The sequence below is a fragment of the Coloeus monedula genome (assembly GCF_965178545.1).
Source record: "Coloeus monedula genome assembly, chromosome: 14".
Lineage (NCBI taxonomy): Eukaryota > Metazoa > Chordata > Aves > Passeriformes > Corvidae > Coloeus > Coloeus monedula.
In genome coordinates, this window is record NC_138794.1 from 7187726 (window position 1) to 7258689 (window position 70964).

The 70964-nt window shown below is 48.3% G+C and overlaps 2 protein-coding genes across 3 annotated transcripts; one reads left to right on the forward strand and one right to left on the reverse strand.

The window, feature by feature from the left end:
* Nucleotides 1–1690: 1690 nt before the first annotated feature.
* On the forward strand, nt 1691–31184 carry ST8SIA2 (ST8 alpha-N-acetyl-neuraminide alpha-2,8-sialyltransferase 2; the record flags this gene model as incomplete). 2 transcript variants are annotated; one of them, XM_082290999.1, is made up of 6 exons in its annotated part: nt 1691–1788; nt 16142–16204; nt 18105–18233; nt 18766–19023; nt 21179–21472; nt 30899–31184. In XM_082290999.1, 6 exons carry the CDS (start codon nt 1691–1693, stop codon nt 31182–31184), a joined length of 1128 nt encoding a protein of 375 aa, XP_082147125.1. The 2 variants fall into 2 exon arrangements, with proteins under 2 accessions (XP_082147125.1, XP_082147126.1); XM_082291000.1 differs by lacking the exon at nt 16142–16204.
* A 26558-nt stretch (nt 31185–57742) lies between these two features.
* On the reverse strand, nt 57743–70885 carry FAM174B (family with sequence similarity 174 member B). The gene is made up of 3 exons (XM_082290531.1): nt 70602–70885; nt 63431–63562; nt 57743–58265 (listed from the first exon to the last, which is right to left on the reverse strand). Exons 1-3 carry the CDS (start codon nt 70874–70876, stop codon nt 58262–58264), a joined length of 411 nt encoding a protein of 136 aa, XP_082146657.1. The 5' UTR covers nt 70877–70885; the 3' UTR covers nt 57743–58261.
* Between the last annotated feature and the right edge of the window lie 79 nt (nt 70886–70964).

Sequence of the window (70964 nt, forward strand, 5' to 3'; positions counted from 1 at the left end):
AGATTTGCCATATATACTACAGTATAATTGTACCAGGCTCACCTGCATTGTATTTTTTACCTATAAATGTAATGGTGATTTGTTTGTCTCCTCTTTCAACAAGAGTTTCAGAATCCCCAGGAAAGCACATGGGCCATAACACATTCCTTCCACCATTTAATCCAGATAAAGAGAAAAGTCTTGTGCTGAGTCTGCCCTCCCATACACAATGCCGGTGTTAGGCATCCCTGTACATATGGACAGGTTTATCCTGGTGCAAGGCACCTCGGCAGGAATCACACAACACTGACAGTGTATCACACTGTACTTTTGAATTGATGCAAAAAGCCGTGCACAGAAGGGAAAATGGCAGCTTTCCAAGTGGCCCCAGTTAATAGCTCTGTTTTGCTTAATGGTGCCTCCCATTCAGACTAAAGATGCTGTTTTAAATATGTAAGCAATTAGTATCTCTCGCTCTCAACACATCTGTGCTGCTTCTCTCTGCTGCATTATAAACCCATCTCGTCCCTCTCCAGCTCAGCAGTGCATATATCACCAGATATTCTGATTTTCAGCAACTTTCTGGCCTGAAAGAGTTGTGCCTGGATTTGGTGACGCTCTGCCAGGCTGGCCTTGCCTAAACCCTGACACAGCTGGCCTCTCCTCTCCGGGCACTGGACTAACAGATAACAGGGATACAGGGAAAGCACCTCTTGGTGGGTTTTTGGGGCTTTTTTGGTCCAGCCAGTACCTTTTCATTTTTCCCAGCTTTCACACACTTTCTGTGTAGAAACTGCAGCTTTTTCTCTCCGTAACAAAACCCAAGGGTGCCTGTAGCCTGCAGGAGGATGCTTGCAGGGGTTGCAATGTGGCTGAGATGCAGCCAAGCACCTCAGAACCAGAGCACCTTCCTTGCACAGTTTTGTGCTTAAATAAATTCTGCCTGCTCAAACTCCAACGGGATTTAGAGTCGTGGCAGGACCAGTGTGGTTATGACGGTCAGTATTTATAGGAGTGCAAGGGATCATTGTTGCTAAAATAGCAATTGATAGTAATAGAACTGGTGTGATGAGTTATTCAGCTTTTTTTTAACGGAGTGTTTTCCATGCCAAAAGCTCTGTTATTGCCCGTCCCTCGCAGGGGAGGAGAAGGTACAGCCACCGCACCGCGCGCGGGAGTTCCCGTTGTCTGATTTTATTACAGTTTTTGTCCTTTCGGGGAGAAGCCGCCCCGCCTGCGCGGTGCCCACCCCCTCCCCGGCCAGGACCGACCCCGCCACACCGCGCGGTGGGCGCAGGGGAGGAGACACCACCGCGGCGAGGAGCGCAGCCGGCTGGCAGGGCGCTCGCAGGGGGTGGCAGGGGGCTCGCAGGGGGTGGCAGGGGGCTCGCAGGGGGCGGCGGAGGCGGCGGCTCCCGGCCCACCGGGCTCACCCCCGGGACGCGGCGCGGGCGCTGCGGGACGCGCGGGCCGCGGGGACGCGCCGCAAACTTTAGCGGCGGGGGGCGGCGGGGCCGAGCCCGCCCCGAGCGCCCCCTCCCCGCCCCGCCCGCCCCCTCCGCACCCTCCCCGCGCCGGCGGGGCGGGCCGGGGGCGCCGAGGGGCGGAGCGGCCCCGCCGGGCGGCGGCGGCGCCGAGCCGGGACGCGGCGCCGGGCTCCGCACCCCGCGGAGCGGCGGGGAGCGGCCCAGCCCGGCCCAGCCCCGGAGCCATGCCGCTGCCGTGCCGGGGCTGGACGCTGGCGCTGCTCACGCTGCTCGTCGGTTTCCTCATCTTCGCCGATATCTCGGAGATCGAGGAGGAGAGCGGGTAAATCCCCCGTCCCCGCGCGGAGGAAGGGGCGCGGAGCGGAGCCGTGCTGGGGACCGGGGAGGAGGCGGTGGCGGCGGCGGAGGGGGCGGGCGCCCGGACAGTTTCTTTGTCTCCAGCTCTCCCGGTTTTTGCCGTGCCCAATTGGGAAGGGAGCGCGCTGCGCTCCCGCGCAGCTCCGCGGGGCCGGTGGCAGCCCCGGGCGGGACCGCCCCGCCGCCGGGCAGGACGGGGCAGGATGGGGCACGGAGCCGGGGGGCAGCCACGCCGGGCCGGGCAGGGCTGCGGGAACAGGTACCTCTCCCGCCAGAGACGCGGTGGTACCCGTCCGAGTAGGGATGCTGGAGAAGGTACCGGTCCCTTTAGGGATGCTGAGATACCTGTCCGGATAGGGATTCCGGAGAAGGTACCGCCCCGTTACCGACACTGAGGCACTGGTCCGGGTGAGAATGCTGGAGCAGGTACCACTCCCTTTACAAACACTGAGGTACCAGTCCGGGCAGAGATGCTGGAGCAGGTACCGCTCCCATTAGACATGTGGAGGTACTGGTCCTTTTAGAGAGGCTGAGGTACCAATCCAGGGATTCTCGATCAGGTACAGGTCTGGGTAGGGATGCTGGAGTGGGTACTCATCTGATTAGAAATGTTGGAGCAGATCTGGTCTGGAGAGAGGGATTTTGGCACAGGCAGTGCTCAGGTGCTGATGGACACATGGAGCAGGTCCCTAAGTGGGCTATTGGTGTGCGTGGTCTGCTGGACAGGGATGCTGAAGCAAGTTGCAGCCCACGGGGCTTAGGTGCCACTGCTGGTCCAGATGGGTGCGGTGGAGAGGGCACCAGCTGATGGGAGTCATGGATAATGGACCAGTCTGTGGGATGGGAGAAATTGAGCAGGGATCAGTTGGGTGGGGGTGATGGACCAGAGAGCTTAACCCATTGGTGTGTCCCTGTGGGATGCATTAGGGGCTTCATAGCCACCCCTTACTGATCACTGTCATGGTCGGTGTTTACCTGCAGGTGCCATGTATGGCAGGGGCTAAAGCAGTCCCTCAGTCTGAGGAGCAACACCCTTTCCACCCCATAAACCCCATCTCTTGAGGTCTGCTTGGAAACTTAGGGGATGAAAAGAACAAATGGAGAGAGGAGGGTCTGCATTAACTTAAGGAACTTGCTACAGCAATTAATTTTAGTAATGAGGTGTGCACTTGGGGTGCCCAAATGACACAAAGGTCTTTCTGTTTGGGACCAGCTGGTTTTGCCCACTGTGTTACACCAAAACAAACAGCTTGATGAAATGATACATGAAATGCAGTAGTGCTTGTTTATTGTTTCATTGTTCTGTTATACTGGGTGCCACAGGCAAGAAGTGCTTAAAGATCAGTAGTCTTGTCCAGAAACATCCAGCACCAGACTGTAGGTTACCACGGTAGATGAATTGTTGCTCTGCGATGAGCTGGCACTATCTATATCATAATAAAGGAAATTAAAATCTTCTGATGCATCCTCCCCATTGGACAGGCTGCTCTGATCCCCTTGCTTTCTTCCCATCTCCTTTTCCAGCTTCTGTTCTTTCTTCTCTCTCCTCGCCTATCTGCTAGATCTACCCACTAGAACTTGCTGTGCCCTTCTTGAAAATCTATTCTGTTTTGTTACTTACTTGTCCTGTTTTTCACCCTGGTTCATTAGGGATTCCCAGTATTGTGTCTTTTTTCTCCTCTCTTTTCTGTACATTGTATGGAAATTGGCTGTTTACTGGCTGCTTATCTCCAAACCCTGGCATCTGAGTTTGTTGCTGTAGTTCCTCCAAGGAAGTACTGCCAAGCGGTGCGGCGGCAGAGACGGCAACAGGGTCAGATGAGTTCTGTAGGAACAGCGAGCAGCTTGTTCCACACAGCATTCAGAAATGGTAGTGCAGGAGGGAACTGGCAGAGGAGAGGAGCACCCTGCATCCAGGGGGTGAAGGAGAGCCCTGCATCCCGTGCCCTCTGATACACATGAGCGCCAGACCTTTCACACATCAGTGCCCACATCAGCCGTGCTTCCCATGCAGGGATGAACAGAGCAAAGGTGGGATTCTGCTGTATTAATTATATATCACTTAATCATGAAGTCGGGCAAACTGAACCTTTCTCTTGCTTTGTCCTCTCCCACACACTCCCCATTGCATCTCTGGAGCGCTTTGGGTTTGATGAGCTCCTGCATCCCAAACATAGTAAGGGACCAAACACAGCTCACCTTGTACAGAAGCCTGGCACAAAGGGCACTTCATCCTTGTGTGCTGCCATGGTGCCAGGAATGGTGAACACGATGCTCCAACCTGGCTGAAATGGATTGCTGGGGTGACATGAAAAAGCAGAGTGTCTGCTCTGCAGTAGGTCAGGGGATGACAGAGGGTTTTCAACTTTGGGAGCCACATAATAGCATTTTTTGTTAACAGGTCCTGTAGGTAAAGGGAACTGTGTGACAGCAAAAATGCACAGCAGTGTAGAGAAGGGACCCTTCCAAAGTTTTCCAGGAGCTCTCTGTGTGTCCAGGAGGGAACAGCTCCTCTCTGTGAGGTTTGGGAGATGCTGTAAATTTGTGCAGCTTTCCCCCACACCAGGAATATTCGGCTGTTGGATTGTGTGGCTCAGCATCCTCCTTCACACCCCCACAGACCTTCGCTTTGGTCAGTGCAGCAGGGAAGGAAGGAGCTGCCCAGCTGTCCCCTGGCAGGCTCGTGGCGCTGAGGGGGGCTGGGAAACACAGGCAGGTGCCACTCTTTTCTTCTTTTTCCTTGGCATCGAAACACTCTCTAATTACTGTGAGGAGCGAACAGCTTGCCCACTTCCACACGTACCCTGCCCCCTGCCTGTGATTTGGATTGTCTTTGGAAGAACGTACCTCGTACGGGTGGGAGCAGGGTGGGAGGGGGCAGATTTCTCTCACCTACAAACACTGAGAAATTTCCCAAAGAAAACGCAAAATGTTCATTTGGTAAAAGGTAAGAGAGTATATTATACTACTGGCAAAAGGACAAAAAACCCAAAGCCATGCTGTTTCTCTGGACAATAAGTTCCCCGCATCGCAGGTGAAGGGAGGTAGGAGCTGAGGGCAGCTGGAGCTGCTCTGCCTGCCAGAGGCTTCTGAGAAAGATGTTTGTGCCTTACGCAGTCCCATCTCACTCCTCTAGACATCCTTATACCACCTCCCACAGCCAGGAGATGCTGAAACAAAGAGGTGTTTGGGGCAAGGATGAAAATTCAGCAGTTTGTTGCTCCTGATGCTGCGTCGCTCTTGCTTAGCCTGTTCCTGTGCTCGGGTTTTGCCCCTGCTACATCCTTGTCTGTGTCTGGACGTGTCACCTACGGGTGTGTGGCTGGGGTCTCGTGCCCGGCAGAGCTGTGGCATGCCGGTGGGATGCCGGTGGGATGCTGGTGGGATGCCGGTGGGATGCTGGTGGGATGCTGGCGGGCAGAGACACGCTCGCCCTGCTCGCCAGCCTGTGCTGCGCCGTGAAGTATTGCTGTGGTGAGTGGTCTTGGCACTTTGTTTCGGAACAGCCACCTGGTTCCGGGCTGCTGAACTTTTCCTGCAGCCCGGTGGCGCTTGTGCTTCCATGCACCGCTCCCGCTCTTTGTCTCGCTGGAAGGAAACAAAAGACACGCTCCCGTCTGTCTTGGGGAGCGCTGATGCCATCGCAGCCATTTCTTCATCCGCACCGGGATAGGGGAGCGGGACGGACTTGTCCCCGCAGAGGAAAACAAAGGGCTTGGCATCGAGTGGGGTGATTGTTGCCGGTGATGAGGAGGAAAATTCTGCTCCGGTTTAAGGGGATTCTCTTTGTTATTCTGCGCCTGCTATTGCAGTTCTGCAGGGGTCCGGCTGTGTCCTGATTGTCTGTAGAGGGAGCTGGTGACCCGCTGCCACCAGGTGACTTCTCGAATTAGCGTCTGAGCCATCTTAGGGAGCACTTGACACTTGGTAATGGGTTGGTCTTAATATGAGTCAACCTTTTCCCTGCTAGCCCAGACCACATGCCTTTCCATCCTGATTACAAGAGGAGTTATATTCTGCTCTCTCTAAGTGACGAATTGGAGGCTCTGATATTGCTGGCCTGCCTGCCTGGGAGCTTGTCAGTAAATTGGCACTTTCTCCTCATGTGCCCTTTTCTAAGGCCTGCCTTTCAAAGGCTCGGGAAGAGAGATTTTGTGTCCTTTATGGAGGCTGCTGCACTTGCTATGAGCGGTCTGCAGCGGGCTGTAGTCGTAATGCTCCTTGTCAGGGCCGGTCCATGGGGTGTAAATGTCCTGCTTATGTCTTCCAGGCTGCTCCTAGCCCAGAGTTAGTCTAAGACTTGCTCTCCACCAGAAAGTTTTGCTGGAGAAAGTGCTGCATTCTATCAACAAGAGCTTTTGTGCGCTCACACAGTGGGTGTGCACAAGCCAACAATTGTCCAGGTTGGGCTGGAGGAGGAGTAGCTCTCGGCAGGACAGGAGCCCCCAGACATCCTGGAAGTATTCATGTAAATGGAGCCAAAGGAGACCTTTGTACTCCTTGGGTATGGTAGGGCTCTAATAAAAGCTCCCTGACACATCAGGCTGGAAAATAAAAGCAATGCTGGAGCACTGATTTGAGTAACAAAATACTCAGGGTAGGCTTTGATTGCAAGTCTTCTGACAATAACCGGAGCACAAGCAGCCCATTTCAGGTTGGCTGTGCTCCCCATGAAACACTCCCTCACCTCCTGCTGCCCTGCAGGAGCAGGGCAGGCTGCCACAAAGACATATCCAAACCTCTGTTCTCCTGCCTGGAGCAGGCTGAAGGAGATGAATGTCCACAGCTTGTTTTCTTAAGCTGAGCCCTGAGGGAATGTCAGGAGCAGTGGTACCTGCAGGGACGGCTGGGAGCAGCAGGATGGGAAGCACTCACAGTCCCCCAAGCAAGCCAGTGGAACAAAAAGAAAACCCAGTGCTGGGAGCATAACCTAAGGGATTTCAGGTGCATCTGTTGAAAAATTACTCCTCAGTCCAGTTGTGTGTAGCAGCTTGTAAGACCACCAAGGAGGGAATTTCTGAGCTTGCTGGTGAGGAGTGCTGTGGCAGGAGGATGCAAATCACCAGCCAGCCCATCTTGGATGCAGTACTGCTGTAGCCAGGCCAGTTCATGCGACCAGAGCAATGAAGACAACAAAGCAGTTCCCAGAAGTGCTTCAAGTTTCCTTTTTGTGTCCCACCTCTAACCCTGCAAGTGCACAATTCCAGTTGGGAATGCAGAGGAAGCCTTTCTGTCCCAGCAGAGAACAAGGAGCTGCGAGTGTTGGCTCGTTTAGCGAGGGCTTGTTGAGCAGCTAACGGTGAGTTCAGGGATTCAGCCTCAGCAGTGCCGGCGCTGCTCCTCTGTGCAATGCCAGCCAAGCCCTGGGACCTCGGCCAGCAGTGACACAGCAGATCCTGCCACTGCCACCACCCCTCCCAGCCTTTCCCAGGCATCACCAGCCCCCCCAGCCTTTCCCAGGCATCACCAGCCCCCCCAGCCTTTCCCAGGCATGGGCGAACTCAAGGGGTCAGTTTTCTCTCTCGTGGCAGATGGGCTTTTGATCTTCCAGGAGAAGTATTTAACAGGAGTGCCTTTATCTTTCCTTGAGCTTTCAGGCTGTCCTAATGATAAGACGAGGAAATGTCTTATCATTAAGTAGCACCAGAGGAGGTTTAGATTGGGTAGTAGGAAAAAGTTCTTCACGGAGAGGTCTGACAAGCATTGGTACTGGCTGCCCAGGGAAGTGGTGGAGTCATGATTCCTGGAGGTATTTAAAAGATGTGTAGCTGTGGCTCTTAGGAACATGGTTTTGTGCTGGACTTGACAGTGTTGGGTTGATTGCTGCACTCCATGATCTTAAAGGATATTTTTAATCTATATGATTCTATAATTCTGTGATTCTACAGGTATTTTGCTTTTTCATCCTTGAGAATAGCATTACTTAAATACATCCACAGGCACAGTTGCTGTAAAAACCAGTTGTTCCAAACCAGACTACTTCTAATTGCCTCCTTCGTTTGTTTTCCCTGGGCCTGGGTCATCCTCAGCAGCAAGAAATAAACCCAAAGTACAACATCAGACAATAATTATTTTGCCATTTCTCTGGTTTCCATCCCCAGTTGCCTCAGGAAACAAGGAAGTTCCCTGACAAAATAAATTCACTGGAGGTGCAGAGTTTCAGGTGTCCTCCAGCAAACACCATGGCAGAATTGGTGTCAGCTGCTCAGTCCCTCGCAATGCAATAGAAAAAGAAAGAAAAAGGAAAAAAAGAAGAGTATCTTTACAGTTCCTTTTTCTTCACATTTCTACTGTAAATCCTTGTCTTGGCGGGCAGCAGCCTTGATGGTGGTGGCAGCCTTTGGAGATGCATCTTCATCAACAGCAGCAGCACTGGCTCCAATTGGGAAGTGAAAGGGCTGAGCCAAGGCAATGGGCACAGCACTGCTGAAACCTGCCAGGGCAGTGACAGTGGTGTGGGCTGAGAGCTCTTTCCAAACTTAAGTCTGAATACTTCTTGCTACTGCAAACCAAGTCCTTGTTATTGCATGCAGAAATCCCCTGGGAATATCCCAAACAAACACAAACCCCACCCCAGGCTCACATCTGCATGCTGAGCACGCTGTCCCTCCCTGAGCAGTGCTCTCCACAGGCAGGGCTGCTTTGAAAAGCACATTTTGTCACAGTTTTGAAGTGCTCTCAAGGCATCCTCAGTCAAACAGCATCCCAGTGGGCTCCAGGTATCACCTGTGTGTCTGGCAGCTCTGAATCCAAGGATGGTTCTTACTCTGTGACCTGACACCTCCAGCCCAGGCTTTGCCAGCACCTTCAGGAATATCAGATGTTTATATGAACTCTGATAAAATTCACTGATACATGAATATCAGTGAGTTTATCAGAACTCATGTGTTAATTAAACTTCTTACTGCTGCCTGGATTTCCATGGTGTAGCTTTGTGAGCAGGAGAGGAAAGAGGAGGTCAAGCTCTGAAACCACTATGGGCTCTTCAATATTTCTCAACTTGACATTATGATCTGGGATCTACATCCCTCTGAAGGCCCTGGGACTGCTCCGTTGCTGGTTGTGGGGTGTAGCTCTCACCCAAGCACTCCCAGTCCTTTTTGTGTAGGCACCAGATGTTGTTTTGAGGATGCTCATACAGAAGAACTGCACCAGGAGGATGTCTCTGCCCAGGAGAGGTCCTCAGCATCCACATCAACAGTGAAAGAAGATACCACATGAGACCTTCAGTATTCCAGTATGCTGCACAGAGCACTGGGAAAAGAGATGAGAGGGGTGTAGGAGGATAAGCCCAAGGGCCCACAGCCCCATATGATAATGTTTCATGTACCATTTCCCAAGGTATGTGACATCCAAGATGCTGCAGGAGCCACTGGGATTTCTGGCTTTTGGGACACGGATGCTCAGGGTGACAGGTTCTGCTGGAAGACTGATGCTCTGCTGTTTGTGTTCCCTGAGAGCTCTGCTCTGTTAGAAAAAAATTATCTCAGGACAAATGTGTAGTGTAGACATGTTTTGTAAGGAGTGAGGCTTTTGTCTCAGCTGCTTCCTGGGTCTTCCCTGGGCTCTTGGGGTTTTTACCTTCTCCCTTCCAGAACGGAAATAAATTACACAAACATGCACAAAATACACAAACACACGCACTGCCCAGTCCCAAGCCCCTCACTGCATCCTTTTTGCCTGCTTCAGTGTCTGTTTCTTTGCTGGCTATTTCATTAACACAGCCAGAGAAAAAGAGCTGATGCCAGGAGTAATGTTTTAAAGATGAAGTAGGGAATAACGTCCTGCCAGTATGCAGGGTGGGGAGAAGGGAAGTGTCTGACATTTGAGCCCTGTGAGCATGTGAATATTTTGTCCTTAGAGCGGTGATAAAACAAGAGCTTCTTGAGGTGATTGAGTCAGGACATGCTGACGTTATGGCAAATGCATGTGGATGTGAGAGCTTGCACTCCACAGGTGCGAGAGGCACTTTTCTGCTTCAGGGAAAGCACAAACTGGGCTGGGCCCAGAGCTCAAGGCAGGGACAGGGATTTGGTTACCCCAGTGCAGAGTGACCCCCAGCAGTGTCCTGGTGACAGGCTGCCACGGGCATCCCTCCCATTGCCTCGTGTCCATCCATTGTCAGAGCTGCACTGTTCCTGCTGATTTGTCACTGGTTTTGTCTCATAAATGTTTCAGACTAATTGGCGTATTCGTTATTAAGCAATAGCTGTCTGTTTGCAAACTCATGTGTCTTCATTCCATTGTGTCCTCAGCAGACACTTGCAGTGATTACACACCGTGACTTGCAGCCAGACAGAGATGTCAGGGTCAAACCCTGCTCACATTTACTCAGGAGCTGATGTGGAGCCACTGTCACCACCTGACAGGCAGGGATGCTGAGCACACCCGACCTTCCCATCCTGTTGTGGTCCCAGGAAGGAGCCTGCAGGATGGGTGATGTTGTAGAGGTGGGGTTGGGGTGTGGGAGGTGGTGACCAAATTAACAGGGCTGCTTTGCATGGGACTGACAGATCTGCATTTCCCGTGACAAATGCCATGAGCAACAGTGAGGCCATTGGCTGGTGCCTTACTGGTGCTTGCTGGAAGATGCTGCACTGCCAGGCTGGCTGCACCTCATGTACCAGACCAGCACTGGGACCCCAGCTGGACCAGGTGGTGCTTCTGAAAGCCATAATATGGGCACACTTTCCCAAATGTGATTGTATGACTCGATAGAATTAAGCTTGGAACACTAAAAATGGCACCTGATATTTAGGAAGTTTTTGACACTTGGGCTGCCAAGCTGTGACAATATAATCAAGTGAGATTTTTTAAACACATTGAAGTGTGATTTCGAACATCTCATCGAGATGTATTGCAGGATCTTCCGTCCTAGCAGACAACTGCTTTAGAAATGTCTTCCCAGTTAATCCCTTTGCTCACCTGGGGAGTGTGGGTACCACAGCTACCACTCAGCAACCACCACTTCTCTTCATCACAGTCTCCTCCACATCCTGGGATGAAAGCCTCCAAAGACACTGGTGAAATGTTACAGGAATGATCTATAAGGGTCTGATGTCCCAGCTTCCCCCAGTGTGTTATGAGATGGGATGCAGGAAAGTGAGATAATGCTGGATCCCAGAAGAGCGGCATTCCTGGAGGGGGGAGCAGTGCCAGGAGTCTGAGTGCAGGATCTCAAGGTTCAGAAATGCATCTCTGATCCCATCGCTTCTCATCTAGCTTTGGCCTTTGTTTCTGATTTGCAAGTTGATTTACATGTGCGGCTAACCAGCCCTTCCTCTTTGAATTTGTCTCTCTTGGAACAGCAGAGCATTTGATGGTTATGGGTGGATTTTGACCTAAACCCCACAGTAACCACCTGAGTGTCTAGTGAGAAGCCCACAAGGGGACTTAGCAATGAATGTGTCCTTTTTCCATCTTTTCAGCCACACCCTGATGTGCTGATGGAAAGCCAGGACACAAAACCCAAGGAATCCTGGTTCGTATTCTGGCCTTGGTTTCTTCTCACTTTGGGCTCCTGGGATACCTTTGCTTGTCCACCCTGCAGGGTAGGGCTGGACAGGTTGGCATTTGGAAGCCAATTATTTCTCTTTCACAGACAACTTGGAAATGTGACAGTTTTTCCCCAAAAGCCCTGAAATGCGTTTGCTGCTGTGCTGCTCTCAAGACAAACCCTGAATTTCAGGGAAGGGGAAGGGAAGGTTGAAGCCTGTGTCCTCATCCATATTTCACAGCACTGTGAGCATCAGCAGGAACAGATCTATAAAGTCTGGGAGGAGGAAAGCCATCTATATCTTCATTTCCAGTGGCTGGGCAGTGTATCCTTTTCCCCAGAACTGTTAGTTGCAGTGACTGGGTTGCTGGCCACAACACAGGATCCTGCAGAGGGGCTGTGAACATCCTGCTCTGCATCCCCTCCACACTCTCAGGGAGAGCCCCTGGGTTGGGAGGACAGTGGGTGGTCTCCAGCCAGGCCTGGCATCATGCTCATGTGCTCCTCAGATAGAAAACAGCAATTCTGATCTTGAGGAAAACATCAGAGCAGTCTTTAAAAAGCAAAGTAAATATAGGTGGTAAATATAGGTGGTAATTTTTTTTTTTTTTAAATAGATACAGACTGCCTTAATGGGCACAGTCTGCAGCCATCTTAGGAGACTGCCTCTGCTTTATGGGCCAGTGAAACCTTTGCAGATCAGTTCCCGTGGTCCTCTGGGTCCTCTCACCCAGCAAGAGCCATACCCGCTCTCAGCAGGTAAAGAGCAGCATTTTAAAGAGGACAGGTCTTCTGGAAGCTCACAGTGCCTGCTTCTGGAACTCATTTTTTGGTGTTAAGGGCCAAGCTGCTTCACCCCCAGTGTCCCAGCTGTAAAACAAGGATCATAAAATGCACCTAACATAAAAGCAGGTTGTGAAAACCTAATTAGTAGGTGTTAATCTTTTGAACCCCTCAGGTAAAAATTGCAGCACTCTGAACTCTCTTCCTGAGGAATTCAGGTGGATAAATTCAGCTTAATAATCCCCCAAGGGACTATTACCTAACTTTTATGTGGAGGAGAGAGAGGAGGAGGACTTGGGTTGCCCAAGGTCAGGAAGAGGAAGAGGTTTTGTTCTACCAGGAATGAGCTTCACAAATGTGGTTAAATGGAGGAGGGTTGGAACGAGATGATCTTTAAGGTCCTTTTCAACCCACATCATTCTACAGTCTATGAAGGGGGTGGTTGGGTATGGCTGAAATTTCCAGTTAGTTCCTGTTTCTTGTGCCCGCTTCCCGTGCCTGCCACAAAGGCTGGGGGGAAGCAGGACTTGGGGGTGGGCATTGAAAATACCCATGGAAAACACATTTTCTAATTTGTGAGCCTGGGAACATGGACACGTGAAGTCTGCTCTTAGAGATCCGCTCGCCCAACGAGGCTCTGTGACCTACTTGTTCAGTCAAAGCAGCTTTGATTTCACGTGTCGAAATTGCTCGAAGCGAGACCAGACTTACCTAGCAACAATTAAGAGAAGCATTTAAGAGGCGGGAAGCAATGAAAAGGGAAGCAAAAACCCCAAACAGGCCCATTCACAGGGGGTGAATAGAAGAGTCTTTGCATACCTGATTTGTCAGGAATTATTCGTCCAAGAAAATTTGGACCTGAACCATAATTTTTCTTTTATATCCTCTGATATATGAATCAGTGTCACTTTACATCTGAGCACAGAATGTTTTTGACCTATATAATATCCTAGATAGTGGCAATGCAGCTTGAAAATCTCGGCAAAAATGAGAAAAGATGGCTAAGTCAGTAAGATGGCATTAGCACATATAGATGCAACTTATCACTGGAAAACATCCCAACAGAAGCCCAAAGAAAAATGTTTTGTAAATAATAGGATTAGGAAGCAGGTTGGTACTTTGTGGAGCTGGCTATACAATCAAACTGATAACAACTAGATTAATAAGGCAATTCAATCCAAACACAGTGTAGCACTAGAAAGCTTTTCAAAATCAATGCTATCTGTGCTATTTTAATCGAGGTTGGTCTTTTGCCTTTTGAAGCAAAGAGATTTGAAGCTCCAGCTCAGGAAGGTATAATAAAATGGACAGGGTTTTTTTTAACTTGTTTTTTTTTTAACATGTGCTTCTTAATTAGTACCCTCCATTTCTAAATGCTTTCCTCTTCTCAGATGGGGGAAGCGAAGGCATACATACATACTGGCTTGCCTGTGTCAGTAAGGAAGTATGGCAGACCCTGGAAAATACTGTGCTTGGCTCAGTTCTGGGTGTTTTGAGCAGCTGGTTTGTCTGGCTGGGACCCACCAGTGGGCTGAGCTGAGCAGGATGGCTGGACAGGGCCACACACCCCACGACATCCTACAGCACACGCTGCCTTCCACTGTGCAAAGGGAGATTGTAGGGAAAACGCCCTGAAGTTGTAGTGTGGCACACAAAGCACCAAAAGACTGACAGTTTTGAGCATTTTAAGATCCACTAAACCAGCTCAGATCTTCAGTCAAGTATCATGTCTCAGCTTTGAGCAGTCTCCCTGTGTTGGAGAGACAAACAAGGGCTGGCACAGGGAGCAGTTTTTGCCTGCATCTCAGGTGTCCACAAGAGCATCGTGTCTGCTGCTGGCCAGCAGAGCTGTGATCCCAGTGCCATGGGAGGATGGTGAGATAGCCCTGCTCTCCTCCACCAGTGAGCTGCACCCTCTGTGTTCATTAATGACAGCAGAACACTTTGTGCCTCTGTTTGCATTGCAATATTTTTGCTTTTCACAGTGTGTGAGGGGGAAAGAGTAACCCCTGACACTGTCCTTGAGGGGTTCTCAGCTGTCAGCCAGTCCCCTTCCCCACCAGGCTGCACACAGGCAGCTGGGAGAGGTGCTCTCGACTTGTCTTCCTCATGTCCAGCATCTCCAGCCCCAACACCTGCCTCAGTTCAGGAGGAGACACACGGACCTGTCGCTGGGGGCATGTAAAGCCAGACTGGATAAATACCTTGTGATGCTCTGAATCCTTCCTGCTGCAGCCACAAAACATGGATGAGGTAGGATCTAACACCTAGGGAATAGTCTTCTCTACTTCCTAATTTCCCTTTTCTCCTTTCACAGAGATTGTGAACCAGCACATATTCAGGGAAAAATAACATTTCTTTCTCTAGTCTTTGTCTGTCCTACAGCAAGTGTGAAGGAGTGTGAATCCCATTTGGAAGGCTCCTTCAGAGGAGATGTCTCTGAGCGGGTGCGTGGTTTGCACACTAATCCAGTCTGCTCCCACACCCTGCCGTGAACCCCATTAATGTGGAGGCTTGTTAAATGCCAGTAGGCTCCAGGAATGAGCCAGTCCTGCTGTTCCCTTGATGCACCAAAAAATGAAACAGCTCGCAGGCTTTCAGGTCTGTCAAAGGGAAGAGGAGAGTGCCGGAGCAGGAATCGCTCCGACTGGGCCGTGGATGGTCTCTGGCAGGAGAGAGGGAAGGGAAAGCCATCGTGGCATTTCCAAGGGTTTGATGTTATGTGGTGCAGAGGCCTGTGCTCAGCCTAATGAGGGGATTTATGTCGCATCCCGCGAGTCTGAAAATCCTTTTTAATGGCACCAAACACGCTCACACACGCTCTTACTTTTTTGTCTAATGCATTTGGGATTTTTTTTCAGAACTGGTAGAAATACATTCTCCTGAGATACATTTTCATTAAGGTATATATTTCTGGGTAGCAATATTTCTGCTGGAAGAGAATTTGGTTCTCTTTATGAGTGTGCTCATTGGGATATCTTTGCAATGGGAACAATAAAACAGAGCAATGAGTACATAGCAGTTAAAATGTGCCTGACTGGGAGCCCAGCTCCCTTGACATCACAAGGTGGGTGGCTTGTTCTTTGTGCCCCCTTTGAAAACGGCAAGCTAAAGCAAGAAGGGGCTCTGCAGCAAACTAGATGCAGACTGATACTTGTATGTATTTAAGTGACGATTCACAGCTCGTGTGAATGGTGTTTCTGAAGGGGTTTGGTCCAACCTGTTCTTCAACATAGCATCACAGAGGTGCTGAAAACTTTGGCTGTTCATTCCCACAGCTCTTGTGTGGTGGTGTCAGGCTGTGGGAGTGACACTGCTGTCACTTCAGGTCTCAGCTCCAACATGTGAATGGCTGTGGTGAGTTGGCCTTGTAGCTTCAGCCAAGTTACACCAAAGGTGGGGATAAGGGGCTTGAAGGTTCTCACAGGGCTGGAGTGGGCTGGAATGGAGCTCTGGGTCTGGCCTGGGTCCCTGGGAGCTGGGAGAAGGTACACTGTGAGGTATCCACAAGTCACTAGGAGGCTAGTTATTCAATCTGGATAAAATAGAGATACTGGATGTTCTCAACTAAAAGCCCAGGTGAAGACAGTGTTGGGAATCCTGTCCAGATCATTCAGTTCAGTCCCTACCTGCAAAGGACAGGGAAAGTCCCTTGGCAGCCTGGAGATAGAGGAGAGCTTCTCTATGCACTGCTAGGACCTGACTCGTAAAGAGAAGTAGAGCTGTATTTAATGCAGCTGTGGCAGCGAGACCAGATGTCTGTGATGGTGTAAGATCACACAGGTATTATTAATTGGGGTGGCTCCCGGCGTTCTTTGCCAGAATGATGACACAGTCACAGCAGGGCAGTGGTGACAATGGATGAAAAGCCCTTCAGAGGCATCAGGACATCTCCCTTCTGGAGGGGGTGGGACACAGGTGGCATGGCAGCGGCAGTGTCTCTGCTCAGAGCCCTTCAGAGCAGGATCTCTTGACTGTTGAACAATGCTTGGCAAAAAGGAGCTGGATTTATAAATAATGCATTTCCTTTGTCTTGCAGGAGTTCTGGAGGCAGAGGTACAATCAGATCAGCTGTGAACAGCTTACATAGCAAATCTAATAGGTTTGTAAATTAGATTTTGTGTTCATTTGTTTTTGCTGTAAGGCAGCTATTAATCTGCTTCTCCTCTTTGCTGGATAGTGCTGTTCTTATTTGGCAAATGTATCTGTTTCTTTTCACTTCTGCTTTGCATTTTCTTAATCATTTCTCCCCTTCCTTCTTCCAGCTCAGTGCAATAATCGTTTGCAAATAACCAAGGATCTGGAAGTTGCGGTGATTGAGAGAATGAGAGTTACTTATTGTGAAAATAAGTCAGTGATAGAGTTGCTATTTTCCATAGTTTTAAGTGCTATTAGAGGAGAGATCAGTGTGTTTAGGATCAGAACTCCATTCAGTTTTATTGCAGTGCATCCCTCCATGGCAGAGTCATTCCCTGGCATCCCAGCGCCATTCAGTGTCCCTCTGTGTTCTTTTTACAATGATCCCCTGTCAGCCCAGCATTGCCAAGTGGCACGTTTGAACAGCTTAGTGACACCATGCAAGAAAGAGTGATATCATTCTGTGATGATGTCACCACCCGTGATCAAAACACAGAAAATGGACAAAACCAAAAAAATCATAGTTATTCCCAGGATTGCTTTACCCTACTTCCACTATGATTTTTGACACCTTCTAGGTAAGCTTTCCAAGACATGAGTGATGCAGCAAAATGCAAGAAGCAAACAAATCCAACAGACTGGCAGCCTCTGGAGAGGTACTGTACACACACACACACCAGGACACTGGCAGCCAGCATTTATAAACACATTTCCTTGCCTTTTTGAAACATTATACAGTGTGAGCCACTATGTGTCCTGGGAAGCTCTTTCTGTGGGCTGGAGATACAATCCCAGGAGCTGGATGCTTGTCCATGAGCCTGGGCCACCACCTCTGCTCCATCTCTCACTCTGCTCCCACCTTGGGGTTTACATGCTTTATACAAATGCATTTATTTACAAAGCATTTCCCAGCTAGAAAAAGCCCTTTGCAGTAGAGAGGGAGATCCCCTTTAGCTGATAGCGAGTGCTTTGGCTGTGTATTTTTCAGAGTGCTCTGAAGTGTGAAGGCTTTTTCAGGGCTGCAGAGACACACACAGCTTCTTGATGAGATGCTTGGCTTTTTTTTTTGGAGGGCAGCTGGCTGGAACCAAATATTTGGAGGCTCCTTCAACTTATGCAGTTTGATTTAAATGGCACAGAGGTGCTGGGGCTGATTTGCTTCTTAGAGCAGGGATTAAACTCTGGGGTCTCCCAGTGATCATCTCTGGCTGCTGCTCCTTTCTTGGTCTGGAACAGGTGATAGGGATGCTGAAATCCTTGTGCTCAATTCTAAGCAGGGAAAAAGTTTCCAGTGAGCCAGCCTGCCCATCTTTAGTACAGGATGCTCACAGCCCAGTCTCACAAGCAGCACCCAGCAGCTCAGCTGAATTAATTTGGGTGATAAGAGGGTTGCTCCTCTCTGATGAGGATTTTTATCTTCTCCAGGAGCTGAGCTGGCTCCTCTTTGGGATGTCCGTATGTGACCACAAGGCAACAGCACAGCAGCCTTGGCTAGGAAGTTTCTTGGTGAATTTTGGGGGCATTGGGGTGTCTTGTCTGCAAGTGCCCATCCGTCAGCCTGTCAGTGTGTGGGTTTTTGTGCATGCCTTCCTGCAGCTCAGTGTGTCATAGTGTGTTTTCTGTGGAGCTGTGCCTGGCTGTCAGTCTGTGTTTGTGGAAGCAAGCGGGTGTTTAAGGACCTCTGTCTGCCTCCTTGAGAGTAGCAGAATATGAACAGGCTTTCAGTTCTTGTTTAGCTAATAACTACAATTTTGCTTTTCTGGTGAAGTTTGAATTCCAGCAGCCAGAGCTGAAGATGGTGATTAGAAGTGCCATTGGGATGCTAACGGATTCTGTCTCCCTCTCCCCGACTTTCTTTTCTCTAGAGCTGAAGTAGTAATAAATGACTCCTCGTCTCCAGCTGTTGTTGACAGAAGTAATGAAAGCATTAAGCACAACATTAAACCAGCCTCATCCAAATGGAGACACAACCAGACACTCTCTTTGAAGATCAGGTACTGGTAATTACCTATAGGACAAGAGACAGATTTGGTCCTCTCCGGTGCAAGCTGGCAAATTGCCTCCGTGTATCATCTAAAGAAGTCAAGGAAGAAATAAAAAGACTTATCTCCTGCTGAGCTAGGCTTCATATCTGTAAGCAATCGCTTGGAAATGAATTCCCAGCTGAACCAGCTGGCCTGGCAACGACAAAACAAGGAGCACTTGAGCCCCTGTTCCTCAGGGCAAGTGGAATTTGTGTGTGCAGGTGATGGGTCACAGAGGGAAGGAGACCTTCTTCCCTGGGTAAACTTAGGGACCCTCAGTAATGATGGGCTGACTACGGGACCCTGCCCCGGGCAGGAATGAGTGGAGAGAGAGCAGGCAGTGAGATGGAGATATCCTTTTGTAGGCTGAGTGTAAGGAGAGCATCGGTCAGAGGGACAGGCCAGAGAGTGAGAGCAGCCAGGAGGCAAGAGCTCATCTTATGTCTCTTACCCAAGTTCTCTGTACCTCACCTGATAAGGCTGTTTCTTCCCTTTCCCTCAGGAAACAGATCTTGAAGTTCCTGGATGCAGAGAAGGACATTTCAGTGCTGAAGGGGACGCTGAAGCCGGGGGACATCATCCACTACGTGTTTGACAGGGACAGCACCATGAACGTCTCGCAGAACCTGTACGAGCTGCTGCCCCGCACCTCTCCCCTCAAGGGCAAGCAGTTCCCCACCTGTGCCATCGTGGGCAACTCGGGCGTGCTGCTCAGCAGCGGCTGCGGCCCCGAGATCGACGCTCACAGCTTCGTCATAAGGTACGAGGGGACTGCTCCCTGCAGCACAGAGCAGCCACGGGGGCCTCAGGGCCTTTGGAGCAGTGCAAGGGGCTGCAATCCTGGTCACCTGGGGGAGCACGGCCTCACAGCCCCATAGAGTTCACTGATGCGAGTGTCCTGCTGCAAACCCTTCCACTCATCTATCTCCAAGTGCTCCCCATGTGTTCTTGCAAGTGCACCTCATCTCTTCTCATGGTGCACCATTAACCCCCCACAACCTCCTCTTCTCTCAGGTTTGCCCTCTTGCAAACAAACCCTAACCCCAACCCCATCCTGGGCTCTCACAAACCTGATTCTTCCCCAAATCACTTCTACCCTTGAGTACAGGATGCACCACATGATGCCCTGTGTCCCCTCTGTCCCCACCACTGCTGTCCCTGCAGCTGCACTGCCCCAAGGACCTGCAGCAGCACATCCTGAGCCCTGCTGGGACACACCAAATTCACTACTGGAGGTGTCTGAAGTGGAGAGGAGGAGCTCCTGCCCTCCCAGCCCGCTGCCCCTGTTAGCTGAGAGGCTGTGGAATCCACGAATGATTTATGTATGTGTAGACATTTGTTTTCTGGTGAGTCTATTATGAGGACAGGCCAATCCATCAGCAGCTCACAGAGGCGGTGCTGGTGTGACGTGGGAATGAGGATATGTCACCTCTGCACCCTGCTCACACCCTGCTGCTCCAGCTGCCTGGCTGCTGGCAGCTCTAGCCTGTCCACAGGGGACAGAGCGTCTTCCTCAAGTGGAACCCGAGTGAGCAGAGGGATAAACTGCTTATTGTGGTCTGGCAAAGTTTAGTGAGGGGCATTCGTGTCAGGCAGCAAAATTGCAGGAGAAAAGCTTTTCTGGATGTGAGGATGGGGATTTTGAGTGACTTCTCTGCAGCCATGTGCTAGTGCAGGTCTGGCACAGACACACTTCCCGCCTTAGGTTGTCTAAGCCTCTCCTGGAACCTGCATCTTCCTGAGGAAGATTTGCTCCATCCAGGCAGCCTTTTCAGCAGGGTTGGCAGTGACCAGTGGTTGGGTCTGTGTCCAGGATACAGGTCCAATGTTTATTTTCAGTGAATTTACTCCTGCAATGAGTCCATCAAAGGGCCCCCATGCCAGCAGCTGGATTTTCTTCCCACCATCCCCTTAATTTCCCCGTCTGTAAAGTAGAGAAAACAGTAATAATGGCTGATTATCAAGGCAGATGGTTAGGATGCAATTCCTGCTCATTAAATACTGTAACTTCACTGTCAAACACCACAGCAGAGCACTCAGTGTGCAAACACATGGGTACCCTCTGGTTTTTTGGATGCTGGGGGAGCATCTCTCTGCATCCCCCCATCAGCTGGCTCCCTGTGCCATTTGCCCTGTGCTATGTGTGTGGCACAGACACAGATTACCCTCCTCAAGGAGCTGTAGGAAACCACTCTCTAACAAGGGTGATTGGCTGGCAGTTTGTCCCACAGGCCCTCAGCCCTCATGCTGGTGTGACACAGGAGCTCATGGCACATGGCCCGTGTCCACATGTACACCCTGAGAGGAGGCACCACTGAACACCACAGAAGGAGGTGTTTTTTGAGGGTCACAGCCTCCAGGCAGCCAGGCCCTGTGGTGACCATGTCCTGGCATCCCCCTCCTGCTGGTGTCATTATCACCACCGGTGCCACCAGGTCTGCTGTTTGCAGAGACTCGCCAGGAGGAAAAAAGGCATTTGGGATAATGTTACTCCAGCAGGGCTGGAATCAAGAGGCAAGCACGTTCCTTGAGTGGAAAAAGGCTGTTCTGTCTCAAATCTGCCATGGGAGCAAAGACTGGAGGTTTGTTGCTGATGTTATTTTTGAGCGGCACCAGAAGAGCTGCTGCTTGCTACAAACCACTGATGAGGCACCACAGTTATGGCTGACATTAGCCTTGTTCCAGAGGGGCACATGTGCACGTGCCATCATGCTGAGGGATGGGGGCCTGAGATGGAGACAGCTCATCATCACCGATTTATTGCTGAGAATCATTCTCCCTCCTCTTCCTCCCAAAAGCAAGGGCAGATGGGCACATTGTCACCAGCCCTGGCTTTTGGCATCACACCCCCCTCGTGCCTGTCACTGCCCTCTCGCAGTCCACTGAACAGGGCTGTTGGGTGTTTCCCCTTGCAGGTGCAACCTGGCCCCTGTCCAGGAGTACTCTCAGGACGTGGGCATGAAGACAGACCTGGTGACCATGAACCCCTCGGTGATCCAACGCGCCTTCGAGGACCTGGTGAACGAGACCTGGAGGGAGAAGCTGCTGCAGCGCCTGCACAGCCTCAACGGCAGCATCCTCTGGATCCCGGCCTTCATGGCCAAGGGGGGCAAGGAGCGAGTGGAGTGGGTGAATGAGCTCATCCTGAAGCACCACATCAACGTCAGGACTGCCTACCCCTCGCTGCGCCTGCTGCACGCTGTCCGAGGGTGAGAGCCTCTCTGGTGTGCTCTGAGCCAGGGTTTCCTGAGCTGGAGAGAGATCCATGGGTTTGTGCTGGAGGAAAACAGTGCAAGTTGTTTCTGCAGACCCTGAGGAGTGATGCATGGTCTCTAGATAAGAACTGGAGACCACCTTGTGAACAGGGACTCCGCACTGTGCTCTTTGAGTGTGAAGGCTTTTAGCAATATCCAAGCCTCAGTCTTCCAGCTTTCCTGGGGTGTCACTGTAACTCCCCAGCCTGTGGTTAGGGCTTTCCCTGGAGAAACATGTGTGCACTGAGCTAGCAATGAGATTGGTCACCTTGTGCTTGAGTGACACATACAAGTCTCACGCAGGTCCTCAAGGCAGGGAGCTCATGTACCAGCCTGGGTGGGAGTGATGTGCTCTGGTCCTGCTGATCAGATTAACAGGACCAGGTGGTGGTGGTTTGCTGTGAGGGAATGAAGGGATCTTTCTGCTCTCTGCTTGCATCTTCAGGTGCACAGGAGACACAGGTGTGGTGGGGATGGGGAGGGTATAAAGAAAGAGAGTCCCAGGGTGAGGCTTCCATGTAAATAACTTAGGAATGGGGTAGGCTCCTGCTTTAGTGTTTTATTTCTCTAGGAAGATTGTGATTCCTTAGGCATTTAGAGAGTTCAGGCAGACTGTGACTTTTGCTGGAGATGACTTATGACAGTAGTTGTCCTCTGATCCTGACTAGACCCTGTTAGTCTCACAGGATGGGAATTTCCATGTGTAGCTGGTGCTCCCACTTCTAAGCCCCAGCATGAATGTTCCTTGATTTCTTTGAGCACTGCTCCCCTACACCTCTGAGCCTGAGCTCTGCTGGTCAGTGAGTCCCTGCTGAGTGTTGCCTGTCCCAGCTCAGGTTGTGTGTCAGTGCTGGGGGTGGGTAGGAGACAGGTTTTGGGGTCATTTCCACAAGGAGCAAGCCCAAGGAGGCTCCAGGGCAGCCCGGGGGGTCTGGGAGGAGTGAAGTGGTGCCTCACAGGCAACAGTAATGAGCAAGTACCACATCTGCCCCAAGTGCCTGTGTTAGAAGCTTCTCTGGGCCAGAGGGGCATCTCATAGAAAACACTGGCTTTGAGGTAAAGAAAGAGAAGGAAATGATACCACAACTCACAGATAGGGAAGACAGGAAGAAAAAAAAAATCCCACAACCCAAATTCAGAGCTATTTCTAGCTGTAATTGACTTACTTTCATCTGTCAAAATAGAATTAAGCTCCTGTAATAAGCCCTCTAAATCAACAGGCTGCTAATCCTGTGCTGGCAACCATTCCCAGTACCAGAAAGTTCCCATAGGAAGCTTTGCAGAGGAGTTGGCAAGGGTTGGGCATCACTTTCCCACAGGACAGGAGGATGCCTCCACAAGCCCAGCTGCTGAGCTTATCTTCCAACTCACAGCATCGTCCTGGCCTTTCTGTGTCACAGCCCTGCGGTCCAGCTGGACTGGCTGGCACGCTGCTTGTCCCTGTGCAGCTCCAGCAGGGCAGTGTTGGAGCCACCACTTGTGGCTGGCAGTTCCTGCCTGGCTGGAGGAGATGCAGGGATTTGGGGAGAAGCCCAGGGGTTCAGTGCTGTCTCATGCATGGAGCAGTGCACCCGCTCTCCGCCATGGCTTGGAGCAGTGCCTTCTTTTTGCATGTGTTTTAGTGTAACCATGGACTTTACTGGGGTCCTGTGCAAGGAATGTGGGTTTGGGCTTCTCAAAACCCCCTGGGGCTCAGGGGGATGCAACCAGTCAGACCAAGCAAGTGAAGTGAGCTGGTGGTGTTGGGGATGAATATGGCACGAGCACGTGGCTGGACAGGGGCTGATGCTGATGGCAAACTCCAAGGTCCTGGCTGGAAATACAGCCAAGACCTGTCCCTTGGGCTGGTCGCCATGCTGGGGGCACTGGAGAAGGTGGCTCCTGGCAGCACTAATTCAATTATAACCACAGAGGCCAGTGCTAATCCTCGTCAGGGATTGCCCTCTAAGCCAAGGGAGCTGTTGCCTGACCTGCCCTTCTGCTCTCACACTTATCAGCAGGAAAACAAGGATGCCTACTAATTAGCAATTAATCTAATGAAACCTGCAGCCCCCTCAGAAAGCCAGAATTGATGGGAGCACTTCAACACTGACCCAGCATGTTGTGGCCTGGCCCAGGAGCTCGCAGAGGGATCACCTGGGGCTGGGGGGCAAAGGGCTGTGCAGTTCTGGGGGAAGGCTGGAGTCCATGTTAACCCTTTCCTTGGTGCAGCCTCCTCAGATTTGGACTGGGGTGGATTTGAGAGTGATTCAGGCAGAATTGAATGAACTGGGCACAGCTGAGGGAGGTGGCTGATGCTCCTGGTGCTGTATAGGAAGTCTCTCAGGTACCAGTAGGGTTGTCTTGACCATCTGCTCAGGGTAATTGCCAATATGTGGTTTGGGGTGAAGGAGTCCTTCCTCAGGTCAGACTGACCAGAAGCACTAGGAGTTTGCTTATTCATCTTCTGTGATGCTGTCCAATTCCTGTAATCATCCCATATTTTTGCTTTATGAGGGATATGGTCTCCAACAACATCCTCTGTCTCCAGCTCTCTCTGTGCCAGTGCAGAGCACTACACTTTTGTTTGACAGATCTGAGATTTGTGAAACAAATACATTTGGTGGCATGTGGTGTGCAGCAGAGAGTCAATAATCCACAAAGCCCCACAGCACATCCCTCTGTGCTGCAGTGGGCTGCTGTTGCAGAGATGTCCCATCTTCTCCCTTTTTGGATAAAACTACCTTTTATCATCTACCCTGAGTTGATTTGGAAGTCACAAAGGAATGAGAAATGAGGGAGGTCTTTCAGCTAAGGCACCCCTTTATATTTTTTTTTCCCAAGGAATAGCACTTTCTACAAAGGTTGACATCTCAGCCAATTTCAATTTGGCCACAAAAATGTTTCCTTTTCTTTCTCCACTACCAGCAAAACACATTTGTGAGCCCTTGACTCCTCCTTGAACCCCAGTATTTATTGTCCTGCTCTGCTTTCCCTCAAACCAAAACGCATTTCAGTGGCAATTGAGCCACTTTTTTTTTTGTTTTCCCTATAATTTTCAGTGGGCATTTGTAGAGGGTGCACTGCTGAGATAAGTAAAAAGCATTTGGTTTTGTTGTCCTTAACGGCATCATTTGAGACATCACCTTTCTAGCTGTGAGAGTGCTTTAAATGTTTGCTGATACCTTTTTGTGTTGTTGATTCTGGGTAATCAGTGCAATAGGACAGAGACTCTTCTCACACCGTTCAACTCACACCAGCAGGGGAGAGAGCCTTCAGCATTCCAATGGAGGAGCTCAGAAGGAAGCACAGTCACCCCTGGGGATGAAGAGGGGAGTTGTTTGGTGGCAGGAGCCAGCTCCTGGGGACAGTGTTGTGTGTTTCAGGGTGTGTGTGCAATTCCATAAAATGTCTCCTGAGCAATTCATCTGGTGAGCCCCGTGCTCCTCGCCTGTCTGGGGAGCAAGCAAGCCCCTTATTAGTTGCCTGTTAGTGTGTCCAAAAAGCCTTGTAATCCCTACTGCCAAGCAGCTTTCGTTAGAGAAATAACATGAAGTGCAGGAAGAGAGGGAAAATAATTGTGTCTGGAGGTTTGTCTGTCACTCCTTGCAGCGAATTCATGGGCACGTTTCACTTTGTCTAATCTGGTCTAGCATTTCTCACTGTGTCCATCACAAGGGTCTCTTGGCAGTAACCAATTCCAATCCCATAAGATTTTGTTAAGGGCTTCTTGAGAGGAAAAAAAAATTAAAAATCAATAAACCTTGCAGCTCCTTGGCTTGGTCTCCCATTAGTTTTAAGATCCAAACAGCTGTGACAGTGGGCGAGCGCTTGTCAGGACAGTGATGGCCTTGCCCAGGGTGCCACATGCACTCAGTAGTGCAGCCTGACAGGCCACAAGGTGCATTCATCTTTGCCTTGGATGTCTGCCTGGGTCCTCACACCCAAACAGGTTCGCTGAGTTTTCAGGGCACGATGCCTTTCCCATCCATCAGCCGTGGTGGAAACCTTCACCTGGTCCCTCCTTGCCTTGTGACCCCGTTATGCCACATCCATTCCGTTATGCCACATCCATTCCAGCATCCTCTGCCTCGCTTGCAGCCACACAGGATGTGTGCAGATGATTCCCCTGACGTGTTGCTTTGACTGAACCCTTTTGCATCCCTCCGCAGCCTCTCCTTTTCTCTAACACGTCAAACCTAAGCTCCTGCTTTTCCTTTCTGCAGCCCTCCCAGCTCAGCTTTTCTCACCCTCTGTCTCAAGATCAGTTCTGCTGTGTCCAGCGGTGTCTGGCCAGCACCACCCACTTGTGGGTTTTCTAATCCAGCTACTTGGTGCTTCCTCCCTTACGGTGTTTCATGTGTACAGGGGCTCCTCTGAAATACCTGCTCTGGGGTCCTGGGCCTCAAAGCCCTTCCCCTCTGGCCCCACAGATGGTTTAAGGACAGTGGTCCCATGCTCAGCTGAGGGAACATGTCCAAAGGGTGGAGGGGAAGAAAACAGCCATTCACAAGTGTGTGATTGGGCTGGGATATAGGGGGAACACCCCTTTTAGCCATGTGTGGGTTAGATCTGTGCATATCCCATAAAGAAATCCTTGAGTGAGCTATTATTCTCACTCCTTCTGTACTTAAGACACATTGAACCCAAGCTGTGGTGTGTCTGCACTGGGGCCCCAAGAGAGTTAATTTGTTCCTGTTAATCAGGAAGATTTAGTCTTTTTCAAAAGAAGTGAAGGGGCATAGAAAGGAAAGGTGAAAGAAATAAGGTTATTCTCAATTATTTTCCTTTAGTGTTTGTTTGGAAATGCTTTAACTTGAGGGTGTTGAGTACCATGTGTGTTTGAAAGGGCATCGCAGAGCTCAGGACCTGGCAGAGAAGAGAGTTTTTTATCTGTGGCTCAGAGTTGATTTGCTTGTGCCAAGTCACCAAAACCAGAGCCAGTCCCACATGGATCCAGTCTGGACAAGGAGGCTGGGTTTGGTGTTTGGGCTTTGCCCAGCCTGTGGATAAAGCCTGACTGACACCAGATCCAGTTTTTGGAGACAGTGTTAGCATCTGGATGGGGACATGCCCATTCCTGCTTGTCCAGCACATCTCTCATCACTGTACATGGCTCTTGGCTGTTCTGGTGGAGGTGACAGAGGAGGAGGCTCAATACCTGGACAGAAGAGGGCTGGAAGAAGCTGAATGGGGGGATAGCAGTTGCTCTCTGGGCTCCTGATCCCCCCCAGCACTGGTATATGTTCTGCCCCCTGCCAGCACCAGCGGGTCCTGTCCCCACCTGCACCCACATCAGTCGGGGCACTCTCTCTGGTTATCTGTGCCTGGTTTTTCCTGGGTATTACTGGGAGCAGGATGTGTGTGGCAGACTGATGATACACTGCTGCCAGTCAAGGAGTAGCAGTTCCACAACAGCTTGTGTTTATATCACACTTTTATGAATTATCTCTTTTAAAAGAGTCTGAAATTGCATTATTTCAGCTATTCCGATTTGTACCACTAAATAATGCAGCTGATACTGCTGAAATTTGATTTCTTCATTGACCTAAGTCTTCATTTCATCAGGGCAATGGATTTTCTGTTAATTTTATCCTGTGGATTAACCCTTACGTGGAGGGTACAAGTTATTTTAGGTTTTTTCAGGCATGTCAGGAGGTGATTGGTAAGCAAGAGCAGGGCCCTGCCCTCTCTAGCAGTCCTTGAATTCAGGGAGGAGTTTTGCACCCAGCATTCCAGCCCAAATCCAGGCCAGGCTCTTCTCCCCAAATTCAGTGATGCTGGAGGGGGATGAGCTCTGTCAGTGTGGTGGGGCATGTACTCCAGCTGTGCAGTGGGGAGGCTGCCACCTTCCCTGGCTCGGGTGGCAGCTGTGGCTTCCTAGGGGCAGTTTCAGAGTGTTGCCTTCTGAAGGATTCCCACTGGGCTTTAAGGTCCCAATACAGCAGTTTCTTTCCCTGTGGCTGCAGAGCAGGCCCCTCACAAGAGGCATACACTGATGCTCAGGCACTTGGCCGCAGTTCTGCTTAGGAGACTTCTAATCATCTCCAGTTGATAGTTAGGAGATGAGGAACAACCAGAACCACCTCCCAGCTGTAGGATGAGACACTCTGAGCTGCTCTTCTTAAGTCTCAGTTCAAGAAAGTGTTAGGGCTTGTGTCTAGGCTGCCTCCTTACAAAAGATGGCCTTGAAGATCTGATGGAATTTTCCATCTGTCACTATCATGATCTGAAACCAGAGCTGTCTCAGGCAATTTTTCCCTGACAGCATCATGGTTCCTGTTCTGAGCCACATCCTGCTCAGGCTCCTGCTTATCTTGGGAGCTGCATCCACACCTGAGGGTTTATTTACAGACACAGCACCAGCTTCTGAAGGAGGTCCTTGCTGGGAGAGCAGCTCTGAGAACAGAGGTGTTGGGTTTCAGGACTGCTCTTTGCTCTTCTCTTTTAATTGCCGTCTCTTCCCGTAAAATGTTGCGGTTAATAGTTATGGTGATTGGTGTAGCCAATGTGAAAAATAATTACTGCCTGCTTCGAGATTATCTTTCCTCCTAATTAAAATCCTGGACCTCACATATTAAAGGTGTGCTGTTGACACAGCATCCCATGTGCGCCCAGACAACCTCATTTGGATTTACAGAATTAATTAGGTTTTATTTCCATCCCCAGCTGTTCTCTCCTGCACCAGAGTTGTGGTTGCTATCTCAGCTGGACAGTGGTGGGAGAGATAAGAGGAAGATCTTGCATAGCTCCAACACTCCCATCATAAACCAGTCATTAAAAAGTATTTCCCAGACCTCACCAGAGGATTTCCCACCTTCACCGTCCAGGAAACAAATTGCAGGAGCTGTGTTGTGGATTGGGCATTATGTGTTATGATATGTTATGTTATGTTATGTTATGTTATGTTATATGTTATGTCATGTCATCCATGTGGGTGGGTTGGGACAGCCTGGAGTCCATCACCCCTTCTCAAACCTGTGGTGAGAATTTATAATGCTGCATGAGCGAGGTTTTTGCAATACCCTGCCTGCAACAAAGGAAAATACAGATGAAAGAGCCAGGTTTTAATTTTCATTATTAAAAAAATGAATTGTCAGTGTTCCCTACCCCTGTATTGCCAAGTGAGTGCTCACTAGCTGCATGTGCTGAGGTGGATATACTGGGTTGGTTGTGGTAGGGCTGTTTTTGGGTGGTGGCTTGTGCACATTTTTTGGTCTTGGTAAGGTTTTTTGTATGTGCTGGGTTGCAGAGTACAGTGTGTGTCTGTAGGGTGCTTCAGTGTCTGACCCAGGTCATTTTTCTCATTGTTAACATGCATGAAACTGGTGGTCACTCTGTGTGGAAGAGTCACTTCATCTTGCTGTCAGGGTCCTTGGACATTCATAGAGCATTTACAGCCTCAACAAAATACAAAAGTTAATATTTTGGGAGGTCAAAAGGTCACCAGTATTTTTCTGTGTGCTCCAGCTGGTGAATTGATAAAAGGAGAGTTTTAAGGCTAAAGCAGCTGCAGGACAAACCCAGACAGTTGTCCTCCCCCAAAGCCAGCTGGTTAATACGGTTTGACAGTTCTTCCCAGGTGGCTTCCCTGCTGCATGAGGATACCCTAATTCACAGTGCTAAATGGTTGTGGTAATCTCCCATTTCCCTCTGCACACAGGGGGTCTAATGTGCTTACCCATAAACTCATCAAGGAGGCTGCTTTATGGCTACCTGTGGGAGCAGGCTGCCGTGGCACTGCAGTGAGCTCTGCTGGCTCCCCACAGCACAGCCCTGTGGCTGGGCAAGCGCAGAAAATGCTGATGCTGTGCCACTGAGATACTGCTTTTCCCCCAGTTTCTTGTTCCTTTTTCATGCTGGATGCCAGCATGAGCCAGGCAAAGACCTCCTTCCCAAAACATCATATTCATCCTTTGCTAAAGCCCGATGTGCTTGAAAACCCCTGTCTGGCACCCCAAAAAACTGTCCCTGTGCTCTTCCTGCACATGCCAGGGCAGCCACTCTGCTTCCAGAATTTGATTCACCAGAAAAGTCAATTTTTTCTCTTATCTGGCTGAGAACAAGCAAGCACGTTTTGTGCTGGGTTGCTAAATTTTAATGGCTTTCATGAAAAACTAATTTGCAGGATTAAGGCTCAGCTCTCCCAAGGGTTCCTGCCATCTGAGCACCAGACCCTCAGGAGCCCAGCAGAAAGTGCGAATGAGGAGCAGGACACTTCCTGGGGCTCCACTGCAACAGCAGGACCCGGCTCAGGATCCCAAATGTCTGGTGAGAGCACAGAAATGCCATGTGCTCTGCTCTGCTTCCTTTTGCCTTTTATCCAAGGTGTTGCCAGTCACTCACCTGAGCTCAGGCCCTGGAAGTACCTCTTAAAAGTAATCCAAGGGCTCAGACAGGCTGTGGCACAGCAGGATGTGCTTGCTGCCTGCACCAACCCTGCCTGCTCTGGGGCAGTGCTGGCATCAGAGACTCTGGGGGAGGAGGGAGTGTGCCTCATGGGGACATCTTCTACCTCCCCAAACCTTTTGCTTTCTGATTTTGCTCCTCTGACAGTGTTTTCCTGCTGAGTGAACCAGATAAGTTGCCTTTGCAATAAATACGGGGCGCTGGAAACATCTTACAGGATGCTGAGGCTGCAGTAACTTTTATCAGCAGCCCAAAATACCACGGCTGATACTGTTTCTGCTCTTGCATCACTACATCCTTCCCCTGTTTGCTTTGCTGTCCCTCATAAAAACTAACGTGCTTCCCAGCAGCGAGCACAGCTGACCTCCATATCTCACATTATATATTGCAGTGTGCCGTATTGTGTGTCTGATGGACTCATGCTGCCGGGTGTGGTGATGTATCTTGGTCCAGGATCACAGCAGCAGTTGCTGGGTGTAATGGGAACTCAGCAGTGCATTTTAACTCTCTCAGCCTGGTGACCCTTTGTTCCAAGGCGGATGCTTTTCCACCCCTGTCGTGTTTGCTATCAGAGTAAAAATCTTCATCAATGAAAGTCATCAGCATGTGTTTGACTGTGCCTGCTTCGAGGGGTTGTTGGAGTCTACTTGACATGTGGGTGCTTTGGTCTGTAGTATTGATCTCTGGGGCTGATTCGAAGATAATTGTAGACTGAAGTACCGAAGGCCACTGTTGCAAGCAATTTGTTTTTCATAAAGGATTGTCGAGGCATGAGATGCTTCAGTGCCATGGCAACAAGTGTGATGTAACCAGCAGACAGAGAGCAGGAGGATGCAGTCCCTAGAGAGGCTTTCTTGGCGTGGAGAACTCTGCTAGTCAGAAACCTCTCACTTTGAATCACCAATACATCTCAGTCAGAGGCCAGAGAGAGAAACGTGCGGGACACGAGCTCGGTGTGCAGGGTGAATAACAGGCTCCACTGTCCTTTTGCAGGTACTGGCTGACCAACAAGGTGCACATCAAGCGACCCACCACTGGCCTCCTCATGTACACCCTGGCCACCCGCTTCTGCAACCAGATCTATCTCTACGGCTTCTGGCCCTTTCCCCTGGACCAGAACCAGAACCCGGTCAAGTACCACTACTACGACAGCCTGAAGTACGGCTACACCTCGCAGGCCAGCCCGCACACCATGCCCTTGGAGTTCAAAGCCTTAAAGACGCTGCACCAGCAAGGAGCCTTGAAGCTGACTGTGGGGGAGTGCGATGGGGCCACGTAGGGTGGTCCCTGGCCACGTTCCTGCACAGCCACGGGAGGAAGGGGAGGGGGCGGAAAGGACGAGTGGTGCCTGGTGGGGTTGGTCGTCTTTGTTAACGCGCAGGACAGCGACACAAATATATCTACGTGGTACCTATATATATTGACCTGAGTATTATAACTGTTCGGTGTTCACCAAGGGAGGGGCAGGAGAGATGCAGGAGCATCTGGCAAGACTGGCCTGGGCAAGACCCCTCGCCATGGGGCTTGCTGGACTCGAAGGGTGTTTGCCTTACATCTGAAAGGTGTGAAGGTGGCCTTGGTTTTTGAGGGTATGTTAGGTGATGGGTAAACGTGAGCCGTTTGTCGTGACTGGTCCGAGGTTGGTAGTTAGTTTGTTTGGCCAAGGGCGCCGGCAGCGAGGCGCGTCCTTGGCCCCGTGCTCGTGGTGGGGAGGGGAAGGGGCAGGGAGTGGGGTGGGCAGGGAAGGTTTGTTGGCGGCTCTCACAGCCCAGGGACTGCCCCGCAGGGACCAGTGCCTAGATCCATCCGAACACGGGGCACCGGGCTGGGCACGGCCTTCGGAGCGGTGAGGGAGAGGCCTCCGGGGCTGCAGCTGGGTCTCCAGGAGGTGGCAGGGAGCAGAGCTAAGCTGGTCCCAGTGACACTCACACACATGAGGGCTTCCAGAGAACGAGAGCGTCAGCGTTGAGCCGATGAGGATGCTGAACGTGTATTTTTCTTCCTTTTCTGAGGAGCAATGTGGGAAGGAGCAGAGATGCTGGAATGTGGCAGGAAGGAGCTTTGCTGCCACAAACCAGCAGCATTAGTGTTGAGTGTCTCACTGTGCCACAAAGACACTCAACATCTGTCAGGGCTCGTGGAAACCATAAGTACATCCAGGTCTAATTCCTCTAATTCCCAACTGCTACCTGCTAAGCAGCCTGCCTTCTCTCCCCCTCCAAAAACTGCCGAGATATGGGTGATAGGTTTAGACCCAGCCAAGCAGAAAGACCACAGGACTTCAAGGGACTTTTTCAATCCTAAATAATTTATTTTCAGTTTCTCCCCAAAGAACCAGCACACAGCGCTGAATTCCTGGAGTCCCGCTCTGTCAGTCCTTTCAAGCCCTAATTATCTCTCACTCTCAACAGTTAAATAGGATGTCAGATGGATCTTGATTGGATGCTTGCCTAGAAATGAACATCATAGAAATAATCTTTTCCTTTTTTTTTTCTCCCAGACAGAAACCAAAATATAAAGAATTTGTCATAACCACATTTGCTTTTATCTGATTTTCGGGGGTTTTGAAGGAAGCAACTAGATGGATCTGATGATTCTGCTTCATTTTCTGCCTCTGTAGCCTATTCTGTTTGTCTCCTAATTAGCACTCAGTGCAAGAATGCAGGTGAGTCCAGGGTTCAGCGAGGGCTCTTTGGGTTTAATTTGTGGGAGAGTAAATAACACTGCACAGGCAGACCTCAGGCATGCACTTCACTGCTGCCATGGCTGGGTGTCATCACCTTTGGGCCTCCTCCTGCTGCTGTGTTTTTTGAGTTACAAAGTGTGCAGTTTGGGGCTGAAATACTTGACATTGTCTCTTTAAAAGCTGAGTGCTTCAAGTGGTAAAAGGAAGAGCTCACTTTCATGTTTTGGGCTGTAGAAGCTACTGTACCCATAGGAGCCTCCAGCCTGCTAATTAGTGTCAGATGAAGATGGCTAAGATTAAGGTATAAGCAACATTATAGTGGATAAATGTGGGCTAATCTGCCACTGAGGGGATGTTTCCTTCCAGCACCAGAAAATTATTTCTTTCATGTTTTTTTTTTTTAAACCTGGTGCTGCTTTTTTTTTTTTTTGCATCTTATTTTTACTTGGCTTTAGTTTCACGATAAAGCTAAACCTGGCTGTGAACCTCAGCTTAAGCTGAGATAGAAAGAGACAGAGAGTAAAACTGCCGGATGGAAGTAATCTGCAATCCCAAGGAGTTTCCCGTGATTCAGGAGCGGTTCTTAAAGCCAGATAATTCCCAGGTTTGTCCCCAGCACGGGGGAGGGACAGAGCAGGGATGGAGCTGCAGGGACTGCTAAAGCCAACTGTTGTATCAAGGGGCCTGGGCCGTGGTACTGATTGCTGTTAGCAAACCTTCTTTTTAAATAAAAATAGAGGAAATGAAATAAATGTGCAGGGTTTTTATTTTTATTCTGTATTTTCACTGAATAGAAGGGCAAGAGGGGAGGCAAGACCATGAAGTGCCATGGGATTAAATGGGGAAACCCTGGGACCCCCTTTGCTGGTGAAGGAGAGGGGAAGGCTGGGCTTGTTTGCCCACGTGGGGTGGATGTCAGTGCTGTACCAGGGAGACATCCAAAGCCATCAGGATGTCCTCGCTGTGCCTACAGAGATTATTGAGCTGAAGCTACAGCAGCACAACAGGGGTGTGCTGGGGGCTGAAAAGGGGATGGGAGAAGGGGTTTTTTTTTCTGGTGCCCTTGAAGCAGCTGCTGCATCAAAGCACAGGCCAGTTATAAGCGAATTATTCAGGGGGATGAAATTGCTGGTGATGTTTCTATTCCCAGAATGGGTCCTGTTCCACCCCTGTTGTAAAAATGCATTAAACCATGAGCAAGACCCTGCAGCTATTGAAATCCCTGGCTGAGCTCCCATTTCACCTTGCTGCCATGCAGGCTGGTCTCTGCTGTGTTTATATGCACAAAAACAACTAGAAATTTCCCATTGCTTTAGTGTTTTGTGAGAAGCCCTCTGGTCTGGTTCTCTGAGCAGGTCCTCAGGTTGGAAACATAATTTATCATTTCGGTTTCTAGCAAATAGCTGAGACCTGGCTCCACCAAGCCCCAGCGAGCCATAAAGCCCTTGTGCTGTTCATGAGCAGCAGGAGCAGAGATTCAGATTCGCCTCCTGCAGCAGTGCTTGGGGTGGGTGGATGATATTTGGGCTATTTTGGGGCAGCCGCCAGCCCTGGAGCAGCACAGCAGCTGCCAGATGCTGTGGGGACCCAGCGGCTGCACCAAGCTGCTGCTTGATGGATTTCTTCATGCCCAATTAAGGCTCTTCTGTCATCAAGAGTGAAACAAAAGAGAGTATTGATTCTACTTAGGCAGAGATGCAGGTGCACATGTTGCACCATGAATGTGGTTAACTGCCCTAAATGGCAGCAGCAGCTCCCCTTGCTCTTCCCTCCTCATCTCACCACTCCCTCCAGCAGTGAGGCCGGTCCAAACTGGTGGTGCTGGTGGCTCTGGGATGGAGAGCTCCCTCCCACGGGTTAGGCACATTTGTGCCAAAAGGCCTCTGGATGGTAAGAAGTGACCTAAACTTGCAAAATAGAGGCAAACTTGAGTCTGCAACTTGCTAAGCCTAGAGTTTGGGGCTGTTTCCCCACTGTGGCTTTTTGGGACAATGCTCTAAAAGGTGCTCCTGGCCAAACACAGTGCTTTCCTCACCGTGTACCCTGGGGCATTTTCCATGTACAACAGCTTGAGGATAAGGGTTGTGTGTTGCCTACTCCCCACGTCAGGGTGAGAAGCTCAGCTGTGTGAATGGCTTTTCCTTTTCACCATGGTTTGCTGGGTTACATCCCAGCCTCGGAGTCTGCCACAGCTCTGGCATGTATACATATACACACAGGGTGACATGGCTCTTGCTCTGCTGGGGGACATCATGCCCATATCTGTCCCTGGCACTGAGCACATCTCCTCTGGTCAAACTGCAGAGTCCGCAGGCTCCACTGCCAACATCCTTTATAATTAATACCTGTGCTGCCTTGTTCAAAGCTGACTGGGGTGGTTTGAGTTGCAGCAGCTCCTCTGAACTGCAGCACAGGATCCCCTGGCTGCTTCCCACACTCCCCAGCCCCTCACCCAGGCAGGGCTGCCTGAGGAACCACTTCCCTCCCAGCCCCACAGGCGAGGAATGGAGGAGGGACAGTCCCCTTCCCCCAAACTCTCCATCAGCCAGGGCTTGCTGCAGGTCAATAACCAACCCTCTGCTTCAGTCACAGCCCAGATAATTAGCGAGCAAAGTGCAAATAGTCACTGTGATTCAAATTACCTTTTAATTTCTTTTCAAGCTGCCTGAGGGGTTTCTTTAGTCCTACGAAAAAAACAGATTTTCTTTTTTTTTTTTTTTGAGACACCAGTCTTGCAAACCAGAAAGACACAATATTTTGTATTCAAGGTGTAATGAAAGTTGTTTGCAGTTTTGCATTGCTTTTTGGATACTTCATGGGATTAACACTGAGTAATTCAGTCAGTCTCAAATGATACAAATTATTTCAGTTGATCCCAAAACAAATTAATTTTTAATTTTGTGCAAAATAGTCTCAAAAAGGTTGCACCATCTACAAATCATGACATAGATATTGGGGTTTTTATCCACCACTCCTTTTCAACATTTAAACAATTCAATTTCATGCTAGAGAGGCTTGAAACTATGGAGATTAAAGCTCAAAGCTTTGAGAGACCCACAGGGGACGGCAGGGAAGTTGTTTGGTTTCCTCCAGAGTGCCCCTCAATGTCAGGAGGTAAAACCAGGCACATAACCATGGTCACCAATGTAATGATTTGTCAAACCATACACTTTTCAACTCTTTTGGTTGCTTTAAGTTTTAAATTTTAGTTTACTAATGGTTTATTAGCACGTATTTTCTCTAAGTGTTATCTCTTAGAGATATCACTATCTCTGTTATTTATCTCTAAGTGTTACTCTATCACCCTCAGCATCAGACAGCAGAATTTCATTTTGGGGTCACCTTTTTAGCCACATTAAACACTTTCTAGCTGTCATTGTCGTTGTCATCATCTTCTTCTCCTTCTCCTTCTTCTCCTTCTCCTTCTTCCCCTTCTTCTTCACTACTACTTAATCTTATTTTACTCTGTGAAAACAATTGGGCACCTACAAGCTGGCAAATCTGCTCTGCAACTCCCCTAGTGCTCATGTCCAAGTTCTACATTGGGTGATCTCACTGTGGATACCACCAGCAGCAGGGAATGGACTCCATGCCTTATTTGTGCCCCCCCAGATGGTTGCACATCACCCATGTAGGCAAGGAAATTACTGAGAAAGGCCTTGGACAGAGGCCTGAATGATAACCAAAAAAATCATCATCCACCCAAGAGGATGGACTTCTTTCCCAGTATTAGCAGCATCAAGGCATTCAACAATAAGCTCCTTTTCCAGCTGGGATAACTCCTGTCTGATGAACTTCTGTTCATCAAACCCAGCCCGATGCATGAGCAAAGCCATCACAGACCTGTTCCCTTCACAGCCCAGCTGGAAGCAAATTCATTTGGCTGCTTAACATCGTCTCCAAGCAAATCTACCAGTGCCCCTATGAGAACCAGGATCAGCACTCACTGACCCTTCTCACTGTGGTGACTGTGCAGGAGCTGAGAACAAACATGAAGTAACAACATGGATGGAAATATCTCCTGCTTGGTTAATGAAGGAATCTTCAGCCATCTCCAGGCCCCTAAAGAAGGCACAGGCAGGAGGAGGACAGACCCCGGGGATGGTCAGAGAGATGCCATCCTAAAGGAGATAACAAACTCCTTGAAGACTGCACAGTGCGCTGAATTTACTGCTCACATGCTGAAAACAGAAATGAGCTGCATATGTTGTATTGTATCCATGAGAAAAGCACAGAGTTTGAGCATGGGTTAGGAAAAAACACTGTCCTTGAAGGCCAGAAAGCAGCCAGGACCATTGTCCCCTCTCAAAGTGCCCAGCCAGAACAAACCCACGGCGCTGCTGGAGGAACGCTGCCAGCAACACAAGTTAAGTCCCCCTGTGCTGAGATGGAGGCAGGCCATCTGACACTAATCCTGTGCCTCCAGCAAACAAAGCCTCCCAGGCATTGTGAAATACCCTCAGCTATTTGCTGGCTTGGTTGCCTGGAGAAGCTGCTCCAGCGAGGGCTGATGGAGCACTCGGTGTTCTCACACGACCCAGGCAGCAAAGGTTAAAGCACATTAGAGCAGCGTAATGAGGTTTTTAACCACTGCTCTGGAAAGCCTGATGTGCCGCTTTCTAGAAAATGTTGTAATTTAGGCTTCAGCAGGAACCACAGAGCAAGGAAAATATTATGCTTGGACCATCAGTCTTGCAGTGTCTTGCTGCACTGCTTCCAGATGAACTTGCTTAACTCGGCTTGTGTCTGGAAAGGACTTTGGAATGGAGATTGCTAGGAAGAGGAGAAGAGGCATGCTCTATTCCTGGACTGCATATTAGTGTTCCATATGGGTGCAGAGCCAAAGCATATGGACCTCCATCTGTTAGGCAGGCCTGGCCTGGCCCCATGGATGGTTTATAATGCGCGTAGATTCATCCAGATTTGGGATTCCTCCAAAGAAAGACGAGAGCCAATGACTCAAATATTGTGCAAAGCCATTGAAACTAATGGCACTAAACAACAATCATTTGTCTCCTGTTTGATTTTACTTGCTGTAAAATAATGAATTAGTTACGGGGGTGGGTGAGTATTGTGCTGTGTATGGAAGCTTTGAAGGAAACACGGTTAAAAAAAAACAAAACAAGAATCATCCTAGTGGTTCTGTATCAGCTTCCTCCAATGTATTATTCCCCAGAAAGTAAGCTGTGTCCTTCAACTTCAATAACATGGCATTTATGCTCCATCTGTGATCAGATTTAAAGAGGTTTGCAGGCATAATTCAGGCAACTTTCAATGACAAATTCAAGGAAGCTCGGGAAAGATCTCTTGAAGCTCTTCCATGACTAAAACAACTCTAGGGAAAATGAACTTTGCTCCTACAAGCTCTTTATTAACCACAAGCTCCAGACTTGGATGTTTTCTTTTCTTTTAAGACAAATAATTAGCCCCAAAAGACTCCAAGTCTTAGCATGCTGTGCTGTTTCTTGCACTGAGAAGCCAGCGTGTGGTGGGACTTGTCCTGACCTCGCTGAAATCAAGAGGCACTTACAGCCCAGCAGCACCACGATTTCATCTGCTTCTTCAGGTCACATTTCTGCTTTGAAAGATGAACCCCAGAGGCTGAATTTCAGGGACCATGCTGGAAACATTTCTGCTGAATTTTCCTGCAGAACTGTGTGGGACACATGATTAAAGCCATGGGATGACCGCCAAGGAGATGGGCTATTGTGACAGCCCCTGGGAGAGCTCATAGCAGAAAAAAAACCCTCTCTCCACTAAATTAATTAATTGCCATGCATGTTAGCTCTGGGGTTTGGGGAAATTACCGTGGCCTGATTTCCTTCAGCACTTTTATTCCTGGCTGGAGACCAGGGGAGTTGTTGAGGTTGCTGACTTAAGACACCATAACAAATGGCTAGAAATGACTGGGCAGGCGTTGTGATTTGTAACCTGTGCGTCTCACCTGCCTCGAGCACGGGTTTCACGGCACCTTTTCTCAGGATTTTATGGAAGGGGCAATTTACAAGCATGCCAGCCTCCTCCTGGGCTTCTCAGGAGAGACCAGGAGGGCACAAATTTCTTGGACAAAAAACATCTGAGAAGCAAGGCAGCTCTGAACATTCTGTGGTTTATTTTTGGAAGAAGCAATTTCGGTAGTTGTATGTGTTAAATGAAAGGCAATTAGGGTGGAGAGAAGGTGTTGCATGTGTGTTGGAATAGGAGCCAGTTCCGAGCCAAATGGTCTGTTAAAAATGTGGACCCCTGAGTGTGCCACAGGCCAAAGGGGGCTGGGAGGTGCTGAAGGGGTGTGCGGGTATTTATGGGTGTTTAATGTGAAACAGGGCATGGAAGCACTCGCATCTGTGATGTGCCTTTTATGGTCTTCCCAAGGTTTTAATTAAAAACACAATAAAGGCACGACTAGAGGAAACCAGGATGTTTTAACAATCATCTGTTATAAATTGTTTTGTAGGGGGGGGGGAAAGAAAATCAAAGAACGATTGTTCGTGTAAAGGAGTTCGGGACGCTGAGTTCACATGGAGAAATAAACCCTCTGGGAAAGGTTTTCCTGTCAGGAAGCACATGCTGCACAGACAATAAAGTGCAGGGGGGCTTCCAGGCTGCTGTGGGCATCTGCCAAGTGGCTGTTTCCCCACCAGGTACATCTGTCTGCCAGAAACACGGTACATGCCAGAGGATTGGGAGCAGGATCACACGCCAGGAGGTGGGATGAGGAGGATGTTGGATTTGGGCTGGGATGATCTTTGGATGGCTCAGAGGAGTTTCAGTTGTAATTTCTGAGACGACAGAGCATGATGCATTTTGTGCTTAGTGACAGGCACACTAAAATCGTTTTGTGCAGCACCTGTTGCCTCTGACAGAGGTGACAGCAGGAAAACATGGAACAGGATGGAGGGGAGTTAATGAGGCCCAGAGAGGCAGCTGCAGGGCACTCAGACATCATCTCTGGCTGTTTTCAAGGGATTATGAGGGTTTGGAGTTGTTCCTGGCCTTGGAAAGGATCAGAGGTTTGCTGCCTACTACTGGGGTGCCCAATCCATCTGGAGATGAATGCATCTGGACATGTCTGTGAGCTGGTCCCCTTCCTCGTGTCTCTGTGTTCACATTCTCAGTGGAGAAGGGAGCCCTGGGCCAGCCACCACAACACTCCTGGGCTTTTTCTCCATCTCTTCCACGACTTTGATGCCTTTAGACTGTTTTCTCCATGTGTGCTACTTAGTTTTTTGCAAGAAGAGAACTGCCTATGCCCCCAGCTGGTCCTCACTGCTCCCACAGAAGCATTCTGGACGGGTTTTCTCTCTGCCTTCCAGAAAAATTCAGTGAAAGTCCACAACAGCCATGGCTCCCAGCAGCCCCCAAGGACCACAGTTCCCTGAGCTTGTAGTTTAAATGGAGATTAGCTTCTAAAATTTAGCAAGGATCTCTGTGAAAACAGAGTCCCAAGGATAAAACAACAACCAAAAAAGGGAAGCCCATTGAATACTCATCCAATTAAGGCTTCCAACTGATCCTCATTAAACATCCGTTCCTGACATTTGACAGCACGGTTTAGATTAGAGCAGTGAAAAATCCCCTCGAAAAGGCAGATTGACATTTTGCAGAGGAGTGTTTTCATAGTAATACTAATGGCTTCAAACCCCCAGCTTACAACCTAGCACGGGGGAAAAAACCCAAACCCAAAACAAGGCATATTGGCTTGGCAAAGGGGTAAGGAACAGCCAGGCTGGCTGGCAGGGAAACTCCTGGTGACCAAACTCCTGGCTGTAGTGAATGCAGGCAACCCCTGGCCTTGGCTCTCCATGTGTAGGGTCCTCAAAAGACAGCATTTAATAAGATACAGAAGCTGGGTTTTTTTGGCTGAGCTGAATATGAAATCACCATGGCAACCTTTCTTCCAAGGTGATCTGAGTCAGGTAGCAGCAGCAGGGATGAGTTAAAGGTCATCCCTGCAGAGGAAGATGGGCACTGATAAAGCACTTTAACAAGTCCCAGGGGAGGTGGCATTTAAAAACCACTCAAAGGGCTCAGCCAGAGCCATGAAGGGAGAGAAATCCAAGAACGGCAGTGATTTGGAAAGCTCCTGGCTGAGAAGGCAGCAGCACCAGCAGTGCCCAGAGGTCACTCTCATGAGGGCACTGGACCCATGAATGTGTGTCCAGCCTCAGGCCTCCAGGACCTGGAGAAGGGCTTGTTTAGCAGCTGGGTAGGAACTGGGGAAAACCTTTGCAAGCAAAACTCCTGTTCCAGAGTGAAAGCAATAACACCCTCCAGCAGAGAAATAATAATTTCAAAAATCATCTAAGACTAATTGCAAACTGATTTTCACCAGGACTTATGCTTCCAAAATGCCTGAGGTTCTTTGAGAAGCATCCCCTCCCACCTCAGACGAAGGGCTCAATGTGATTTATGACAATGAGCCAATGCTATTATCCTCATGCCACAGAGAAGGAAAACAGAGGCGTGGAGGGGGGTGCTGTCATCTCCACAGCTAAATCCAGGCATTTTAAAATACAGCTTGGAGTGACAGCAGCTGCTCTGTAGTTTGGCCAAGTGCAGGAACATGACATTTTGGGCATTACAGAGTTGGGGTGGCTTGGTCTGAGTGACCCAACACAGATCAGGCAGCAAGGTAGTGGCAAGGAATTCTGTTGGAGTAATATCTGTGGGAATCTTTCTGTATGCCATCTATTTTTAATTTTACTATGTTTTTTTCTGGTTCTCAGGGTCTCTTTTCAAGTTTTTCCCCTGTAACCACGAGGGCTAGAAACTCACAGCTTTTGTTGTATTAATGAAAGCTGAGCATGCCAAATAATCTCAGGTTCAAGAGCTGTGACTTCAAAAAGCCCACAAATAGCATGCCCTGTGAAAAAAAAAGTAGTGCAAGCTCACAGCACCCCTTTTCCCCATTCCTGCAAAGCTCAGCTTTTACCTGGAGCTCACATCCCACTCTCACCCACAGCTTACTTTCATCTCCTCCATGGCTGCAGCTCCTGGGTCAGGACCTTCACTCTTAGAAGCCAGGGAGTAAGCCTGATGGCTGGGAGAGAAACCAGAAGATCAGGAGATCTTAAGAGCTTGTTCTTGTTGCTGTACTGGTAGGAGCAGAGACCCTGACAGCCAGAGCCTCCCACAGCAGTTTTAAGCAAGACCCAAATGGAAACTCCTGCCCCACCCTGCCCTGTGGTCTCTAAGCTGGACGCTCACATTGAAAACCCCTCTGCACAAATCACACCACTGGATCTGTCCAAATCTACATGTATTTACTTGCAGGAAAAATGTCTCCCTAGCTTTGTTTTGAAAGGAGAAGATGAGGAAAGGGTGGATCTGAAATGAAGCCCAAAGAAAGGATAATGGGGGACCATGGTCTGCAGAACACGTGGAAGTTCCAGCCCTCTCCAGACCCCAGGAGTTTGCTGGCTCCTGCTGAAATTTCTGCTTCTCTGACCAAAGCCACGTGCTCACTGCTGGCCCCAGCCCTCCTGGCTGCCAACCCGTCTGAACAGCGTTACGCAAGTGCTTTGTGCCCTTCCTCTGCTCAGAAATTGGGACAAAACAAACCATTCTGCTCTGCTTGCAAGGAGGGCCAGCCTGCACCTTGCTCAGCCTTTGGAATTGCCACTGACTTGTCATCCGAGCGGCTCTAATTTGAACTAATGACTGGGAAACTCATTGCTGATTACAGGGCACTGCCAGGCTCCGGCTGCCAGCACACAAAAATCCAACTGCCCCCGCAAAGCCTGGTAGGATAATATTTCATAGCATTGCCAAAATGGACTTCAGCCGTTCATTTTGACAGCTGTAGTTGTAATCATTTATGATTAGGTTTTTGCAGTGTGCTGGTAAAAGGACCACAAGGCATTTCATAAAGAAAAAAAGAAAGAATGGGCCTTGTAGGCCTCGTCTCAGGGCTGTGATAAACCAGGAGGGAGGAATGGGGAAAGGCTGTGCCAAAGGACTAAGACTGGGAATCTTCTACAGATGACAAGGAAAAGCTATCTCCCTTTGGACACCACAGTAATTATCATAAAGCTGAGAAAATGGGAAGTTCAAAACTTTGAGAGAGGGCACAAATTTGCAATTTTTAGACCACAGACTTGCGGGAGGCAGGGGACCTGTGAGCAGGAAAATCTGTGTGCTCCATCCCTTTGCCAATTCAATACCATTAATACCATTCTACTGCCAAGCAGAAGAGCATTTCCACTGCAGTGTCTCAGCATTTGCCTTTTTAGGGAATGGAAACAAAAGCCACACACTTCACAGAAGAGAAAGTGACACAAATACACATAAGGGAGGGGGAATTTGGAATGACTAAAAAGGTTCCAGCCTGTCCAACATCCGCCCACATGTTGGAGAAAAGCCCAACTGGCACCCCAGTTTGGATCCAACATACCCTGGTGCTCCTCTCCTTCTCTGTAGGGTCCACAAGACAGCTGACAGATTGGATAAACATGCCTGAAATGTGCAGTTTGGGTCATCTTGATTTTTTCCCAGTCAAGAACACCTCCAAAAATCATGTCATTCCCATGGAAAACTTCAGGCATGCAGAACTGAAAATTTCATCAGAAGTATATTTAACGGGAATTATTTCCCCAGTGGTGCTAGGCAGCCCTTAAAATGTGTGAACTTGAGGACATAACTTAGTATCTCTGCTGCAGCTCCTGATTTTCCAAAGGAGGAGAGAAACAGTAGTCCACCTTGTTAAAGCTCTTGGAGGGATTGCTGGAGAACATTAAATAAAAGCTCCCTGTTACCATTGTGCAAAGGAGTATTTGAGGTCTTGCCATTCTCTTCTGAGGCTGAATTTGCACCATAACTGGTGCTTGATGAATGTGAGCCCATGGCAAAGGCTGTCCCAGAGATACTGCAATCACCACTTCAGTGTTAATCTAAGGAGACTCACCACTTCAGAGGTGATTTTAGAGGGGAACATGAAATGAGCTGAGACTTAACACCCACACATGAAGAGGAGATAGATGTAAAAAATAAATCAGTTTCTCAGGCGGGAGGTCAGGCTAATCACCAGGTTCTGTTTGCTTGGGTGTGTTTCTGACACAGCAACCAGACCAGACTTTTGCCCATGTTAAAAATAAAAGCAAGTTAGGATGTCTGAAACTTTGAGACAGGATGCAGGGGAAATCCTTGCTCTGGTAAGTGCCTTCTGCCATGGTTTTCCTCACATGAAGAACAGGATGTGGCTGTGCCATCCCCACACTGAAGGGCAGCAGCCACTCCATGGCCACTAAGCCATCCCTAACCAGAGTGTGCTCGTCTCTGCTGCCCTCCATCTTCCATGGTCAGTTCCATCAGTTTGAAATCCCACCAGGTCATTTCCATGGTCACGTTGAATTGATACAAATGACTGCAGAATATGCAGGGCAGAAGAGACTCAGCTCGGCTCTCGGCAGAGTGTTTTGCAAAGAGGATTAGCAGCTGTGGGGGATGATTATTATCATTAATGATGTCAGAAGGGAGGCAAGCAGAGAATTCAGTATTTAGTATTTTGACAAAAGCCACAGGGTTCGGATTTGCAGTCAAATTCTACAAAATGTTCTGCACCAAAGGCTTAAAAAACAAGTTAAATGTTTATTATACTAATAATTCTTCAGTTAATGTCAAGGCAGGTGAACAGGGGATCTAACACTTGATCCCCTGCTAAAGCTTTGGCAATTGCAAATGCTGGAAAGCCAGATGAGGCTACACAGGTTGCACAGAGGTAGCAGCACACGCTGCTGAGGACTCAAAAGGGGCTGCTAATTGCCCAAACCTGCCAGAACACTGTTTGTGCCCTGGCTCCTGACCTCCACACAGCCTGAAATCCAGCGTCATCCAGCTCTACAGCATCAAGCACACCCCAGGAGGATGTATTTGGAGCAGGCAGGATAGCACTGGCTCTCATGTGGTGCCCTTACAACCTGAGCACACCTCTTCAGAAGACTGTGATCCTCCTCTGAGCCTCATATGCCTTCAAAGAGTGCTTTTTTCTGCAGCTCCAGCTCCTGAGTCTGAGTCCATGCTCATTTTTCACTTCCAAACCCCAAACTAAAAGACCTTGCAGGTGGCAGGGTGTGCAGAGAAGTGTGTAAATAGATGTCCACTGAGACGTTCAAGTTAATTAGGAGACAACATTATATAAAACACAATAAAGCACTAATGAATAAACAAACAAGCCTCATTTGGGATCTTTTCAAATGCTTTCAAGCCAATGTTTTGACTTTTGGATGCTTGAGAGCCTGAGGAGTGGCAGAAGCAGCAGCAGAGCAGAACATGGGCCTGGAAGAAATACGTGGGAAGTAAACACAGAGCTGTGATTCAGAGAGAGGAGCAGGGCTCAGCATTTCATGATCCCTGGGGAGAGATCCTGGTTCACTTCTTTGTTGTGATAAAGACAACCAGCTTGGCCTAGGGCAAGACTTTTAACTTTTCCCATAGTAGAGAGCCTTGATTGTTGCTGGAAGGATCAGATGGACAACTCCCACCAAGACCTTTCAGCACAAACACAACACAGGCTTACAAACTGTAATTCTTTCAAACCAGCCCAGTGCACCTCAGTTTTCCCTAAAACAGGCCATGTCCCTCCTGTTCTGGATCCTCAAGGCTGGTTTCCCCCATGGCAGGGACAGTAGCAGGATGTTGTGGAGCTCGACGAATGTGTCTTTCTTTATTCTGCAGTTTCAAACCTGGGAAATGTAGGTCGCTGATCTTCAGCATGACCTACATTCACAGCTCCAAATAAGCCCCTTTTGCCAGTGTTGATGCTTTCTAGCCTCAAGTTGAACCTGGAATGCACACACGAGTGCCCTGCTTTCCCTGGGTGTCCAAAGAGGGAAGTTATAACCGTGCCCAAGCAGATGTTGCTCAGACCATGCATGTCCTGCACACATGGCTGCAGCGAGGCCCTGCCTGAGCCAACAGCAAACTCAAGTCTCTGTAAAAGCATCTCCTTACTCAGGACTAGCTGTACTTATGTCCTGCAGGGGAAGGATGGACAACAAAAGGACTTTTAGCATTCCTGTTGTCTTTCTAGTGTGCTGGATGGGGCTGGCACGAGCAGAGGAAAGTGCACCCACACATGGCACTCTGGGCAGAGCCTTGGGCAGGCAGCAGCTCCAGCAATGATTGTGGAATCCCAGAATCACAGGATGGTTTGGGTTGGGAAGGGACCTTAAAGATCCTCTCGTTCCAATCCTCCTGCCATGGGCAGGGACACCTTCCACTATCACAGGTTGCTCAGAGCCCCGTCCAGGCTGACCTTGAACACTTCCAGGGATGGTACAACCCTGTGCCAGGCCCTCAGCACCCTCACAATAAACAATTTGTAAATCTATATCTCTGCTCTCTAATCTATACCTCTCCTCTTTAAAACCGTTCCCCATTGTCCTATTGCTATCTGCTTCTGCAAAAGGTCGGTCTCCCTCATTTTCAGAAGCCCCAGTTAGGTATGGAAAGTCACAATGAGGTCTCCACAGAGCCTTCTCTTCTCCAGGCTGAACAACCCCAGCTCTCTCAGCCTGTTTTTGTATAAGAGTTGCTCCAACCCTCAGATCATCTTTGTGCACCCAAAAATGTCCTGTCTTGGTTGCCACTGGCAGCACTCCTGCTGTTGTCTCCACTGGAGGCAAGTTTTTCACTCCAGGTTTCTTCTTTCTTCACATAGGTGAGGAAAAAGAACCTGTCAGATGCTTTTTGTGCATAAGGGAGTTCTTTGTATGCCTCATCTGTCTTTTACAAAAGTGCCACTTTCACTGATTCTTTCAGACCTTGTCACCACTCCATCCATCACAGCACCTCTACACCTAGGACACCCAGAAAATATGAGTCATACTGACTGGATTTTGTGCACAGGCAGAAAGGAAAAGTTCTCATATGCCTGTTACTTTCCCTAAGTTTGGGAGGATATTTTAAATGGTTCTTGATTATTATTAGCAATTCCTTTCACAAGCTAAATATGAAAGAGAAGACAAAAAAATCTGAAGGAGGAGGAATGGCATGAGAAAAGGGAGAAAGAAGAGGAAGCATCCTTGTATGTTCTGGAGACAAGGCATTGAAAAAACCCATTATTCCTGGTGCCTACACACCCTGAGGAAGGCATGTAATAGCTCACAGCGGCCACCCAGGTCACCTAGCTGAGCTTGGTGGCCTTTCAGTGACACAAAAGCATCTGAAAGGACAATGATGTTCACCCTGGGAATGTCTCCAAATCCTGGATAGCCTGGCATCAGGGACACAGCATGGCTTGAACAGCTGGGGGAACAGAAATAGCCCCAGTTCTCTCCTGAACTGTTTATTTCAAGACTGAGGCGCTTTGGACAAATCACTATCGATGCTCCTCTTCCTGCCTCCCACAGCTTTCTGAGGCTTCCCAGGGAGAGCCATATCTGTCACTGGTTTCATGCTGTTACTGGCTGATGGGGAACAGGCCAGGCACCCCGGCTGGGTTCAGGACCAGCACACTTGGCGCAGCACTGATCCCAACCCTGAGGGTCCGGCTCCGACCAGCGCAGCCTCCCAGAGCCTTCCTGAGAATCACACAGCACTCCTGCCCTTCCCCAGCTCTTCCATCGTGTCCTGTGTATGTTTGCATCCCATATATCATGCACAAATGTAGGTCATTGCAAAGACCATGCCTCAGCAAACTGTGAAATCTCAGCGTGGCCTCTTGCCTTATGTGCAAGAGGATTTTCTCACCTCCCATCGCTCCGGGCTGCTGCCACACTGAGTTCTTCCTTCTCAGCGAGCCCCTGCTCCCCAGCAAGTGTCAGGAAATCTCCTGGCAGCAGTGATGGCAAACACCTTGTGACAGGGTGAACATTGCAGGCTGCAGGCTGCCTCGGGCAGGAAAAGGGGGTGAGGGGTGACAAACTGCAGCACCTCACCTGAATATCTTCTGTGCAACCACCCATCCACCACCCCCACTGCCCCTGAGACCTCTCCTAGGTGTGTCTCTCCTCTGTGCACTGGAGTGAAAGAAAAATCAGTTTGTTTTGTATACACAAGGCACTGAATTCTTGCAAGCAGTGGTGGAAGCTCCATGTTTGTGCTGGTGGCAGCAGGAGCAGGGTCCACCCTTCTGGCTTTTTACTGCTGGGTGGGCAAAGTCAAAAAAGCAAAACAACATGTCCATGTACTGAGAACAAAATAAGGGCTTGTTGGCTGGGAGCTGGCAGCACAGGAAATCCTCCTTTGTGTTGTCTCAGCAGAGCCACAGCTAAACCAGCCGCATTTTTGGCAGGAACCCTTCCTCCTTCCCTCACTTGTGGTCAGTATGTGTTGCACCGAAGCCTAATGCAGGCTGGACACCAAGCTGTGACATCCTCCGGGTGCTTGGAGGTGCCACACCACATTTCCAGTCACCCCAGTGACGAAAGCCAGCCAGTGGAGTGTGATGGGGAGAGAGCTGGAGCCATTGAGCCAGATGATTTAATGTATTGGCCGTGTCAAACATGCGTCACCAGGGGCTGAGCTGACCTCCACAACAGCAGGAACAGATTCTTCCCTCAGCCCTTCAAGTCAGGCTGTGTCCCCTGCACCTTCTACTTCCATCCCAACAAGGTTTCCAAGCCAGCAGAATTAGTTCTGCTAAATAAAGGTAGCTCCTAACAAGGGCTGTTGGTCTCTGACCTAGCAGCTCCTGTTTTTTGGGGAGGGTCACAGACATGGTGTACAAAAGCTCAGTGCAGCACCAAAACCACTAACTAACCCCACACCTGCTGCACACTCGATATGTGTGAGCTGTATAAAGGTTTCCTCTGTTTGTACACATTTTTATTAGCCCTTAATAGGCTTCAATGAAGTATTTTCAGGTTCTGCACAAAAAGAAAATGCCAAAGGAAGCCTAAAATTCCATGTTCTTTATGTCCTTCCTCAGATTTCACCTTTTTAGACAGCACATCAAAACAGGAACACAACGGAGCTGCTATTACTGCTAATGCTTTTCACATTATTCGAAGCGCAGGGAACAATTTTATGGCATTAATGACAAGTTGCAACACTCGGATCCGCCACCAAACTGCAGTTCCATTCACCTTCTCTCCTCCACTTCTGTTCATCCCCACCTGTTCCCCGTCAGAAGGTGATGCACAGCCGGTTTGCTCTGCTTCCTCTGAAAATCCTATCAAAGAAAACTCCAAACGCTCCGAGTTCCTTTCAGAAAAATAAAATAAAATGAGCAGAGGAAACGTCACCTTTCAGAGGCTTTTGCCCCAGAGCAGCAGCAGCACCTTGATGCCTCCAGCACAGGGCAAATTGCACAGCAGCTCCCCATGACGGGAGCAGACCCACCTTGTGCCCGGCTGCCTGTTCTGCTGATGAAGAGCCTGGCAGGTCTCCTCAGTTCTCCTTCCAAGCTTTTATGAGCCAGACTCATTAATCACCTCTCCCTTAGCAAGAGAGACCTTACTACACACTCTGTGCTTGCCAGCTTCGGAGCAAAAAGAGGCAGATGCGGTTCCCAGGCTTTTGACCTGAGTTTGTGGGAGCTTTGGGTTCTGCAGCCCTCTGTGCAGGGTGGTGATGCCCTGGCTGACTTGTGAAGCCCTGGTGAAGGGATGGAGCTCTGAGAGGTCTTTCCTGTGGCTCAGGCTGCCCAGGTTGGCACAAGCTGCAAGCCCAGCCTGATGGAAAGCCAGCCAGCCGTGCAGCGATTCCAAGCCCAGCCACACAGTTAAATGGCTGAATAACCCTGCCCTGGCATGGGGAAAGGAAGTGTCATTCATTTTATGGCTGGAAGGAGCCAGGAGAAAGCATCTTCTAGGGGTAAGAAATGCACACAGCACCACTGAAGCTGCTGGAAGGTTTTGTATTGGGAAGTTCTGGACACACAGTTTCCAAAAATGATATGTTTCCCCAGAAGCACAGCCACGGTACCATGTAGGGCAAGCACTGAGGCAGCCTCAGCATCTTTGCACTTAAAGGGGTGTGATTTGGTGAATCTGAACAACCAAGAAACTTTCAGCCCAATGCTGTGTCTTTATACAAGCTGCCAGCTCTGTTTTGGATCAGCAGCCTTGTGCCTTCTTCATCGGGCTTCCTCCTCCACCTGGGTCTCATGGATAATGACTGGGGTGGGAGGAGCAGCTTTAGGAAGGATAGCACTTGGCAAGTGTTTGGTCACTTGATGAGATGGGAGGGAGGAAGGGTCAGGACCAGAAAATGATAAAGGGCACAGGTGGAGCAATCACTGCAAGTGGTACAAGGTGGCTGGGAGGTGTTTTGTTAGCCACCAGCTCATGGAGACCAGCAGAGCTCCACACCCCACCAGAGAGATCTCCAGAGGCTTCCTAGAGACAGGTAAGGTAGAAAAAGTAGCTCATATTTGTTCTGAGCACACAGAAGGTGTTTTGGTTTTAAGTGAAATAATGGTGGTATCAGACACTACATTTGTACATGTGCTTGTTTGCTCCTGGCACCCCTCTCCAAGTGGTTTGATAATGCTCAGGGTGAAGAGGGGATGCCTGAGACATCCAGATTTGAGACTGGAAATGGGTGAGGGATCGGTGACTTCCAGTAGTAGTGAGGTGATTGGTCACCTGTATCTGATCTTCAGGCTTGAACCCACCAAGGGGGACATCAGGACTCTTCAAATTCCTGAAGCTTAAAATACCTGGAGGTGGCGTGGCCAAGGGCACTAATGTCAGCTTGGAGAGTGAGCTCTGGGTGTACTGAGCCAGTGATTTCACATGACTGAAGGGCTCTGCTATGTTCTGGTGGGTTTAGAGCAAAGAGAGCAGGAATTGACACATCTTGAGTGCTGTGTTCTGTATTTGATATCTCCTTGCGTGCACCTCGTGTGCGTGTATTCATCCTCGCAGAGGCTCCTGCCTGTTTGCTCTCACACTAATGAGATATTCTCACTCATTTCTTTGTTATGCTACCTCTAATTTCCAGCTCTTTGACACGAGCAACCATTTTTCTCTAAAAGGCTGAGATCACATGGCAGGATTATAAATTTGCTCCTGAAATGCACCATTAATAAATAATAAAGTGTTTATAAATATGCAAAATAGATTATTAGTCAATTCTACAAAATCTTGGCTACAGGAGCATAAAAGTGTGCCCTGCAGCTTGTATATCTATTACAAAAAAGAGGAAGGAACTAAAAAGAAATTCAGATTCCCTTTTTAACTTCCAAGCAGTAAATGCTGAATAACTTATTTCTGATAGTGATTATGTTAGAAGCAAATCATTTGTTTCCTTGAACAGCAATGAACAATGCACTGCAAATATGTGATTTTTAAAATATTATGTATGAGCAGAGGGACAGAGCATGTCCTTCATTTGAACAGCTCATTAAATAGAAGCTCTTCAGCAAGAGCCTTGCCCTGTCTGCGAGCATCCTGAGCAGGACCATTCTTTTATTTAAGCTTAGCAAGCTTCAGGAGTGCTAAGAGCACCTAAATATTCCTCCCTCTTAACTACAGGAGCTCAGATTGGAACGTTGAATCACGGAATCACAGAGTGGTTTGGATTGAAAGGGACCTTGAAGATCATGCAGCTCGATGGGTGTGTGCGATGTGTTCTGTTGATGTCTATTCGATGGGTCTGTTGAGTCAGACATGGGAAGTGGCAGCTCCTGAGGATCTTGGCATTGTTCTGGATAACACCTGCCTTTCTAGCAAGACCCATCCTCATCAGTAGGTTGTTGCAGCAATGTTTTGCCTCATTAGTCCAAAATAAACAGATTTCTTTCTCCTTTGCCACAGCTTTATCCACAAGGGCGTTGTTAATCTGTACCACAGGTAATGCACAGCGGGGATGAGAGTCAGGAAACTGGGAATTTGGTGGCAGAAATGCCACGGGAAGCTGGATGGCAAAAGGGGCAGGAGGGGAAGAAGGCCAGGGACCACTGCATTCACTGCTGAGCTCTGAAAGCATTGCTGCACCATCAGCAAGAGGAACTGGTCTGACCCCAAAAAAAGTTATAATACACAGTAAAGGAAATAGGGGAAATTGCCTAAACAGACTGGGTTTTTTTCTGTTTACCTGAGAATCATCTCAGTGCCACTGGGATCTGCGCTGTAGGAGTGCTTATGCAAGGAGATGGAGAGAACCAGGTAATTTCAGACACTGCCCAAAAGGCGCTATGAGACAACTCTGCTGACAGCCAGGCAAAAATGAAGTGGGGAAATGTCAAATGTTCTTGACCTGAGCTTAAACCTTTATGAATTGAGGGCAGAGGGAGAGAAATGTGTCTGTAAAGAAGAGCTTCTCTTCAGATAAATACGTTTGTATCGAGTCACAGTCTGGAAATCCGTGGAGGGGAAACAGCTGGGGGAGGCAAAGGATTTGGAAGTGATGCTTCAAGGAATTGATGACAAAGAGTTTATTTTTGTTCAGCAGCAGCACAGTGGTTATTCTGGGCTGGCATCAGAGCTGATGAGGACCAGCCACATCAACACAGGCCCCTTTAACAGACTTGTTCCCTGGCAAGAAATGCACATCTGAAACTCACAGCTGAGGATTCACTGTGAGCAGGGATGGTGAGTCTGGAAGGGAGGCTGGCTTCTGTGATCCTACAGCCCGGAGAGAGTCTCTTTCCAACCTGGATGTAAGAGGGAATTTTGCCACAGTTATTTCACTGGCATTTAGACTTGGCAGAGGAGTCCCCAAGGATGTTCTGTGCTGCTCAGCACAGGTCAGAGAAGATGTTTAAACTGCCTCATCTGGCTTTTGGAATCGGTAAAGGTCCTGGGCAGGTATCTGGTGCTAGACTGTTGATAGGCCACAATAACAACATGTGCACTGAATTAAATTATCTACAAAGAGCCACTGCAAGAAGGCCAGAGGAGTCAGGACGAGCTGTAAGCAGGTGATGTGTTACCCTTCACAGAAAAGCCGTAAAATAAATTGTCCTGGCTGAGGTGGTGCAGTAGGTCACCTAATCCTTATCTCTCCTCATCCTTCAAACCAACAGTCCCCATCTGCACCTGACAGAGCTGCCCTGGCCAGGGAATCTGAGTCTTTGTTTCACACTCAGATCAGTGGGTTCCCTCCATCACTGGGCAGGATGGATTGGGCAGCGACAGGCAACAACCAGGAGTGTGTTCTCAAGCCAAGGCTGGCAGCCTTTGAAGTCTGGCAATTAGGATTGTAACATCTTCCAAGATAGAGATTAAACATGCTGGTTGAAGCTTTGAAGCAGCTGCTCAAGCTCCTCAGGACCTGCTCTCTCCTTCCTTGTCCATATACAGCCTAAGTGAGTTCTTCCCACAGAGCTGGGGGGAGCTGGGCTCCCCTGTGCTGCTGGTCCCCCAACGTGGAGGCAAGGGAGGGAACAAGATGGCTGGAGACACCAGGATGAGGGGAGAGAAAAGCCTAGCAACCAGCTTTATGCCTCCTAAGCCATCAAAAACTGCATCTGGATTTTTAATCCCCATTGCTTCTTAGCTTTAAAAGCAATGGCCACGCCTTCCATGCTGCTTTCTTGAGCTGAAGAGTTGTTTTCCATGAATTACAAGTACTGTTTTGAAATATATTTGGCTCATCTAACATGCTGTGAGCAAATGGCCACGGGAGAACCGAGCCAACCTGGAGTGGGCGTCTGTTTGAAACCAGAGCTAGAAGAATTTCTGGCCTCTTCAAAATTGGTAATTGCCAGCTGATAGGGAGTTTAACTATCCTCAATGTTTCTGAGCAGCTTAGTTACAGACTACTTGGTCTTAAGCAATTAGAGCTGTTGCTGTTTCATACTCTTAATAGAGCTTGTTGTCAGGCATGATTCCAATCATCTCAGTGTTCAGCTCCTGTCTCTGATAGCATTTGCCACACATCGCTGACAATTTTGCAGTTATCAGTATCAAGGCATCCAGAGATCACTAACACTGAGACACAATGAAGACAACCCCCCCGCCTTTCCCAGGGTTATAAATGTGAATTAGCTCTGTTCACTTAACCTCACTCTTGCACACAGACTCACTAATAAGAGCAGCAGCTTGTACGAGGGTGGTAACAGCCACCCACAGGAGAGGGGAAGCTGTGTTGTACACTGGCCCATGCAGAACTCTCCTAGATACTGCAGAAATAACCCTTTAATGGGATCCATTTAGAAAAAAAAAATTATGAAGACTTGCCTGAGAAAACCGTTGTTGCAGCTTTGGGCTTCCCCATGTCAAAATTCAGAAAGGGTTAAGCTGAGTCTTGTCCTTGCCTCACACAGCCTCAGCTGCAATCACCTTCATCAAACTCAGCTCTTCAGCTCTTACTTAGGTAATAATTCCCCCGAGATTTTTGGTCATTTGCTCATCTTCCACTTGAGACCTCATCAGAAAGGTAAGTACCCCAGCGATTGCAGCCTCTGCCTTTTGTTCTGTGCCATCCTCACTCCTGCAGCCTGTGCTAAGAGCAGCCTGTCCTGCTTAGCCAGCATTAGGCTGGGGCTCACCTTGAACGGTCTTATGCCTTCCTACACAAACCGGCTTTGCTGCTCAACAGCTGGCTCAAGGCTGACAGCATTTTGTTGGGTATTTTGAATTAGATTGAGGTTTACTTTACTGGCAGGACATAATTTAAAAGGCAGAGATGGAACAGCAGCGGCCTCTTGTCTGCAGCACTGAATTACTCTTAGACTGTTCCTGAAGAGATGAAGACATCAAGGCAGAGGAATCATGTGGTACGTGGCAGAGGAGAGAGGCAGAGCTAATCCCTGCACAGGGTGCTGGACCAGTCTGTCCTGTAGCTGCTCCAGAGCCCAGGAGCATCTGCTCTCCATAACCAGGAGGAAAACAGTCCTCTGAGAACTGCTAAAATGGATCACACAAGTGCTCTCACATGCACCTCACCCCAAAAAGCAACACCCCTTTCCCATTGCTGCTATAAACGTAACACACAGCACAGGGGTTTCAAGAACATGTTTAATGATGGCAGTTTCTACTGAAACACATGAAGTCCATTCAAACGCAACCAATTTTTTCTTAAAAAGAAGCTTTGGTCACAATGACAAATTCTTTTATAAAAAAAAAACTTCAAAGCAATTGCACAAAACTGAACACATGGTCCTGATACCTCCTGACACACAAACTGCAGCAGCAGAAACTCATCTAACAAGGAAAAATCTTTAACAAAAACCACAGCCTACCACCCTGCAGAGATTATACCATGTACATGGAATTAGAGGGAACAGTTATAAACAAAGTGTTTGAGTTAATTAGTGTCTATGTGTTCAAGCTTCATTAGTGCCTGTAGACTCCTACACGTAAACTTGGCCTTAAGATAAACGCTAGGGGATTACAAAGTCAGTGTGCTAAACAAGTTTTTGCAGTCATCTCTGCAACTTCCAGGGAACAGAAGGGGAGAAAATGCAAATACAAAGCTATCTGTGTACTTAGTTCTGCAGGTAAGCACAGCACACTGACTTCTGGCTTCTCAAGTGTAATCTCTGGTGACAGGGCTGTGCCTGGAGCAAAGCAGCTGCAATTCTGTGCAGGGTTTTCCCTCCACATGCACAAAGGAAAAGCCTCTGACTCACACACTCTGTTTGCCTCAACCAGGAGTCGGTGTATTCTGTAAGCAGTAAGTGAGCTACAGGCAGACAGCTGTAATAACATTTCTGTTTTCATTTTCTGTAACAAAAAATATGCCTTTAAAAATGCTCTTGAACAAAGCAAGTTTGACTATGCAACACAAACTAGCAGCAGAGACTAAAACATGTTACAGTCACAATCAGATTAAATCCGCAGTGTGAGATACACAGAACATTAAGGTAAAAAACTCATGTAGTGGTTAATGGCTATTTCTTCTCTGATGAACTCCTTCAACTACCTGAACCAAACAGTTCAAATTATTAAAACTATGTTTTAAACTGATTTCTACTATTAAAAAAATATTCATATATATATACTATTAGATGAGTCACATCAAGTGCTCTTAAAATCTTAACTAAATATAGCTATAGAATATTTAACCAGACACTTTAAATCACATACAGCAAGTTCTGTAGAGGTAAACATTGCCTCACATTTGCAACAGCAACTGAGTATCAGAAAGAGAATTCCAATTATTTTCATGACCATGAGCAACTGGTCAGGTTGACCCTTTATTTCCACCAAGCAGCTGCTGTTTTCCTATAAGCACTTTCTACCTTATGGCACACAGTTTGGGACTTCCCCGAGGAGCCAGCAAATCCCAGCTGCCACGGAGCACCTCCATCTTCAACACCTTAAATACCTGGTCCCTGTCTACCACTGAGATTTGGCCATGATGTGAAAACAGTGGGAATTTTTTTTTTTTATTTCTTTTAGCTACAAGCAAGGGGAGCAGAAGGCCTTTGCCAGCCTAACTCAACAAGTGACCTGAAGGTGCTGGAAAAACTGATTTCAAGAACCGACTTGCCCTCAGAAGGGAGAAGTGCCCTTCATACATCTTTTCTTCTCATCTCTCTCCTACATAACTTGGTCTTGCCTTTCTTTTGTGCAAAGAGATGGTTTCATTCCCTGTCCCCCACTCTGAGAGTGCCTGATGCTCAGTTTAATGAGCGTGGCAGGACAGTGGACATGAATATGTTGCCATGGTGCCTGCACAGACAGGGCAGCCACCTCACCCTGTCCCCTCCTTCCACAAACACCAACAGAAGCTTTTAACCTCCCTCTCTCCTCTCAGCATCGCCACTTCTCTGACTTCAAAAGGTCTCGGTCTGCCCAAGAAGTTCAATTCCCAGCCTTCAAAGTCTTGCAGCCCTGAAGAAACTCAGTATTTCCTTCTGAAGCATCCAGCCCAGAGTCTGAAACCTGCTTTACCGAGGTGGGGAGAGAGCTCCAGACCTTACCTCAACCTGCAGCACTGTTCCACTCTCTGCTCTGGTTCCTACCAGCAAGAATAACCTGCCCAGCCCATCCTCACCTCGCAGCTGACATGTCAAATATTGCTTGGTAACAGTGGCACAGAATGACTCAAACTATTCCATGAATGAAAATAACAGAGCATTTTATATTGCCTTGATGACTAATATTAACACAACAGTCTGCTTTGGGATTTTTCCATGCAGGCTGAGCTGGCTGTCTGCAAAGCCTTTGCTGAGTCACAGCTAGGGAAAGCAAGCTGTGGTATGGCAGCTGCTGGGATGAATGCACAAGGCTGCTGGAAAGGAAAAAAATTCCTCTTCACCTCCTTTTACTGACTGAAGGGCCAAGGGGAACCACACAGAACTGGCGCAGGTCATGACATCATGACAAAGCAGTTTGGTTTTCTCAACAAACCTCAAATCTCAACAGGGCTTTAAAAAAAAAGATAAAAATCCCAAAAGTGGCAGCCTCCTGCAAGGCTGGTGCTTGGCCAGAAACTGCAGTCTCCTTGAGGGATTGCAAGGCTGGGAGAGGGTCAAGCAAACAGTGGGACAATCCTAAAACAATTGGAAAATATGTGTTCCCCAAGAAAAGCAAGGTTCCAGCCAGCTTAAAAACCCAAAATAGAAGGTGTTAAGGAGGGCAGTAAACAGTAACCTTTGAACTTCATCTGTGGTTACTCTAAAGGAAAACCACAAAGTAGAGAAACTAACCCAGTTAGGTTTGCCCTTTCTACCGCTGGCCCGGCTGCCTGGATGCCTGTGGTCTCCCAAACCCGACCTTTCCAGATGCAGCAATCTAATTCCCACAGTTGTCATCCCACAGCTCTGACCTCTGCAGCACAAAGCACAGCAGGGAGCAACGGGTAAAAATGTGTCCTTGGGTTAAATGAGCTTTGTCAAGCAGGTAGTAAGGGAAAATTTCCAGTTTGACAGAGAATAAGATCACTTACATGAAGCATCCATGAAAAATAAGACATGTTCTCTCTGCAATCCAATCATTCCACATGAGGACTTACTTTGCTTAGAAAAAGGTAATATAGATGAATTGTAGACAAGTTACAGTCAGCACAGGACAGTACAAAACACTGGTTTTACTCCCAGTGGAAGGGCAGAAAATTACAAAAATATATCTTCTTTAATCCAAGATTGTTGTAGTTTAGAGCATGCCTGATTCTTCCTATTTCCCTGTGGTCTCACTTACTGAAGTTGGTCTGATCAGAGCTCCTTGGGACAATGAGAGTGTCATAGTGAAAACTTAGTGCAATTGTTGTTAAAAAAAAAAAAAAATCAGTAGCAAGTCAAGAAAATTTCCTACATGAGTCAATGTCCCAACCCCTTCCCACCCAAAACCCTACACCAAACGTAGTGTGGCATTTCAGCATGGCTTACATTTTTACCATCTTAAAGTCCTAAGTCACCTCTGTAAGGCCCAAAAATACTTCCTGATTTTTTTTTAAACGCATGATCTGTTTAACAATGACCAAAGTTTAACAGTGACTGAGGTGTTGAATTAGGATTTCAGAAAATAAGTCCTTGGGGCAGCTCAGTTTAATTTTCCTTGTCTTCCTCCTTCTGCAAAACTTATTTAGACCGTAAGGAGCTGCACCTTGTCATGCTTTGGTGACACTACAGCCCTCCTAAAGCAAGAGAGCCGAGTTTGCAAAGAGGAACTTTGGCCATTCCAACGCAGGAGTCGGGACACCAGGGAACCAAATGGTGCTGTTTTAGTCAGAAGATCCACAGCCTGCTGTACAAACAGCACCTTGAGGAGGTGAGGCTTGGTTTGGTTGTAATGCTGCAGAGATGAAAGCCTCCCTTTCACAGTTATGGGTTCAGCAGGTCCCTCGACAGCAGAATGACATCTTGCAGGGCACCGACGCTCCACGGAGCTGCTTTACCTGGAAAGCAGAAGAATTAGTACAGCTGGAGATTTGCAATTAAAGAGCTCACAGGCAGAGATGAGAACCCACGTGCAAAGTGGAAAAAAAAAATCCCAATGGCCACAGAAGAAAAGGCAGCATCATTCACTGGGATTGCCACCAGTCCCCTCCAGCAGCTCACGCATCTGGTGGCACCGATGGGATGTTAGTGCCATGCCAGGAGAAGAGATACCAAGGGAAGACAAAAGCAGAATTAGATGAGACAAAGCCCAGACGCTGGAAGATCCTGTGGCCAGTCACTGTGCAGAGCAGAGAAGGGAATGTGCACAGGGAGGCACATGGAACCCATTCTGGACCTCACAGCTTTTTCACCCCTTACCCATCAACACACATGGACCATCCTCCTTGCTATGGATGCTCCTCCTGACACCCTACTGCCTTAACTGCTTCGGGGTTAAAAAACAATCTTAATAGGAACTTACTACACTCCAGGAAAGAGGCGAGAGCCCTCTGGTAGGACTGCAGAGCAGCAGAACAGGGTGTGCTCTGCAACAGCTGTTACAGCAGCATCAGGGACCAACTGGCCTTCAAACCCAGCAAAAATTGCTTTTTGACTATCTCTTTTTGTCCCCTGCTGTGAACCTCTGGGAAATCCTTAACAGCAGCACCAAAGCTTTGGCAATTTGTTGTATTTATAGTGAGCTGCTGCCTGTGTTGGTGATTTGCACCCCCTTCAGATGAGGATAAATGATACCCCTCCATTTACACACAACTTGTCATGGCTGCCTGCTGGGGAAAAAAAATAAGCTGCTATAAACCCCAGTACAATTCACCGGGCATCATCCAGAATTGCCTGCAGCTTTCACTGGAAAAAAAATCCATTAGACCTGCTCCCTTGAGAGTGAACACCTCGCAGTAACAAACGGAACAATTCCATGCTCCATTCAGAGCTGCACAGGCAGTCAGGATCTGGAAAGGATGTAGTCCTAGAGAAGACAACAACAGTGTAACCCGTATTTTACAGACTCCCAAGACTCAAGTACATCAAAGGCTGAACCCTGCAACTGTGCTGAAGATGTCTCTATCCAATTCAATGCTATCAGTGCCTGAAAAAGGGATGAATCCAGAATCCAGCCCTTACATGTGGTGCATCTTTCCTCTAAAACATCCTGCAAGCTCTCAAAAGCCCTTTAGACCCACGATGGTTGAATAAATATTCCTGTCTTCTTCCCTCAGCTTGTCACTGCTCCTTACACATAAATCTTTCTCCTTTCAAGAGCACTTTGGAAGATGCATTCCTAAACTGCTTCTGCGTTCTGCTGCTGCTGCTGTTAAGAGGGAAAAATGACAATCCATAGGGAAAACAAACTGAGGAATTTTACTCAGCCGACAGGAAGGACAGAGGCTTCAATCTGCCCCAAGAAAAACTTTCTATCAGTATTTATTTAGGAGCCTGATATCAGGACTAGCATTTAAATTCCAAGCTCCTTCCCCAGCTCTGGGCTGTCACATGGCACATATCGCCCTGGACAGTTGTGAAATTCCCCCAGCTGGGCTCAGCAAGTGAAGCAAAAGCAGAACTTGCTGCCTCCAACAGCTGCAAGTCAGCAGGGAGAGGAGTCACTGCTGATAGCCCAGATTACTGAAGCGCTTTCAAAGCCTTTCATGTACAAGGTGCCACAGAATTTATTCAGAACTTGTTTTTGGTTTCCTATTGAAGCTGACAAGAAATCCCCCAATGAGCTACACTAGAGTTAATAAGCTTAACAAGCTAACAATTTTATTTACCTTTTCAGAAACTGGTTCTCTCTGCAGCTGTTTTAATCTCTTTTCTCTTATTACACAAAACAAGCAGAGTGTTCTGTGGTGGGGGATGGACACCAGTTTGTTGGGGACATTTGCCTGTAACCTATTTTACTTCACTGCTCTCTACTCGAGTATCACTCAGTGCCAAATGATGAATCAAAGGCTTAACTCCATCACAGAGATCACAGAACCCGTGCAAATTCCCCTTGCCTTCTTGAAAGAAAGTTCTGAAGGAGCAAAGAGGAGAGGGAAATCTTCAAATCAAGATCTATTTATGGGATGAGAAAGAGCACATTTGGAGGATGGGATTTAGCTTTCCACTAACTCATTTTTGAAGATGTGCAGCAAATCCCATCATAAAACTTGAAAAAACATCTGACATCTGGGAAATTATGACCAATACAGTTCATATGGTTCAGGAATCAACTGGACAAGGATGCTTTTCGGCCTCCAGCACAGATTGAATTGGTTATCACGATACAAACACTCTTTCCATTGCTCAGTTTGCTTTCTTTGTGTAGCTCTATAATAATTTCAGAACAATTCCTGAACTTTTTATCCAAATGCCTCTCTCAATACTAGAGCAAATACATACAGAAACATACATATTAAACCAGTGGTTTCCATGAAGCTTTTTAAGGAGGTGTTAATGTCCAAGTGATCTGGCACCTTTACTCTGCGACAATCTTTGATTTATACTTTCCCCCTCTTGGCACACAGAAATTGTGCCTGCAGGATTAGAGAGGCCATTGACAGAGCTGCTTCCCTGCTGCTGGAATGAGGTTGCAAAGAGGGGATCTGATCCAGCACACATTCGACAGAGGCAGCAGTGGGTGGCTTTTATATGCACAGAAAGGGCTGTGTTTGGGTAAGATTTTGAAGTGGTCTCATTAGTCTGCCTTACTGGAGGAAGGTGGTTATTTCTTGTTGCTCCACTGCCCAAAGGAATCTGGGGGAGGGGGGAGGGAGGATCTACTGAGAGCTAAAACCTTAAAGCCTCCTGAAAAAAAAAAAAGGAAAAAATAGCAACAACCTTCACCCAACAGTCCAATTTACACTGTCTGCTGTTCTTTGATGCCTCATGTAAGACTGGAAACAAATCTGCACAAGGACAAAGCACTAAAGGAAAGAAAATTAACTGCACAAGAACAATTGGAGAGGTAAATGTGGCTTCTCCCCTGTTGCTGCTCCACACCAACTGCCTTTTAATTAGAGAGCTATTTGCATTACACAGGGAGAGACCACAGAATCTCAATCACTCCCCCAAACACAGATGCAAGTGAAAGCACAGGTCTTTCAGCAATGGGAGGGGATCTCAAACAAACCAGCCCAGAGCCTCCCACACCATGAATGCCAGTTTGGGGGTAGGGGAGGACTGGGGCAGGCACCCCAACAGAAGACCTGTTAAAAGTTTGTTCCCTGATTCACTGTGGGCAAGTCTGAGCTGCCCTTTCTGCAGCTCTATCCCTCTCCTCCCATCTGAACACAAGCACCTATGAAGAACCTCCTGATTAGTTTAATGGGATTGTCAATGGTCAAACTCAGCAACAAACTCAAAAACAAATTTGCAAAGAAGTCTCTTTACTGGAGACAGGATTTGTGAACTGTTTGGGATATACTCTCCAAGCTGCACAAAAAACCAGAGAGCTTGACACCTTTTACAGCAAATGTATCCCCAAAGAAGCTTTCCCAAAATCAGCACTGCTAAGGGGCTGTCTGTAAGATGATCTCCCCCTCTAAAGTGAGTAGCTCTGTTTGAGCGAAATAAAAGTATGCCTGAAACAGCAAGGACTGCAGAAAATGTGGAATTTAATAGCTGTTGCACTGTGGCAGAAAGGAGGAATTCCCACAGCTGAAAAGAGGACTGGGTGGCCAAGAACAGGGACCCAGGATGAGCTGATACCTTCGGTGATAGCGGTGGAGTGCCTGCTCCAGGGAAGCAATGTCAGATAACACGAACACACCTCTCAAGAGACAAATGGTTTCCAGAAAGCTCTCTTTGTTCATCCAGTATTTTACTATTAGACATCTTGTCCTGAAGCAGTGCCATGATTGAGATTCTTCTGTTCTCACTCTTTGGGAAAAAAACCCTCTGATCCCATTTCCAAAAGTTCACAGAGAAAGTAGGAGTTAAAAGGAAAAGGGTGGGAGATGTTGGCTATTTGAGCAGGTCATGGTGACTCAGATCTCTGCACTCTGGGTTTAACAAAGCTGGATCCCAAAGTACAAACTGCACAAGCTGAAATTATTAGAGCAAACACAGGGCAGCTACAGGGAACAGCAAAAGTCAGGTAAGGACTGATAGGAGTCTTCTAAATCAAGAACTAGTTGTTTACACATAAAGGCTTGACTCACACCCTTCATTGTTTCATGGCTCCCAACTATTTCCTGATTTTCACAGAGAACTAATGCAGTGATTTTGGAAACAACCAATGGAGCATACGGTGGTGCATGGTTCAGATGTTGGCATGCATGTGCTCAGAGCAGATGTGGTGTTCCCCCTTTTCCAAAGCCAGGAGATGGGCAATGTGAGTAAAGTCTGTAAAATCTCCAGTTAGAAGTTCTCAAGATCTGCATTTTTATAATTAGGAGAGCTTATTTCAGCCAAAGTAGGACAGATTTTAGAGTAGGCCTTGCTTGGATGAGAACACAACTTGAATAGTGTGGATGGCTTGATGCAAATAAAAATAAGAGATGCCGATACCCTGATGCCATAAATCAACAAGCAGCATCTCTGTGTGCTGAATTGTTGCCATAAATCTTCAGGCCAAGAATAGGCACCCGAAGTTTTGGGTTGTCACACCACTTCCATCTCAAAAAGACAAACATATTTAAGGAAAGTTCGTTGCTAAGGGATAACTGCTAACAGCATCAGTGAGGGCCCACAGTCCTCTCTGTGTCACAGACCAACACGGGAGCACACTGGTACAAATCTCGTGCAGATCCTTTCTCTCCCAGGCTCATAGCAACGGCAGTGCCTGGGAAAGCAGCCCTGGATCCACGACCCTTGATCCACAGCCCTCCATCCACTGTGAGCACACAGAACTGCCAGCAGCTGCCCGAGAGGGGAAGTTCAGTCTGTCAAACCCTGTCAGCTATTTGGGACACGTGTATCCCGTTGTGCTGCTCTGCAGGGGAAAGAGGAGGGCAGACAGCCCGGGGGCAGTGACAGGGTTATTGCAGGAGCAGGGGAGGACAGAGCCATGCGTGCTGGGAACAGGCCAAGGGGCTGCAAAGGAAAGGGATAATGCTTGGGGCAAAGAGGGAGACTGTGACTGCCTCATCCCTGCCAACTTAGCACAGCAGAGAAATAAAGGAGCTGTCTCGATTAACAAGAGCTCAGTGAGCAAGTCTAACTGGATGGATGGCAGCAGTACCTGTATTTCACATCAAACACTGTTGAATCTTCGTCCTCGTCGTCTTCTTCGTTCAGAGGAGCCATTTCTACCCGCTCGGCCGGGGTGGTGATTATGTCATACTTCCTGGTCTTCTTAATCCTCTTGCCAGACCTGAAACACAGAGGTGGGAAAGATTGTCTTTATACAGTATTCCTTGGAGAGGCTGGAGCTGTTCCCACCAGCTCTGACTCTGATTCAGACCCCCCAAGAGGAACACTGCAGAACCAGCCTCCGTCCCCTCCTGCTGCCTCTCCAAGGCCACCGTTTGTGCCTGTCTGTAGAGCAGTTTCTCGTCAGCTGCAATCCAGATCAACGTCAGTCTTTCCACTGCTGACAAACCCGAGATGCTCTGGCACCCAGGGCAGGCACACGAACGCTGCAGCCACCACATCCTCCTGCTGCCACACTCAATAAGTGAGACATGGGCTTAATCAGCTGAAGCAGCCACTGGTTTAGCGAACATGTTCAGATGAGAAAGCACAGGTTAAGTCCTGCTGAGCCATGGGAATGTTCTAGGCAGGATTAGGAGCAAGGAGGTGATGATGTCTGCGTACAAATAGCCTGCTCTCTTTCCCAACCAGGCCAAGCTCAGGATTCCCACAGCAACAACCTTGAGTCTCATCTGAGCAGTTTCAGGCTCCATGCTGTGTAGGTGCTATGAAAAATAATCAGCTATCATTCAAAGCTAACAGTACCTACCACCCCTCCTCCCACAGACACCAGCCTCACCTTCCTTTGGAAATGGAGATGCTCACACACCTGCACATCCCACGGTTTTGGGAGATCTATTTTCTAACACTTTCAATTAACAAACACTTGGTGTGTGGCTTTTCAACTTATTCTCTGCCTCTAGCTTGAACTGCATGGGTCCTTTTTTTTAATTTCACCTACTGCTTTCATGCAGACTAGGAAGGTCACACTGCTCATGCATGAATGCATTTTTGTGATTATACATTCAAGAAGGTGTTGATGTGTACCCAGCCAGCCTTCAGGGAGAAAAGTGGGTGGTTTTGGTTAACAAAATGCAGAATTTTCCCCTTTGCCTTTTATAAAATAAAACTCGCACCTGCCAAGCATGAGAAGGAAGCTAGTGCAGGCACAAGCAAGCAGCCCTAATTTCTGGTAATCACAGCTAGTGCTCTGAGCAGTCAGCACGTCACGAGTGTACTTTCACCAACAAGAAGCCTTGCCCTGGCATGTCATGTGAGCTGTGCTGGATTCAAAAGCACAAATTTTGCCTCAAGATGTCTTTAAAAGAGTTACACAGCCACAGGAACTGGGGTGTGAGCACTGCAGAGACATTGGGACTCCAGCCCTGAGTGTGCATCTCTACCACAATGGTCCCTTCCAAGCTTAAAGTTAAGGAAATTTAAATCAGTGATGAGCTCTGATGTGGAAATCTCAGTACCTCTGCCAAGCACTGCTTTTGGGCAGTAGTCCAAGGCTGAACAAACAGGTCCCACCCCTTGGGATGAAGCAGTCTGCATTTCTTCCCTGTTCTGAAGGCTGAGGTTGCATCAGGAGTGAGGAAAAAGTCACCTCCTGGTCTAATCTTTAGAGCGATCTGTGCTGCTGTGTCACGCAGAGCACAGGGTGGTTTGTTCTGTTGAAACAAGCAATTTTATATCCAGGGCAGCAGGACTCTTAACCCAAACACTTGAAAATCCTTTTGAAACCACTTCTCTGTTACTGTGCTTCCCTGCTAAAACCTAGCAGCAAAGTGATGCAGGGAGGTCTCCTCTTGCAAGTAATGCATTGTTTTTACAAGAAATATTTACTCATGCTGGGAAGCCTAAATATAGACCAAGACTAACCTGTCAGAATTAACCAAGCACAGCTTTACCACTTTGCACTCCCATACAGGCTACAAGGGTTTCCATAGATTCCTCTTAAGATCCTACCCGAGTATCAGGCCCACTTTACTGAGACCCATCCTTCCTCATTTCCTCCATTACAAAACATAACTTATTCCACAGGCTTCATCTTAAAACAGTTAATAAAGGAGTGGTTGAAGAAATTACTGAAGAACAGATATTTTTAGAAAGGGGAAACTAGAATCCTTTTGCCTTCAGCCATTCATTAATCAGTCTATTTGGGCTACACTTTCAAGAGGACCTGGAGAAGAACTCACTGTACAGTGACCTATTAATCCCCACAACCTCACTTAATGACCGTGCTCATCCAGGATAGGGAGAAAGCTCATTTTGCTGCTGGTTTTTGGCTAAGCTGCTACAACCAGTTGTTTGCCATTGATAAGGCAAAAAGGTCTTTCCTTGCCACCTCTTTCTCAATCCATTCCACCCCAGATTATCTAGCTAATTTGTCATTAATCTGCTTTCCAGCTGTCCGTTTTCTCATTTGCTCATTTGAACAACTCCCCCAGGCTTCATAAACACCAGAAGAATTACCCTAGCTAACTTTGCAGGAAAGCCTTGGGAGTTTCCCCACATGCACACATAATAAGGCTGCCTGTCAGGAAACTGCTTCACATTAAAACTCCTGAACCTCAGTGGGATCCCTGTAACCATCAGCAACAACAGCACAAAAATTAAAAACCATTTTACTCAGCAGGTGGGACCAAGCAACAGAGTCAGCAGAGCAGCACAGGGCAGGAACTACAGAATACAAATGTTTCATGAACTTTGGAGACCTCCTGGACAGGATCAGGACACACGAGACCTCATGGGCAAACAGACCATCTCCTTTCCAGACACATTCATTGTGTGGGGGTTTTTAAAAGCAAACAAGAAGCATGATGGAAGCTATGGTCAGAGTGTGGCCCTAGCACAATGACAATGCACTCCTCAAGTGGTTCAGCCAGGGTAGAAGTGGTTCTGGGTAGTTTAGCAGAGAAAACCATCTTCTACTTAAAAAAATCCTGTTGCTCCTAGTGATTCAGCCACCCCCTGTAATTAGGAGGGAGTGCTACAGCTCTTGCCCAGAATTCTGAGGAAAGAAAACCCAAATTAAGTGGAAACAGGGATATTAACCTTTGACTGCACACCCAGTGCTGAGGCACCACACACCACAGCAGGGTCTGCCTGGTCCATCCGAAATCGGACGTGCATCCTTCTCCAGACTGCAGGGAAACACAACACACAGAGACAGAACGCTGACTTTGTGTCTGTACTTTGACCGGGGGCTATTTTGATCAAGCACCAGTCATATGCAGCACTTCATCCTCCTCTCTGAAGCATCATGTGGTGGGGTAAGTGCTCGAATCAACTCACTGGTTCATTGTATTATTTACGCCTCTAATCTATTTTAGTCCACAACCCTGACATTCAAGGATTATTCTTCTCCTGACCCAGAGAGAGAGGTCTCTGCATTTCTTACCTCCTGCTAAGAGATGTAGAAGGAGGGGACCATCCCCTGGAAAAAAAAACCAAACCCCAAAAAACCCCTTATCCCCTCTAAGTAGGGTGCTTACTGGAAGTCTGATTAATCCAGTCCCACCTAGAACTGCAGCAATGTTATATCTGGAATGGCATTAGGACCACTTTATTTCCTGTTAATGGACTCACTTAACAGTTAAAAAAAAAAAAATTATGAACTATAAACCTCAGGAAACTCCAGGCTTCCTACCAGCTGATGAATTAGATCAGCAATATCTCATTACTGTTGATCTCTCTGGGCATCTCTGCTCTCTGGATGGTGCTGAATACAGCAAAGTTGAAGCACTTAGCCAAGTCCTCACGTGCTTTCTGGAGATGGGGCATGTAGTGACAGGACAAGGAGGAATGGCTTCCAACTAAAAGACAGCAGGTTTGAAATAGATATTAGGAAGATATTCTCTACTGTGAGGGTGGTGGTGAGGCCCTCGCACAGGTTGCCAAGAAAATCTGTGGCTGTGCCATCCCTGGAAGCATTCCAGGCCAGGAGGGACGGGGCTTGGAGCAATCTGGTCTAGTGGAAGGTGTCCCCACCCATGCAGGGGGGTTGAAATGAGGAGATCTTTGAGGCCCCTTCCAGCCCCAACTGTGATTCTACGATTCCACAGTCAATGGTGCTGCCTGCCCATGGCTTTCAACATAGGTCACAAATATGTTTTGGGGTTGGATGTTTGGTTGATTGTGTTGGGTTTTTTTTTCCCTCTCCATTTAATGTAATTTAATCTGAGTTATTCTTTCCTGTTGCTGGCAGAAGTCTTGTCTTTGCTGGAGTACTCTAACTGGTTATAACACAATTAATTTTAAATCAGTAAAACTCTCTGGGGTTAAGCCTTGGATGGCCCGAAGCAATTGTCCAGCTCACAGAACAAAGGGTCTTGTATCCTACAATCATATGTTTGAACCTCTCTCCTCAATCTGAGTCATTTATACCAGTTTTGCTATTACTAGAAAACTAAGCTAAAAATGGTATTTGAGAAGAAATCAAAATTGAACAAGTGGCAAAATAACAACGCAAGGAGATGCAAAATAAGCAGGTAGCTTCTCTCTAAAAATCTAGATATACAGCAGCTTTTCCACCCTGGATTCTGTTTCTTCAAGGGCAGGTCAAGACATGAAGCACACACTTATAGAGCAGACTCTTCTGCAACTAAAGCTTTGGGTTGCTCTCAGCTGGCCCACTGGAACAAAAGCAACTTATCAGGTTTCCCTAGAAGGCACATGGTCTACCAGCACAGTTGGCCACATCTGAAAAATTGTGTTTCCTGTGAGCTGATCCCAAGAGTTGCATTGCAATGGAATGAACCGAGCTGCACCAGGAGAGAGAAACAGGGCAGAACACTGAGGTAAAAAGGCAAAATCCAAAACACAGATCAAAGAGTGAGTTCAGCCACACACAATCTGTTGCAAGACACTGGGTTTCTTAGTAATGCAAACTACCCAACTATTTGATTGAGAATAACATGGAATTTGGTTTGTTGTGGAAATGGTTTTGGGTTGGGGGCATGCAGAGCCCGCGGGTACAGGAAAGAAAGCAAACCCAGAACCAAGCTTGCAAAAAAGAATAAATAAATAAATACTATTAGCAAATTAGACCTTGCCACATGCAGACAAATAGCAAAGTCTTGGCTGGCCTTCATAGACCCCAGCAGCCACAAAGAGAAAGGCAATTCAGACCACTTTGGGTGATACCACATTCTGAACTAGAGAACCATCAGATGAATTCAGAGTATAACATTTTGAAAAGGAATAAAGAGGAATTTCTGAGTGTTGCCTTAACTGAGCTGAAAACTGGAGAAATATATCTATTCCTGCTCAAACAAAAAAGGAAAATAATATGAACAGAAAAATATGTAAAAATGAGATGCATATGAAAAATGTATAAAATATTAATCCAATGCCTGTGATGAGTATCTGGCCACTCATTGGTTTATTTCATCTCTACAACCCATACATAAAAGGATAATTTACTTCCAGCAACCCACAACAATTTCAAAGTGAAAGTTTAATCAAAGATCGGATTTCAGCAAAATCTCTTTAATAGGAATCCATGACTCTTCAGGAAAAAAAACAGCAATGTTTTTGACTAAGTGTGAACAAAGCTCTTATTCTGATGGAGAAAAGCTTTACATTTACTGAGAGTAAATCCTTTATCTCTTCTGCAACAGAATCTCCACTGATCTGTGTTGTCAGCTACAAGTGTGATGCTGTACAAACATACCTGTTGGTATTCTTGTCTCGTCTGCAACTGGGATAACTGTTTACAAACAAGTGCTCTGTCAGATAAAGAAACATACTCAGAAGCCAATAGCTTAATTTTCCACTTCCCCAGCAGGTTCTACCAAAGATATACAAGACATCTCAGAGGGTTTTAACATATTTTAACATATCTTTAATGCTGCATTAACTCTGATCAGCTGTATAATGACAACTTTGGCACGAGAGAATTAATCCATCTTTCCCAAGGTGACTTTAACCTGGACCTGTTTTTGCTGATAATGGTATAAGGAAGGCCTTTAAAGGTTATACATTTGCCCTCTTTGGCTGCAAATATTCAGCCTTACGCCAGGTCTCCTTGACACAAGATCTTGCTTTATACTCCGGAGAAACTGTGGCAAAGAAAATAAACTCTCCAAGATGACACAGAACTAGGAGTAGAAACTTAGCTCAGAATGAAAAACCTTGGTTATAGACTTCCTAATTCTAGCTCATATAACCTCTACCATTTCTGCTGTTTGTCCGTGACAACATTGTACAGCTGCGAAGCAAATATATTGATTAAAAAAAAAAAAATAAAAAAATCTCTTCAATACTTTATTGGGCTCTCCCAAACCACCTCACTTTATGAGCACATTTATTTGCGTTGCCTTTGCCAGCTGCTGCACACACTTAAGCAGAATACAGTTAAATGTCAATTTCTTCATAAAGTATCAGCCCTGATCATTTCGGTTTATAGACCATACTTTGGAATACTACCATCGAGAGCGCTGCCCTTCCTTCATGGAATTAGTTCAAAGCAGGAGAAGCAGAGCATTCAGCCATGCACAAAGGAGCTGCCTGAAGACAGAACAAGGAAGAATTTGCCAACTCCACTTGTTTAACTGCTTCTGTCACCTGAGCCATGGCTTCGCCTCCTCCCGATGCCGAGCGCCAGCTGTTCCCGTCTCTTTCCGGCTGCCCCTGCCCAGCAACCGGACACTGAGCTGTGACACTTCGCCATCTGGGCCTGCATCTCCGGCTGGGCTTTGTGTGTCTCCATGGTGAAGCACCCCATGGCTCCCTGGGCACCCATCCCAGTGACCCACCACCACCACCAGCCCCACGCATTCCCAAATGCTCCAACGGAGTCTCACGCGTTTCGCTCCGTGCCCACTCCAGTCCCGGCGCCCACCGCGGACGCACGCAGCGGGTGTACCCCACGCTGGAAAATCCCACTTGGAACCCAACTCCTGCCCTGATTTCCTGCAGGAGCGGAGGAGGGCGCGGGTCTGCCAGGCCGGCAGCCCCGCACGGCTCCCCAGGGGCTGCTGGGCCAGCCACACACGCTTGGGGCCGGGCTTTGAATGCATCATTAGCGGGCAGGTCACGCTATTATTATATAATATATGATTATATATGATTGTATATAAGATAAGTATTATATATAAAAATAATAATAAAACAGGAGGAGCTTCCCCCCTCCGGCCCTCCGGCCGGTGCCCCCCATCGCGGGTGTCCCCCCTTGCCCCGCCGGGTCCCGGGTTGCCACGGGCGGTCCCCACCTGAAGACGCGGAGCAGGAGGCAGGCGATGAGCGCGGCCGTGAGCGCGCAGGCCCCGATGACGGCGGCTTTGAGCGCGGAGAGGTCGCGGAGCATCCCGGGCACGGGGCTGAGCCGGGCCCCGCTGTGGTTGCCGGGGCCCGGCGCGGCGGGCGGGCGGCTGCCGTTGCCCGCCGGCGGCTCCAGGCTACCGCGGGCGGCGGGCGCGGCGGGCAGGAGCAGCGGCAGAAGCAGCGAGGCCGCGAGCAGCGGCAGCGGGGCGGCGGCGGGGCGCATCCTGCCCGCTCCGGCTGCTCCGGCTCCGGCCGCACCGAGCCCCAGAAGGCAGCGCCGGCCGGCCCGGCCCCCGCCCCCCCGAGAGGCA

Excerpts from the sequence above, each read along its gene's own strand:
- FAM174B (XM_082290531.1), bottom strand. The coding sequence starts at position 70,876 with ATGCGCCCCGCCGCCGCCCCGCTGCCGCTGCTCGCGGCCTCGCTGCTT. Across the intron at positions 63,563-70,601 it reads CTCCTGCTCCGCGTCTTCAG|GTCTGGCAAGAGGATTAAGA; the intron begins GTGGGGACCGCC and ends TCTGTGTTTCAG.